Source organism: Coregonus lavaretus, assembly GCF_964263955.1.
Source record: "Coregonus lavaretus genome assembly, chromosome: 23".
In the NCBI taxonomy this organism is placed as follows: domain Eukaryota; kingdom Metazoa; phylum Chordata; class Actinopteri; order Salmoniformes; family Salmonidae; genus Coregonus; species Coregonus lavaretus.
Window position 1 is genome coordinate 34767778 of NC_140010.1, and position 72089 is coordinate 34839866.

General features: G+C 42.8%; 1 protein-coding gene and 1 pseudogene across 2 annotated transcripts; one reads left to right on the plus strand and one right to left on the minus strand.

Annotated features, from left to right (window-relative positions):
• Nucleotides 1–1675: 1675 nt before the first annotated feature.
• Nucleotides 1676–17288, plus strand: LOC311150694 (uncharacterized protein; the record flags this gene model as incomplete). The annotated part of the gene is made up of 4 exons (XM_084188204.1): nt 1676–1766; nt 16064–16155; nt 16367–16565; nt 16792–17288. 4 exons carry the CDS (start codon nt 1676–1678, stop codon nt 17286–17288), a joined length of 879 nt encoding a protein of 292 aa, XP_084044330.1.
• A 10327-nt stretch (nt 17289–27615) lies between these two features.
• LOC311150494 (prostaglandin E2 receptor EP4 subtype-like) lies at nt 27616–30430 on the minus strand (annotated as a pseudogene). Its single transcript has 3 exons — nt 30384–30430; nt 28419–29401; nt 27616–28239 (listed from the first exon to the last, which is right to left on the minus strand). The product of its transcript is annotated as a prostaglandin E2 receptor EP4 subtype-like (transcript).
• Nucleotides 30431–72089: the final 41659 nt, after the last annotated feature.

Consider the following 72089-nt stretch of genomic DNA (forward strand, 5'->3'; position numbering starts at 1 on the left):
CCCTCAAACAGCAGACTTGGTGACACAGTCTGGAAGGGAGGCCCTGTGTGACTATGCAAACATGGAGTGGAGGTTGGCAAACAAATGAGTGTGTGTGTCCCTTGTTAGTTGATGAAGAATGTAAGAAATGCAGTAAAATCCCTGAAGTTTATGGGACTCTGATCATAACTTGGGAGTCAGTCCATGGGCGATATGCCAACTATAGAAGAACATGCATCTCCTCAAAATATATGTAGGAAGCCTGTTGTTATTTTTTCTATGAACCTTGTCAATACTGACGCACCGACAGGTCTCCAGATTCAAACACAAAACCCATTCAAGTATGACAATTCCAGTGTGCACTCTCCATGCACAAAAATATATTTTAGCTATGTGGAGGTGCAGGAAAAAGCACGGCTCTCAACAGCTTCAGTGCGCTCTGGTTTTACAAGGCTTTTGACAGGCAGAGCAGGGCGGTGAATATATAGCCTCCAGTGCTTGTGTATTGTATCGTATCTCTGTAGTGTGCGGCGGATACAGAGTCCTAAGTGTGTCTGATACCCACTCAACAAAGATCGATGGGATAGCCTACAATGATTATTTGGAGCTTCTGTAATAGTAGCGAAGTCAACGCGTAATAACATGGTGCATGGAGTTGAAATGTTGCAAATGCGTTTATCCTCAATTGCGGAGAAGTGGATTTTGACGCGCCCAGGGTCTCATCAATAGTATTTGAACCTGAGGTAGACGTGTGAAAAATAACAGGTACCAAAGACAAGAACAGCATCGAGTTCCAAGGTCTGGGCGGAGGACACTTTGTCTGAATGAGAGACAATATAGACAACGTTTCCATAAAAAGGGCATAGCCGGGCTGCAGTTCTATCCCAGAAATCTAACGTGTATCTTGGAAAGTTTTTGTTAAAATTTTTATTGTGGAATAATCCTGGAATAGCCTAAAGGTTATGCGCGTTCCTGGCGCGTTACTAATTTTTCAAATCAATGTTTGGAGGCAAGACTGAGCAAGTCCTAAAGGTAAGGGGGAACTTAATCATGCATATAAACTTTATACTGCTTTGTTTAGAAATGGGTCATAAATGTCAATAACAATGCATGAGACATGAGACGCTGTCTGTAACTCATCATACATGAACCCTCTCTCTCTCTCTCTCTCTCTCTCTCTCTCTCTCTCTCTCTCTCTCTCTCTCACACATGCACACACAGCAAATAAAGTGTGTTCATGTAATAATGTTTGTTTGAATTGATAAAGCATTGTTTGACATTTCTACAGATGTGCCCAACATGAAATAATTAACGGAATGTTCCCACGAGATTTAAGCCAGCTAAAATGTACTTGCACAACCTTTAACCTCACATTTCCCCTTTGTAGTGACAGTGTGCAGCATACATATTTTGGTGATATGCGTATTTATGTGTACTATTTAACTTTTTATGAAATTAGAATGATATTTACACATTCTGTTCCTATGCAGGGTGAAACTGAAAGGATTTGGGGGAGAGGAGAAGAGAAAGGCTTGGCCGCATAAAGGGAGGCGCCTTTCGCGCTCTCCTGAAACCAAAGCCTTTGAATCGTTTTTTTTTTGTTCACTTCAGGCAAAGGAGATAACCTGAAAAGTTGGACGCTTGAGAATTATGTGCATTTAAAGGACATCATTGTGTGGATTTTCACCGCCAAGACATGCTCCACAGCCGACCAGGAGCACGCTGGGGAAAAGGGTCTGACCACTCCGGCGTGCGCTCAGACTGGACTAATACGCATGGGATAGTCGGTAACGCACAATTTTCATTTGAATTCTACAAAAAATATATATTTCTTTGAGTAGGAAATAATGAATTTAGACTACATGAGGTATGTAATTCATTTAAAACTGTGATTTTGGTTATATTGTTTCAATTCCTATTCGTTTACTTACGCGTAATAATGGTACATGGCTGCTATGAAAGCCACAGTCCTTACCTGTCATTAGTCATTACCCTTCTCTTAATGTTTGCTATGCCAACAATTAAATGGCTGGTTTGATGTCAAAGGCTTTCTTTTCACATTAGCTGCTTTTGTCATGTAAAACTCTCTTTGCTCACACCTGCCACCTGTTCTGGCCTGACTTGTTGAGTCACCAGATTTTTTATGCAGACCTATTGGGAGTATTTTTGTCATAAATGTTTATCTGTTATGCCTCAAACTGATTGTGGCTCTGTAAACTGATTGAGCACTATCTTTATATTAATAATACAGCCTTTTTAACCTTTCTGATTCAAATCAGTTCTAAAAAGCGTATTCTGTGTGTAAATTGAACCTGCCCCTACAATATAGGTTATCCTTGACCTGTTCTTGTGCCAATTCCCTGGTAATCTCTTACTCTGAGGAAACAGTGGCAGCCAGGAAGTCTCAGTGTGTGACCCTTTCCAAGGGTGGGCTGCAATCAGAATATCAAAGCGTTGTTCACACACGTGCTAATGTTCAGTGTGTACCCCCCTCAAAGCATGCATACTACCTCACTCACACCAGCGTGTCCATTTCTCCTGATGTCCATTGCCTCCCAGGTGCTAGAGAAATTTTTAGTCATTTAGTAGACACTCTTATCCGGAGCGACTTACAGAAGCAATTAGGATTAAGTGCTTGCTCAAGGCCACATCGCCAGATTTTTCACATTGTCAGCTCAGGGATTCAATCCAGTGACCTTTCAGTTACTGGCCCAACGCTCTAACCGCTATGCTACCTATTAGTCTGTTTTTTTAGTTGACTTTATACTCACCTCTAATGGGAAGGCTGATGCAGTGGCAGTTTTAGTCTCAGTGTTTCGTCAGGCACTTACTGGACATCCAGCATCCCAGCAGCACAGTGTAGAATGGGGAGGTCAGGGAACTGGGGCCAATTGTATGAGTTTGAAGCCGAATTTCAAACTCAAGGTGGCTCACACTGTTAGCTACTCTGTAGTCTGTAGGGAAATCAAGGCCCCACAGAATGAAACACGGGCAATGTCAATCCACCAGTATTGATACGGGTTGCAGAAAGCAAACCAGGAATCAGCAAAAAGAGCACAAAGATGATATTGTCCAACCTCCAATAGGAAGGTCTCTGCTTTTACACGCAAACAATGTTTGTGCGTGCATGTGTGAAGTGAGACACTAAATAGATAGATTGAGTTGATTTAGGACTGTCCATTTACTTTGCTATTTCACTCCCAGGTAGTATTATGTGTGTGAGTTGACTCACTTTGTGTGTGTGTGTGTGTGTGTGTGTTTGAGAGAGAGCATGAGATCTGTGGTACCTGAGGTATCTCACGTTCTCCCGTGGTCCTTTCACTGGTTCCACTTTCCCGGGTCAAAGGTCATGGAGGTCTGCAGGCCGGTTAGGGATCAGATCAACTGGACACTCTTTTTCCCTTTTACTACAACCACCCTCTGTGTGGCCTGCATGGTCTGTTTAAACAAGCTTGTACTTTATGGGAATGAGATGGTGCTGTTTGGTTTGGAGGTGTATTTCACTATATGCTCTCATTTCATCTTCTCTTCTCTTCCATTGTTGCATGTTAACATCCATCTGTATTGACTCTGATAGGCAGTTGGTTCCATGACAACGTTAAATGCATCAACATGTTTTATATTTCTTATTTCCTGCAAGTAACTAAGCTCAAGTGTTATTAAAGTTCTACTCCCTCCCCCTAGTGGTAAGCAAGTATTAGATCATTTGAAAATGTGCAGTGCCTTCAGAAAGTATTCACACCCATTTACTTTTTCCACATTTTGTTGTATTAAATTGAGATTTTCTTGGTCACTGGCCTACACACAATATCCCATAATGTCAAAGTGGAATTATGTTTTTCAATTTTTTTGCTCAAATTAATTAAAAATGAAAAGCTCAAATGTCTTGAGTCAAACGTATTCAACCCCTTTGTTATGGCACGCCTAAATAAGTTCAGGAGTAAAAATGTCCTTAACAAGTCACATAACAAGTTGAATGGACTCACTCTGTGTGCAATAATAGTGTTTAACATGATTTTTGAATGACTACCTAATCTCTATACCCCACACATACAATTATCTGTAAGGTCCCTCAGTCAAGCAGTGAATTTCACAGATTCAACCACAAAGACCAGGGAGGTTTTCCCAAAAAATATCCCTTTGAGCATGGTGAAGTTAATAATTACACTTTGGATGGTGTATCAATACACCCAGTCACTACAAAGATACAGACGTCCTTCCTCAGTTGCCGGAGAGGAAGGAAACCATGAGGGATTTCACCATGAGGCCAATGGTGATTTTAAAAACAGTTACAGTTTAATGGCTGTGATTGGAGAAAACTGAGGATGGATCAACAACATTGTAGTTACTCCACAATAGTAACCTAATTGACAGAGTGAAAAGAACGAAGCTTATACAGAATACAAATATTCCAAAACATGCATCCTGTTTGCAACATGGCACTAAAGTAATACTGCAAAAAATGTGGCAAAGCAATTAACTTTTTGTCCTGAATACAAAGTGTTATGTTTGGGGCAAATCTAATACGACACATTACTGAGTAATGTAACCACTCTCCATATTTTCAAGCATAGTGGTGGCTGCGTCATACTATGGGTATGCTTGTAATCGTTAAACGGTTACCACTAAGTTGGAAGCACAGAATCGTCTAGAATGTCATTGTATGCTGTAGCGTAAAGATTTCCCTTCACTGGAACTAAGGGGCCTGGCCATGAAAAACAACCCCAGACCATTATTCCCCCTCCACCAAACGTTACAGTTGGCACTATGCATTGGGGCAGGTAGCGTTCTCCTGGCATCCACCAAACCCAGATTCGGTTGGAGCAGGTAGCGTTCTCCTGGCATCCGCCAAACCCAGATTCGTCCGTCAGACTGCCAGATGGTGAAATGTAATTCATCACTCCAGAGAACGCGTTTCCACTGCTCCAGAGTCCAATGGCGTCGAGCTTTACACCACTCCAGCCGACGCTTGGTATTGCGCATGGTGACATTAGGCTTGTGTGTGGCTGCTTGGCCATGGAAACCCATTTCATGAAGCTGCCGACGAACAGTTCTTGTGCTGATGTTGCTTCCAGAGGCAGTTTGGAACTAGGTAGTGAGTGTTGCAACCGAGGACAGACGATTTTTACGCGCTTCAGCACTCGGCGGACCCGTTTTGTGAGCTTATGTGGCCTACCACTTCGCGGCTGAGTCGTTATTGCTCCTAGACATTTTCACTTCACAATAACATAACTTACAGTTGACCGGGGCAGCTCTACCAGGGCAGAAATCTGACAAACTGACTTGTTGGAAAGGTGGCATCCTATGACGGCGCCACGTTGAAAGTCACTGAACTCTTCAGTAAGGCCATTCTACTGCCAATGTTTGGTCTATGGAGATTGTATGGCTGTGTGCTCGATTTTATTTTACCTGTCAGCAACGGGTGTGGCTGAAATAACCGAATCCACTAATTTGAAGGGGTGTCCGCATACTTTTGTATATAGTGTATTTCATTTTCAATACATTTGCAAACATTTCTAAAAACATGTTTTCACTTTGTCATTATGAGGTATTATGTGTAGATGCGTGAGAAAAATAATACATTTAATCAATTTTGAATTCAGAATTTCTGTAAGGTCTATACTCTATAAATCCACTGTAATAGATTTCTATGTAGAATGGCTTGCCTTGTCTGTGAGAGTGTGTAAGTAATGAGAGAGATTGGTTATGCAACCTGGAGTGCCACAGGGCAACCTACCTCAATCTGGAATTGTTTAACGAACTCACTGAGCTACAATACGTCTTCTGGGGTAAAGTGAAGGGGGCATGATTTGACCAAAAGGAATTTCTATTTTTTTTCAACGCTCGCCATTTTTGTGTTACTTTCTTGCAGTTGAGACATACTGCTAAGTATACCCGTATTATACCTGTGTTATTGCACTTAATGTCTGTTGCTGATTTGTTGTCGAGCACTTTGGCTCTTCAAACAGTCTTCAATTTAGAACAAAGCGATAGTTACCACAGTTCAAAACACTGATGAAACACGGAGCAAAACTCCTGTTTTTATCGCAAGATCTCACTCTCACAAATTTGCTCTTGAATTCAGAAGAATGTTAACTAGCAGTGTTTGCACTGCAGTGTTTGTGGCTGCGAGCACTTTTTTGATACAATAAGCTGTATTCTTCCGAAATTGCCAGGTCAGCTTCATTCATCATGGTGTCATGGGCTGCTTTGAACTACCGGGCCAGCAGGTCATTACTAGAGCCCGTCTGGGGCTCAAGACAAGCGGGCGACACGGAAACGCTTTGCAGGGCATTTGTTCATCCAGACGCACTAATGGCCAGCTTTCCCTGGGTCTAGACCACACTGAACTTAATTAGAAGAAATGAGACATGGGATGTTGAGGAGAAGAGGTTTGGTCGGGTAGGGTTGGGGGGTTAGGTTGTGTGTGTGGGGGGGAAGTCCTCACAAGGATAGTAAAACAAGGACAATTAGGGACATTTCGCCGGTCACCAGGTTTAGGGTTGGGGTTAGAATTAGGGTTAGGGTTTTGAGGTTAGGGTTTAGGTTTAGGGTTAGGGTTAGGGTTAAGGTTAAGGTCAGGGTTAGGTTAAGGGAAAATATGATTTTGAATGAGAATCAATTGTTTGGTCCCCACAAGGATAGTAAAACAAACGTGCGTGTGTGTAATTTAAAAAGAGAAGACGACATATTGAGGACAATTATGTTTTTGCTTTTCAGTTTTCTCTCTATATATTGTCTCCAATATTTTCCTCCTTTCTCTCTCTCCCTTTCTCTCTCTCCAGTTCTCACTCTCCCACTCTTGCCTGCTGATGTGACTCCAGCAGATTGTAGCGCTCACAAAACCTGTCATCTGAAATATCGCTGCCATAACACAACTTAATGTGTTCCCATTTAAGGTGAGGTTCACCCAAGTGTTCTTTTTCTGTGACTCCCTCTTAAACTGCATTAATCAGCTTGGAATGTGGGATCTTATAGGGACAAGGAAGTGTGCTAGCAAGAAACAAAGGCAGAACCGTTACATGCAGTGTCTTGCTCAAATGAAGTTGTAGGCCATAATTGGTTGCGATGAGATATCTCCAGAAAACTGTCTGTAAAGACAGTTGTTTCCATTCACACAAAGCACAAAGTTCAAATCAATTGAACTTTCCAATGGCCCAGTGGCCGACTTAGTAGAAAGAAAGGCAGACATTGCTTTTCACATGGAAAACCCCCACAATAGTAAATTTCTTTCAGTTAGAATAGAGCCCCACAGTGGAGGTGTCATAATACCCAACAGGGAAATGGTTCCAATCGTTTTTCCAGCATTAATTTCTCCCATAGGGGATTTTAGAAACACTTAAAATAAGGGCTGTGTTTTGTGTAGGCTTACCCTGGCGTGACGTTTTGATAACTGTGTAAATCTCTCTCGGACCACATTACTTTTGTCAATATAGTCAGATTCGAAAATGCTAATTACCATTAAAGTAGGACAACATGCAAGACTACAAATCCCTGCAAGCTGCTGCACGTCATCTTTAGCTGACACCTTTGCTAACAGGTATTGTGTAAATTTAAAACTTGCCCAAGAGAGTTCACAGAATTGTATATTTAAGTAAATTTAGCCAATTTATTCATTACTAAATGTAGTTAACATTAGATAGTTAATCCAGAGATTCTTACCTTTGCCTCGATTCGGCAGTCTTGTCCAGATCATCAAGGCATTTGTAGTTCTGTATGATAGCCACACTAGCAGCTAATTAGCATTTCATTTTTGGGGGGTAAATACAGAGAGAGATTTACACGGTTATCAAAACGTCATGCCAGGGTAAGCCTACACAAAACAAAGCCCTTATTTTAAGTGTTTCTAAAATCCCCTATGAATATGAAATATGAATGGTGGAAAAATGATTGGAACAATTTCCCTGTTTGACCACTAGGTTTTATGGGTATTAAGACTCATACTGTGGTACTCTATAGAGCCAAGCAAACTGACCAAAGAACCAATCAGAACAGTGGGCGTGGCTTAGTCCCATTGAGGTTAAGGTTAGGGGTGGGGCTAATGTCCTTCTGGAGGATACATTCTAACTCCCACCCCTGGACCCTGTTCCCTATAATTAGAGGCTGGAGAGTCTGATTACCCTCTCCACAGCATCTATGAGAGGGCCAGGGGTTTAGGCCTGAGGTTGAGGGTACTAATCCGCCCATGCTACTTCAAACACTTGGTTTCCCAGTAAAAACAACATTACCTGGGTTTCTCTGGACCTTTCTAGAGCTCTCCTCCACGGTGTTAAAGAGAAGATGCTAACCTTGGGGCCATGGAGGTAAATCACTGCTCACTTAGACCTGAATTCTATCTTGAGATCTGTGTGCGGAACCCAGGTTTTTGCACAGATCTTCCATTGACATCAATGCATGATTTATGAGAAAGTCCAAGTTAAGTGCACATATCTCAAGTTAGGATTCGGCCCTTAGGTTAAAGTTTTATCACCAAGCAACCACTTTGTTTGGTTCCGACCAGCACCACTGATTGCACCCAGCTTACTCTGTCTACCCTTAAGGACTGATTGAGGTTCAATTGTACCGCTTCCTCTCTCCTATCCAGAGCAACTATGAGCTAAACACTGATATTGGCCCTCGATCTCTCATCTTAACAATGACCCTGCACTGGTATATCCTAATCCCAGATCTGCTTGTGCTGTCTTGTCAATGCCTAGCATGACAATGAATGTGGCATGACACTGACCATAGGAGTTGGCAAGACAGCGCAAACAGATCTTGGACCAGGCTGGGCTTGTTCAGCTTGACTAAGCACGTTTGTATGATCTCTTAGTATGATCGGAAGCACAGATTAGTACTATTTTATTAGCCTGTCTTTGATCTGTAATGGCTATTCTATTGTGTATCAGTATCTTTTTGTGATACACCTGAGAAACAACCCCCAAGACTGTCCCAGTCTTCAGTAGAAGACTCTCAAGCAACTCTTCAGTGCAAGAAACCCACTGACATCATCCATCCAGATACTCTAGCTAGCATCTCCTTCAGGGATAGCCTGCCCAGGGAAGTGTCCACACCTTCTGATTGCCGTTTCTGACTAGGGTTATCCGAGCCGCAAACATCTCCAGCTATCTGTTTCTCATTTTGGCAGCGTTCTGTGGGTTTTCCACCGGTGACAGCTCGGCTAAAGAGTGGAAACTGGCACTAACGAGCAATTACCTCTTCTCCTCTCCAGCCTGGAAGGGATTAGGGGATTATGCAGCGTATTCAGACCCTCTGGTTCTGTCGCTGCTGACTGTAGTCTAGTCTAGCAGCAGTTAGAAGGGCACATCTGGCGCAGCAGTGCAATCAGTGTGGTCAGAGTAGTAGGGGGGAATCGAACCCAAACCCGACACTTTAACACGTAAAGACATACAAGTACAAGACTGTGTGGAGTTTGTGGGTTTGCTACCAGCACAGTCTAAAAACTGAAAAGCAAACAAACATGTAGCAAACCGCCAGACATACAAATAGTCTGTTCTGACTGGACGTGAACTGTACATATCAGAACAGGTTTGCACAGGAACCAGAAGGAATAGGGAACACGTTTGCCGTGGACAGTATATAATCGTAGGTGTTATGGGAGTTTGTGTACCCCCCATATAAAAGTGTGTCTGGTAATGATCAGGCAAGGACCCAGCGGCGGTGGCTAGTACTCTGCATCTCCTCTTCTCCTCTTTCTCCCCAGGTGTCTTTTATTGCGGCAGTAGTTTAGTGAGGTCCTTTCCCTACCCCCATGCGGCAGGGCTCTGTCTGTGACGGGTAGAGCTGGCGGATAGAACACCTCAAATGGGGAATCATTATAGGAGAGGGTTCTCTTCTGGAGAGATGGGATGTGGGCTGTTAAAGGGGAAGTTCAAGATTTTACAACTTGATGTTAGATGGTTCCTCACCTTGTAAGTAGTTTATCGGCCAGGAGAAACTGTAATCCATGGTTCAATTTTCTTGCAGCCACGACAAACCTAAACTTTAGCCAGCGTTAGCTAATTTCTCCTGGCCCACAGACTACTTTCAGAGTAAGGAACCATCTAACACTTTTTCTATCTTTTCCTGTTGAAAAACAACATCTCACATAAAAATACAGTAATGTACAGTAATTGTTCCCTTGCTTGCGGGAATAATAGAGGAGCAATAGAGAACAAAATAAGAAAGCCCCCCCACCCCCCACCCCCCCACACACACACACTTGTGCGATGCCATGAGGATACCTGGACCACTTATTGAGATATGCCTTTTGTTAAGTAAATGAAGTGATAAATGAGGTGAAAGGAGACTGGAGTTCAACTTTAATTTGTAAAATCCCGAACTTCCCCTTTAAAGTGAGACAGAACACAGAAGCCAGCCTAGCTTGCTCTACACTTCTATGAGAGCTTTCACAGAGGGATAATACAGAATGATGTACAGTGCCTTCAGAAAGTATTCATACCGCTTGACTTATTCCACATTTTGTTGTTATAGCCTGAATTCAAAATGTATTAAAATAAAATAAAATCTCACCCATCTACACACAATACCCCATAATGACAAAGTGAAAACATGTTTTTAGATTTTTTTGCAAATTTATTGAAAATGAAATACAGAAATATCTCATTTATATAAGTATTCACACCCCTGAGTCAATACCTTGTAGAAGTACCTTTGGCAGCGATTACAGCTGTGAGTCTTTCTGGGTAAGTCTCTATGAGCTTTCCACACCTGGATTGTGCAACATTTGACAACTATTCTTTTCAGCTCTGTCAAACTGGTTGTTGATCATTGCTAGACAACCATTTTCAGGTCTTGACATAGATGTTCAAGTAGATGTACAGTACCAGTCAAAAGTTTGGACACACCTACTCATTCAAGGGGTTGTCTTTATTTTTACTATTTTCTACATTGTAGAATAATAGTGAAGACATCAAAACTATGAAATAACACATGGAATCATGTAGTAACCAAAAAAGCGTTAAACAAATCAAATTATATTTTATATTTGAGATTCTTCAAAGTAGCCACCCTTTGCCTTGATGACAGCTTTGCACACTCTTGGCATTCTCTCAACCAGCTTCATGAGGAATGCTTTTCCAACAGTCTTGAAGGAGTTCCCACATATGCTGAGGATTTGTTGGCTGCTTTTCCTTCACACTGCGGTCCGACTCATCCCAAACCATCTCAATTGGGTTGAGGTCAGGTGATTGTGGAGGCCAGGTCATCTGATGCAGCACTCCATCACTCTCCTTCTTGGTCAAATAGCCCTTACACAGCCTGGAGGTGTGTTGGGTCATTGTCCTGTTGAAAAACAAATGAGCCCAAACCAGATGGGATGGCGTATCGCTGCAGAATGCTGTGATAGCCATGCTGGTTAAGTATGCTTTGAATTCTAAATAAATCACAGACAGTGTCACCAGCAAAGCACCCCCACACCATCACACCTCCATGCTTCACGGTGGGAACCACACATGCGGAGATCATCCGTTCACCTACTCTGTGTCTCACAAAGACACGGCGGTTGGAACCAAAAATCTCCAATTTGGACTCATCAAACCAAAGGACAGATTTCCACTGGTCTAATGTCCATTGCTCGTGTTTCTTGGCCCAAGCAATTCTCTTATTATTATTGGTGTCCTTTAGTAGTGGTTTCTTTGCAGCAATTCGACCATGAAGGCCTGATTCATGCAGTCTCCTCTGAACAGTTGTGTCTGTTACTTGAACTCTGTGAAGCATTTATTTGGGCTGCAATCTGAGGTGCTGTTAACTCTAATGAACTTATCCTCTGCAGCAGTCCTCATGAGAGCCAGTTTCATCATAGCGCTTGATGGTTTTTGCGACTGCACTTCAAGACATTTTCCGGATTGACTGACCTTCATGTCTTAAACTAATGATGGAATGTCGTTTCTCTTTGCTTATTTGCGCTGTTCTTGACATAATATGGACTTTTACCAACTAGGTCTATATTCTGTATACCACTCCTACCTTGTCACAACACAACTGATTGGCTCAAATACATTAAGAAGGAAAAAAAATCCACAAATTAAGTTTTAACAAGGCACACCTGTTAATTGAAATGCATTCCAGGTGACTACCTCATGAAGCTGGTTGAGAGAATGCCAAGGGTGTGCAAAGCTGTCATCAAGGCAAAGGGTGGCTACTTTGAAGAATCTGAAATATAAAATATATTTTGATTTGTTTAACACTTTCTTGGTTACTACATGATTCCATATGTGTTATTTTATTATTTTGATGTCTTCACTATTATTCTACAATGTAGAAAATAGCAAAAATAAAGAAAAACCCTTGAATGAGTAGGTGTGTCCAAACTTTTGACTGGTACTGTAAGTCAAAACTGTGACTACGCCACTCAGGAACATTCAATGTCATCTTGGTAAGCAACTCCAGTGTATATTTGGCCATGTATTTTAGGTTTTTGTCCTGCTGAAAGGTGGATTCTTCTCCCAGTGTCTGTTGGAAAGTTTGTTTTTTATCCTGAAAAACACCCCAGTCCTTAACGATTACAAGCATACCTATAACATGATGCAGCCACCACTATGATTTGCTCCAAACATAACACTTGTGTTCAGGACATTACTTTGCCACATTATTTGCAGCATTACTTTAGTGCCTTATTGCAAACAGGATGCATGTTTTGGAAGATTTTGTATTCTGTACAAGCGTCCTTATTTTCACTCTTTCAATTAGGTTAGTATTGTGGAGTAACTACAATGCTGTTGATCCATCCTCAGTTTTCTCCTATCACAGCCATTAAACTCTGTAACTGTTACCATTGGCCTCATGGTGAAATCCCTGAGCGGTTTCCTTCCTCTCCGGCAACTGAGTTAGGAAGTACACCTGTATCTTTGTAGTGACTGGGTGTATTGATAAACCATCCAAAGTGTAATTAATAACTTCACCATGCTCAAAGGGATATTCAATGTCCGCTTAAAAAAAAAAAAATCTACTAATAGGTGCCCTTCTTTGTGAGGCATTGGAAAACCTCCCTGGTCTTTGTGGTTGAATCTGTGTTTAAAATTCACTGCTGGACTGAGGGACCTTACAGATAATTGTATGTGTGGGGTACAGAGATGAGGTAGTCATTCAAAAAATATTTTAAAAGCTATTATTGCACACAGAGCGAGTCCATGCAACTTATTATGTGATTTGTTAAGCAAATCTGTACTCCTGAACTTATTTAGGCTTGCCATAAGAAAGGGGTTGAATACTTAAGACATTTCAGCTATTCATTATGGGGTATTGTGTGTAGGCCAGTGACAACAAATCTAAATGTAATCCATTTTAAATTCAGGCTGTAACACAACAAAACCTGGAATAGTGTGGATCCTTTCTGAAGCCTCTGTTACCGTATAGCTAGCTACCCAACTCGGTGATGATAATGTGAAACACGTTTATGTTCAACCAATGTCATTTGTCCATATATTAGTTTTGGGTGCAAGCCCTGAACAAATATCAATTAATATGTAATTATTAATTGTTTAATATAACTGTTTTTAATAAGGAGAGCTTACATTATTCTCCCTATATCAGTGCAAACTTAACCTTACTCAGAACAAATGTACAATTCAATGTACTGTATAAGTAATAGGTGGGCAATGTACCAACAAAACAAATATAAGGTGACAACCTATCGACTCTCCTATTGCAGTTTTGCAGATGAACAGGCTGCTGACCATACCAAAGCCCTTCAGTCAGAACAATGAGACACATCAAACACACATACACGCACACACAACTCTCCCGCCCTCACACACACACCATGAGCACAGGCTCCAAAGCTTTGGAGGTCTTCAGGACTCAGCAGCCCACCTCCACCTTCTACCCTGAGGGGCTGGAGGCATTGGACGGTAAACAGCTCCAGAGTGGTGGGGTGAATTGAGCCGTGCAGACAGGCCCACATAGACACCCAGCGTACAGGGCTAAAAGAGGCTAAACGCTCCCAGCTGTGGCATTAAGGACACAGAACAAGGCCTCTCAAGGGACCGAGAGGGGATCTGTTGAAAACCCCCTTTAGCCTCTCTCTCTCTTAATGGCCAGCTTTTAAATCAGGTTAGGTGAGAGGGAGTTGGCGACTTTGCTGCCTGGTTTTGGATTGCAGTCTCTCTCAGTCTCTCTGCTCCGCACACACACATGCAGGTGTACACACACACACGCACTCACACACACACACACACACAAACACACACATTTATCTCTGCTTTTCAGGTTCTATTGTGTAAGAGATTGATGTCTGCTTTCTCCCTGGGCCTGATTTGACGTATTATTTCTCAGTAACTATATTGATATAGTCAAGCTTCTGTAATCTGCAGCATGTCGGAGATGCATACACAGACCCTATCGTAACCTTTGTACTGTAATCTTCTCAGTCCTCCATCATCCTGAGTAAAGATAGCATCACAATGATTGTCTAGGAATTTAGACTAAGGATGCGTCCCAAATGGCACCCTAATCCCTACATAGTGCACTTCTTTTGACCAGTCCTATGGGCCCTGGCCTAAAGTAGTGCACTATAAAGGGAATAGGGTGTCACTGGGGACGTACCCTGAGGGTTGTATTTAGAAACATTCAAGAGCAGCAGAGTTTACATACCTGACCATGGACCTTCACGTCCCGCTCTAGTTCAGCTACTAGGCTATCGCGTCTATCTGGTGGATGATAGATGACTGTTTATGTATCTTATATAGGACTATGCTCGTTTTTACAGAATTTGCTGTACCATCACCGTATGTTGTGTCAATGTTTTTGGTCTTCATGAGCTGAATTTCATTTCGCCATAACATCTGTTGATGTCGAAACCAACCAAGTTTGACTGCGTTCATCGTATGAGCTTTAACATTTCTAGAAGAGATCAAATTCTCTTGAGAACTGGAGTTGTTTCTAGTCAATCCCTCCACATATGAACGTTTCCTAAGGTGTTACTTACATGGCACTTCAGCTGGGATGTGTATGGAGAGCTGAGACAGGACCAGATAAGCCCCCAGCTGTTCAATGAGAGTAGTGCTGAATCCATGCCTAATCTCTGGCGCAATTATGTGTGATTTTAGTTCTGTTATTCCTGGATGAGTCCATGACTAATAAGTGGCAACTAATCTCTTTGGCGAGAGAGATGGAATCATTGGTTTCTGTTGCGTTTCTGAGCTCAATTGATTAATTTAATCTCTGCTGTTCTAGCAGCAGGTGCTTGACTGTTTTAACAAATTAAGTGGAGCAAACACCCATTGGGTTTCAACATTATAGTCATTCAGCAGATACTCTTATCCAGAGCGACTTACAAGAGAAATTAGGGTTAAGTGCCTTGCTCAAGGGCACATTGACCAATTTTTCACCAAGTCAGCTCTAGGATTTGAACCAGCAACCTTTCAGCTACTGGTCCAACGCTCTTAATCGCTAGACTATCCGTGAATCTGATGTGCTCTATTAGTGCTATTTACTTGTTTGTTTACCTTTACCATTATATCTCAAATTTCTTGCCGAAACCGGTGATCGAAACAGGGACCTTTAGCGGATGTTCTGAACCCCAGTTCAATTTGTGTTTGAGCCTTTTAGGGTTCTTGACAGTAACAGCCCTTGGGTGAGGCGTGTGGTGCTACCACTGACATACAGCTAACCGGCCACACTGTACACCTCGTATATAAACATCTGCGACGCTCGCACCCCTTATCACCACCTCCTCATCTCTGTGGTTTCCCCCGGTGCCCCTTCTACAGAACCAGCCCTACCTCCTCCTAAATAAAGAATGCCTTTGACAAGTATCTGACTGAAGGTAGCCTTTGTCGCTGGACAGGAGCTGTTGTGTGGCTGTATGTACAGACAAGCCGACACTAGCCGCACTACCCGGCAGCAAACACTAGCCTTTTTACCTCAGTAACAATAACATATCCTTCTCATTGAGGACGTGATTGATGTGACACGTCGGGTTGTTTAAGGGTTGAAAGGGTGTTTTTGTACAGTATTGGCGAATATGGATACGTTATCGCAGGCCACATCATGTTGTGCAGTTAGTTTATGTTATTCTTTTCAGAGTGTGATCTTGAGATCGGGACAATTGACAGAGCGAGACCTTGTTCTGCTTTCCCTCCAGGTGGACCAAGATGGAGGACAAGGAGGAGGGACAGACTGGGGTTTACCACCATGCCGTCAGCAGGCGCCCCTTACCACCTGAGTAACTGGAAGGTGAGTGACTCATTCTGCTTACAGGTGACTTATTATCTTCACCATCATGATCATCATCTTCGTAATCACCATCATCATCATCTACAACTATTATCATCACCTATCAATATCATCTCATCGTCATCCTCCTTATTATAGTTGTCATACTGTTGGCTGTGTTGTTTCTCTGCTCTGTGGACGATCTCCCATGAACTATTGTCCGCTTTTGTAGGTGGTGCTGTGGGTGGTGGTCTCTCTGCTGCCCCTGGTGGAGGGGGCCCATATGGGCACTGGTTTGGGGGCAGACTCTGTCCAGGCTGTGGGACTGGTGGGAGGGATGTGGGAGAGGCAGCTCCCAGACACTCTACCTGAGGTGGATGGGGAACGAGAGGAGGAGAGTGACCCGTACTCCCCCTGGCATGGCTTCTCTGGTAAGAGTGGAACCAGGAAGTGCCTTTTAGATCTCTTATTTTCAAAATGTTCAACCGTACCTTAAATTTAAGCCTTGCACTTGTTAATCAAGCATGATGTTCTCCATGAATAGGGAAGAGTAAAAGAAGGGTGTGCAACACGATTATAGAGTATAAGCCACTGTTCTCTCTCTCTCTCTCTCTCTCTCTCTCTCTCTCTTGCTCTCTCTCGCTCTCTCTCTCTCAGACCCCTCTATGATGGACGAAGCGGACGACCACCCCAGTGGCCAGTGGGTGGGACGTTCCCCCCGCAACTCTGACCCCTCAGACGCCGAACCAAAAGGCTCGCCCAAGAAAAAGAAGAAGAGGAAGAAGAAGAAGAAAGAGAAAGAGAGGGATAAAAAGGCCAAAGGAAAGGTCAGGCGGCTCCAGCAGAGCAGCCCAGACTGCAGGATGGAGAAACGAGAGATGCGGGTGCGGGACTTGGGCCTGGGCTTCGACTCGGACGAGATCGTCCTCTTCAAATTCTGTGTGGGCTCCTGCCAGTCGTCCAGGACCAACTACGACCTGGCTCTATGGGCCCTGATGGAGAACGGGTCCCTGCCGCGGAGGACCTCCCGACGGGTCAGTGCCCACCCCTGCTGCCGGCCTGACCGCTACGAGCCAGTGTCCTTTATGGACGCCCACACCACGTGGCAGACCATCCAGTCGCTGTCGGCAGCCAGCTGCATGTGTATGGGCTGAGGGAGCCAGCCTGGAGGAGGATGAATAGGGGAGGGTGGCAACTGGCTGTCACTCACCCCTGCCTGAGAATATACAGATGGTGACTCGTCGTTGAGGCTGGGTCTAGGGAGAGCCTTTGGGTTCTGGGAGAGCAGAAGTAGTCGCTCCAAAACATATGCAGCAGGGCTGGTCCCCAGTACAAAGCAGGATGGAGATTCTGTAGTGTCTATGATTCTGTAGTGTCAGTGAGGCCACGCCTCTTCATGTTGTCAATTTTCTGTTGAGGATAAGTGGATTTGGTTGCAATGAGAGACTGTCATGACCGAATGGCAAGAGAGTCTCTGGGATCTGTTTTTAACAAGATGGTGACCACAAAATGGTGGGATCTTAATATTCACAGCAGTTGGGATATGTATAAAACTGACCTGGAGTACTGATTAAAATATTGACTCAAAGGTCTAAAAGAGGACCATATCTCATTGCATTTGACCACAGGTAGACAAGCTCAAAACAGGGATCTTCCGTACCATAATTGCATTTTTCAATGTTCTCTTGAATTCTACCAAATGGATGCCATGCATCTCTTTGCATTACTGCATTATAGTCAACATATTTATTACAGATAAGTTATTTATTTATTGTCGTTTCATATGAGGTCATTTTTATGGACTGTAGATTTATATTTATTGTCATGGTCACATATCCCGGGGGTTTGTGTTGCTGGATCCTTTGACTTTGAATTGTGTTCGATATTTTGGGTTTGAAACATAAAAAAGATTACAACAAGTGGCAAGGAACTCAACCTGCAGTATGTCTCATTTCACACAAAGGAAGGAAATAGTCTTGTGGCTGAAAACCTAACCAGGTTACAAGGTTAGTTTAGTTTTTTCATTGTTGTTTCAGTATTTCAGAGCAATTACAGTCAATATTATTATTATTATTATTATTATTATTATTATTATTATTGAAATGGTTTCCTTTATTTTTGTACAACAATTACATTATTCTGTGTAGGAATAAAATATTTGTAAATATACAGTGGATTCCTTATTATTTTTAAGATTCACCCCTTACCCTCACTTCACATTTACATTTACATTTTAGTCATTTAGCAGACGCTCTTATCCAGAGCCACTTCACCTCTGCTTGGTTGCAAGTTGGGAGTCCTACAGTATATCACACCATCATATGATCTTTCAGATCAATGCTGAAAAAGAGGCGAAGGTTGCAAATTTAGGGCTGGATTCAATCCGTATCGCAGAAGTATCGCGGAAGATCCGCACAAAAATTTTAGGTAATTTCTGAATGAGCCGACATATGCAGCGTTTACCGTGAATGCAGTCTCCGCAAACACGGGTACATTGACTTTAAATTTCAATAGAGCTATAATCTTCCGCTATACTTCTGCGATACAGATTGAATCCAGCCCTAAGACTATTGTAAATGAACCCATGGCAGTAGACCAGCCAAACTGGAAAAAGTACTTGAAAGATAATTTGCTTGTTAAAGGCTGTCACACATGCTAGTTAGGCCGTATGTCACGTGAAATGTAGATTTTTAAGGCAATATTCAAGGGGTCAAATCTGGTGAAAATTGATATAATGATACATTTAGGTCACATATCCTGAAATTCCTTTATAAAATGGAGTGGATTTTGAAACATATACACTTAGACTATGGAATGGATGCATTAATAGTTACTTTTCATACAATTATTATGCTTTAAACAATGCAAATATACAGAAAATATTACAATTCAGGTTTGTTCCGCTACAGTTGTGGTCTGTAGCGCCACTAAGAACCATTTTTAGATGATGTAGACCCTCTCAGATAATTGTGGGGGACCCCACTGGACCAGGAAAACTTTACCTCGTAAGAATCTGAATTTCTGGGCCAGAGAGCTTTAAGCCAGGCATGTACACAAGAAAAGCATAATTTCCATCATTTTGGTCAAGCTTCGGTTTTAACAAACAAAAATACCTCTTACTACTCAGAAAGAAACTTCTGAACAATAAGCACTTTACCTTGTGCGGATCAGGCATTTTGAGGCAGAGATATTGGAACTAAGGGGTCAGGTGTAAATGCAGTCAAAGTTGACATTTTTGAGGTACTGGTAGATTTAGGCAATTTTCACTGAATATAAAAGACAAAATAAATGTATATACCATATATATACTCAGAATCCATGATGACAGTTTATTGAAGATGATGACTGTAACTTATGACACACAAATAAATACACATAATTTCTAAAGCATTTGATGACGTGCTCTCTGTGGTATCATTCTATGGGAATTTAGCCACCCCCTTGTCAGGGTAAAAACACTTAATCCAAGACAAATATTTTATGCAGGGCCAACCATTAGTGTTTTATTATCATATGTAACGAATTGCGTTTAGATATAGTAAATATAAACATTTGGATATGGTGATCATTTTGGAAAATGTTCACTAAAGTGTTTTTTATCTCAGGTTTATATTTATTGTGTACCAAGTAGTAATGCTTCCCCGTTATAAATAACAATGAGAAAGGTATTGAGTTTGTAGCCAATTTCCAAATTCCAAATTAATTGAGTAACGTAGATTGAAATGGACTATTTAATAATTTATACATACCGTTACGCTTTAAAGGCCCAGTGCAGTCAAAAAGGTGATTTTCCTGTGTTTTATATACACTGAGTGTACAAAACATTAAAGACACCTCCCTTTGCATGGCAGTGGGCATTCCAAACACTCAAATTAAGTGGACACTTCTGATGACGTATCATGACGTCTGATGAGTTGACACTTGCAGGGCATCGGCCGAGGGAAGGATGAATTCATTTTAAATGGGCCGCCCTTGACCGGAAATTCGTCAGTCATTCGTCCCACGGTTGTGTTTTCAGTCATCATGGATCCACCAGTAGCTGTTGTGTGTGCATTATATGCGCTACAGTCAATTATGATTGCATTTCATATCTTGGCTAGAAGACAACACATCCGCAGACATCGAATACTAGCCATCCGACGATATCAGTTAATTTGAAAATTATTATAAGTGTGTTGTCAGGGAAAGTTGTATGCGTTAGCTAACGTTTCCAAAAGCTAACCAAACAAAAACATCATTACTTTTACGAGACGTGTTTGTGCCGTCATGTGCATTAGTAGCACAATTTAGGAAGGTGTCCTTAATGTTTTGTACACTCAGTGTATATTTCCACACTATGAGTTTGGAATAATACTGTGAAATTGTGAAAATGATGATAATGCCCTTTTAGTGTAATAGATGTTTGAAAATACTGCCTGAAATATAAGCCTGTTTTGGTGGGGTGGAGTTTTGGCCTGCCTGGTGAAAAGACACTCAGAAAGACACTTCTGAACAGTAGGGGAGAGTGGGGTAAGTTGAGCAAAAGGGTTAAGTTGAGCAATCCTTGTTTCTAGGAAACCGTACACAAAATTAATAATTTTGACCACATATTTCTGAAGAGGTCATAATTTCATGGAGTCTGTGAAGGAAGAAACCACATGGAATAGTGATAAGCAACTTAGGTCGAAACTTTCACCAATTTATTGTGTTAGAGGTTTCATGATGCTTGTATCTAAACCAAAGTAGATCATTGTAAGATTGTTCTATATATCAGTTGGGTTCTCCATAAGCTTCAATGTGAGGACCTAAACCTAGCATGAAAGTGCATTCTTGTAGCTGTGTGGGCTTATACAGTCAAAATGTTTGCCTTGAGGTAAGTTGAGCCAATGGCCATGTGGTATGTTGAGCCTATGGTTGAGCCAATGGCAAGTTGAGCAAATTTAAGTGTTTTCTCCTAGGCGTAATGCAAGGCAATGTCGCTGGTTTATGAGGTAACAACAGAGCCTGGCAAATGTTAAAAGTGTTTAAAAAAGTACAAAGTGGTTGTTAGGTGTTAAGCCTGTGTTGGAGATTTACTCCGGTATGTTAAGCACAACAAATTCGTAACATATTGCACGAATTGGATTTGTAACATATCACACAAATTATAAAATGTGTATGATATCATACAATTGCAAAATTCGTAACATATGTCTCTAAATGGATTACCTAGTAAACAATTGGATGACATAGTACACAAAAACGGGGACCCGTTTTGGCTTGTGAGCACCACTTTAAAAACTTTAAATTGTGTCTGGGAAATAAAGATGTTTTTAAAAAGGTAGTGGTCATATTTCATTCAGTATAGAAATGTGTAGGCGGCTTAACTGTAGTTGTGCCATAGACAAGCTATGTTTTCAAAACTGTAATGTTTACATTAATTTTGATTATTTCCAGGGATACACAACATATATGTCGATATCTTTGCTAGAAAGAATACTATATTTCCCTTGACCGAGTGATGCTGAATGTAAAAATGGCTCAATTTACCCCACTCTCCCTTACACACTTTACCTTGTGAGGGTCAGACATTCTGAGGCAGAGATATTGGTGAGATTGGAACTAAGACAGAGCTATTGGAACTAATGCAGTCAAAGTTAACATTGTTGAGAGAATTTCGGCCATATTCATATTCACGGCCATATGAATAACATCCGAATGTATACTGTATACTGTACGTCCTTCATGACTGTTTATTGGGGAGTTGTAATACTAACAAAATCAAATGCCTGTGCTAAGATCTTGACGGAGGTTGTGTGGGTATGTGGAAGATTCTCTCTAACATTCATCAAGGTATGATCATGATTATGACCAAAGTCATGCGATGGAAAATATCTTCCATTGCAATCAAATTGTGAAATGAATGCAATCAAGCTTTTAGTGCATGTGAGCAACAACACTATACTGTACCTTGGTCACAGTGTCAATCTAGCTACCATGCTTTTTTCAATTAATTTGGAATTTTGAAATTTTCTACAAACTCAATACCTTTCTCATTGTTCTTTTTAATGGGGAAGCATTACTACTTGGTACACAACCTGAGATGTAAAAAAAAAAAAACACTGACGATATATTCAGTGAAAATCTTCTAAATTGATCACCATATGCAAATGTTTACTATATCTACATGCAATTCATTACATATGATACTAAAACGGTAATGGATGGCCATGCATAACACATTTGTCTTGGATGTTTTTATCCTGACAAACTTTAGAGGGTGGCTAGATTCCCATAGAATGGTACCACAGAGCAGATGTCATCAAATGTTTTAGAAATGTGTTTGTCATAAATGACAGTAATCATCTTCAATAATCTGCCATCATGGATTCTGAGTATACACTGACTGTACAAACTATTAGGCACACCTGCTCTTTCCATGACATAGGCAGACCAGGTGAATCCAGGTGAAAGCTATGATTCCTTACTGATGTCACTTGTTAAATCCACTTTAATCAGTGTAGATGAATAACAGGAGAGATGTTAAAGCGGGATTTTTAATCCTTGAGGTAATTGAGAAATGGATTGTGTATGTGTGCCATTCAGAGGGTGAATGGGCAAGACAAAAGATGTAAGTGCCTTTGAACAGGGTATGGTAGTAGGTGCCAGGCATACATGTTTGAGTGTGTCAGGAACTTTAATGCTGCTGGGTTTTTCACACTTAACAGTTTCCCGTGTGTATCAAGAATGGTCCACCAGCCAAAGGACATCCAGCCAATTGACATCTAGCCAACTGTGGGAAGCATTGGCGTTAACATGGGCCAGTAGAGTCTCGTAGAGTCCATGCCCCGACAACTTTAGGCTGTTCTGAGGGCAAAAGGGGGTGCAACTCAATATTAGGAAGGTGTTCCTAATGTTTTCTACACTCACTGTAAACAGTATATGGTATATACAATACATGTATTTATTCTTTATATTTAGTGGGTAACACTTACTTGACACCCAGCGCCATAACACGTTATGACACGGTCATAACCATGTCATAATATGTCATAACAGCTGACATAACCTGTTATAATTTACACCTGTTGTGACATACTGTACATTGCGTTATTTTATGGCTGGTTATGACACCTACAGTGAGGGAAAAAGGTATTTGATCCCCTGCTGATTTTGTACGTTTGCCCACTGACAAAGAAATGATCAGTCTATAATTTTAATGGTAGGTTTATTTGAACAGTGAGAGACAGAATAACAACAAAAAAATCCAGAAAAACGCATGTCATAAATGTTATAAATTGATTTGCATTTTAATTAGAGAAATAAGTATTTGACCCCCTCTCAATCAGAAAGATTTCTGGCTCCCAGGTGTCTTTTATACAGGTAACGAGCTGAGATTAGGAGCACTCCTAATCTCAGCTTGTTACCTGTATAAAAGACACCTGTCCACAGAAGCAATCAATTAATCAGATTCCAAACTCTCCACCATGGCCAAGACCAAAGAGCTCTCCAAGGATGTCAGGGACAAGATTGTAGACCTACACAAGGCTGGAATGGGCTACAAGACCATCGCCAAGCAGCTTGGTGAGAAGGTGATTATTCGCAAACGGAAGAAAAACAAAAGAACTGTCAATCTCCCTCGGCCTGGGGCTCCATGCAAGATCTCAGCTCGTGGAGTTGCAATGATCATAAGAACGGTGAGGAATCAGCCCAGAACTACATGGGAGGATCTTGTCAATGATCTCAAGGCAGCTGGGACCATAGTCACCAAGAAAACAATTGGTAACACACTACGCCGTGAAGGACTGAAATCCTGAAGGTCCCCCTGCTCAAGAAAGCACATATACAGGCCCGTCTGAAGTTTGCCAATGAACATCTGAATGATTCAGAGGAGAACTGGGTGAAAGTGTTGTGGTCAGATGAGACCAAAATCGAGCTCTTTGGCATCAACTCAACTTGTCGTGTTTGGAGGAGGAGGAATGCTGCCTATGACCCCAAGAACACCATCCCCACCGTCAAACATGGAGGTGGAAACATTATGCTAAGGGGACAGGACAACTTCACCGCATCAAAGGGACGATGGACGGGGCCGTGTACCGTCAAATCTTGGGTGAGAACCTCCTTCCCTCAGCCAGGGCATTGAAAATGGGTCGTGGATGGCTATCTCAGCATGACAATGACCCAAAACACACGGCCAAGGCAACAAAGGAGTGGCTCAAGAAGAAGCACATTAAGGTCCTGGAGTGGCCTAGCCAGTCTCCAGACCTTAATCCCATAGAAAATCTGTGGAGGGAGCTGAAGGTTCGAGTTGCCAAACGTCAGACTCGAAACCTTAATGACTTGGAGAAGATCTGCAAAGAGGAATGGGACAAAATCCCTCCTGAGATGTGTGCAAACCTGGTGGCCAACTACAAGAAACGTCTGACCTCTGTGATTGCCAACAAGGGTTTTGCAGAGGGGTCAAATACTTATTTCCCTCATTAAAATGCAAATCAATTTATAACATTTTTTACATGCGTTTTTCTGGATTTTTTTGTTGTCATTCTGTCTCTCACTGTTCAAATAAACCTACCATTAAAATTATAGACTGATCATGTCTTTGTCAGTGGGCAAACGTACAAAATCAGCAGGGGATCAAATACATTTTTCCCTCACTGTACATAAGAGTGTCAAAACCCACAAAACCTACCACACAAGGCAAAACATTCCATTACACCACAGCCTATGTATCAACAGTATGTTTTTGTTAGATTTTTTTTTTTGAAATTGACCATATTAAATTATAATTGTAATTGCGCACACATGGATGTCAGACATGGACCTGAATGTAGGAGCAGATTTCAGGAGCAGGACAAGACACCCTCTTTTTGACTGATGACTGATATAGGACATGTATGTGATAGGCCTATCTGGATTATATGATTATGATGATCATAATGCTTCTTGACAGTGTCATAAAGTGTATTTTCTTAGTCCAAGTTAAGTGACACAGGACGGTCATAATGCTTCATGATAGTGCCATAAAGTGTATTTTCTACAAGCTTTTAAAATATGATGAAACAATATGACTGTAAATAATTCATTACAACAACAACAAAGGATTTAAGAAACAAACTGGAAGGAAACTTGGCAGGATTTAAATTTTTTGAATAAATGTGGGTTTTGACACTCTTATGTAGGTGTCATAACCAATCATAAAATAACACTATATATATCACAACAGGTGTAAATATATTAGTCATGACAGTGTTATGGCCATATTATGACAGGTTATGACAAGATATGTCAGCTGTTATGACATATTATGACATGGTTATGACCGTGTCATAATGTGTTATGACACTGTGTCAAGTAAAATGTTACCATTTAGTGAAAATTGCCTAAATCTATCAGTACCTAAAAAATGTCAACTTTGACTGCATTTACACCTGACCCCTTAGTTCCAATATCTCTGCCTCAGAAAGCCCAATCCTAACAAGGTAAAGTGCTTATTGTTCAGAGGTTTCTTTCTGAGTAGTTAGCGGGGATCTACACTGTCTGAGAAAAGTGTTTTTGTTTGCTAAAGCCCAAGGAAATTATGCTTTTCTTGTATGAATAGCTTAAAGCATAATAATTATGCCAAAAGTAACTATAAATATGTTTATTCCATAGTCTAGGTATGTATAAATGATTAAATAGTTAGTTTGTATTGATATTCTAAACTGTATGAAAAGTAACTATTAATGCATCCATTCCATAGTCAAATGTTTATGTTTGATAATCCACTCAGTTTTTGTTGAGAATTTCTGGATATTTGTGTCAATTTATGTCAATTTTCACCAGATTTTACCTTTGACCACAAGAAAATGGCCTTAAAAATCTAAATTTCACTTGACATCAAGCCTAACTTTGTGTATCACCCCATCATTGTTTGATCTAGCGTGGATGACAGCCTTTAACACACATTTTTTAAAGCACTTTTTCCAGGTTGGCTGGACAGTCCTTTTCAGTTAGAGTGGTTTAACTGGTAGTTATCCTTGTGTAATAGTGCCCCCTACAGGTTGAATATATAAATGCAGCAACCTGAGAGAAAGGTGTACAGTTCACACTATTCATCTCAAGAGGGCATCACAGGTCTTCACCTCAATAGTCCATAGGAATTTTAATCAATGGTCGCAGTGTGTAACCATTATCAGGTTGATGATCTCTCAATACAAGTGTTCATTGATTTTGTTTTCAGAAAAAGAGTAGGACAATAAACACGATTAATAGATTAGACCACAAAACTTGATGACAAGTCACTTGATGTAACCATGACTCGGAACTGTTGTCGGAACTGATTCTGTTTGAGTTTGATCACCTTCAAATGTGTGCTTTCCATAATATGCTTATCATGTCATTCACTCACTACTCATTAACTTCCATTTAGTTAAACATCCTTGAGGGAACAAGTTGTACTGTTCAGATGCTTTAATATTCCATTAATTCAAAGATGCACAATAGTAATGACACCATTTTTCACACGAGATCACAATGAATTTTCCAATAGTTTTAAAACACATTTAAATAGGAAAGTTGATCATCACTCACAGTTATTAAGTTATCAAAAATATTCAACAGTACAAAACAAAGTTTGACATGTTGGTACATTCAGTTACTATTCCCTGCATGCAACACTGGTATGGCACAGAAAGAAGCAGCACTTCCAATTATTTAATTAACATTTCGATCAGACCGACAGTGTCATTGCATCAATGCTGCGTAATATATTCTGCAGTCAATCTTTTTCATTATGTGATCCAACATTTTTACTGGATATGTGTGCAAGAGAATTTCAACAATAACCTTTTGCTCCTATTTATGTCAAGTCTAAGCATACAATTAGATGCATCCAATGTATGCACCACACAGCACACAGAACACACTGCAACTGCCTCTGCAACCCAATGCTGCAAGGCAAATGCAGCGTTCCATTGGAAATGAATGTACTTCTGATGTCCCAAACTGCAATGACGCTGTCCGTGTGATCGAGGAGCTACTGTCTGCAGCATTGAGTTGTAACTTGTGAGCATCCTTTTACAGAAAAAATACATATTTGTATCACTCAAAGACTGACATCTGAATATATCAAGATGATCCTATAAAATGGGACCACTGTGTAAAAAGTATATTCTTAAATACATTGACTTCAAAAAGTATAAAGAGAATGCTGTTGTGAAGGCAAGTAGGTGCCTATTGTACCCATATGGTATGATAATAATATAATCACATTACAATTTTAAAAAACTGTCTCTTAAAATGTCCAAATGGGTCCATTTGGTCAAATCTCCTGTGTGTGCAGTAGGCCAGTCTTTGTCACATGTAGGCTACATCAAGGTCCCTGCAAACAAAAATGAGTTGTTAGGACGTCCCTGGAACGGCAACAGGTTGTGTCTTGGTCCCCTGGACATCCGTCCCCTGTTTGCTGGGGTCGCAGACGTTTGCTGTTAAAGTCAATGTGAAAACATTCATGTTTTGTAGAGGATACCACAGTCCTACAGTTGCTCAGAGGCACTTCTCCGACTGACAGGAGCTAGGTGTGCTGAAGGTACAGGTGACTATGTCCACTTTACTGACATGGCTACGGACACCTGCTGGTGAGCACTTCGCCGGAAGCGCCTTACTGCCTCCGAGCAGTGACGCCATCATGTCCGGTTTGGACACCACAGCAAGTTCCGCCTGGAAGCTGAGCACGGCAGTTTGGTCGACACTAAACGGATGAAAGTTGTCCCGCGCCATGTCAAATTCCCAGGCTTGTCGCATGGTAAAGTCTGTAAACGATTTACTTTTGGTGGTAACCTGGTTCTCCAAGTCATTTCTGTAGTTGGTTGTGCGTAATGACACATAACTGGTCTCATTGCTGTATTCAAATGACGGGTGTGACTGTTGACTGCCAATGCCAACACAGCCTAAATGACGCCCGGGCTCCGCCTTGACTTTTCCAACTGTCTTCTTTATCCTCCCATAGCCCTTGACCAACAGGTTCTTCCGACAAAGGATGTAGACCCAGGGGTCCAGAATAGGGTTGAATGAGGCGAAGCGGATGGCCATCAGATCACTGTGGTAATCCGGTTTCACTCCAGCACAGATGTAGGCAGGCCCGTACAGCTGGTTTACAAAGATGCGCACCTGTCAGATTGAGAGAATATATAAAAGTAGTATATGTGGATAAAGCAAACAATTTTTCAGCAATATTTTATTCATTTAGGTCTGTGTTGCATAGCTTTGTCCATATTTGAAACTCATGCCCAAGACATAATGCATGCACAATAGCTTAAATGAAATTTCCATAGATGCCTTTTACTTACCACTAAAGGAATGGAGCACACCAGGAAAACGATGGTCATAAATATTAGCAGCCAGAACATTTGGATCTCAGCCGCGGACACGCTGGTGACGGAGGGCAGGAACCCGCGCCGTGAGCCACCTTGCGCGGACACCTTCACTCTCACTATCCGCGTCTTCTGGCTCATCCCCACAAGTGACAGACACACTGCGAAGTTGCACAGAACTGTCAACGCAATCAACAGCAACATGAACCCACCGTAAAGAAACGAGTACGAGGCGGCGAGGGGATCCGTCGCCCTCCAGTCCAAGAAACACCAAGTGCCCGGAAAGTGGCGCATGTGCTTCCCGAACCCAAAGCTGGGCATGATGCACAACACAATGTTGGCCAGGTAAATACCCATGAGCGCGAAACGCGCCATTGTCCGGTCAATGTATTGAGTGTAAAAGTATGCGTAGTTTATGGCCAGGTATCGTTCAACTGCCATTGCGCACAGGATGGACATTCCAGCCGAGCCGAAAAAGAGCATAGAGAAGGAGAATAAATCGCACAGTAGTTCTCCGCCGGGCCACCTCTGGGCTATGTAGGTGGCGATAACCACCGGGCTGGTGGAACAGGTCCCCAACAGGTCCGTGATAGCCATTCCAACAACCAGCGTATAGAAAGTGGTCTCCTTCTGCTCTTTCTTTGAAATGCACAACACAACAATGGCTATGAGGTTCCCCAGGACTCCAACGGCGAACATAGTGGCTGAAGTGACCAGGGATTTGGATTCCAGTCGCAGAGGTGGGAAAGTGGTGTGGTTGTAGGTGACACAGAGCGGTTGGAGTAGTTCTGAAATGTTCGAGCCGTTGTCATTGACGGAATTATGCATCATTCTTCAATTAAAACTGAAACAAAATAGCTTGATAGCTTCAACTTTTAAGAAACGTTCCCTTCCCACCATGCAGTGTCTCTTTACAAGAGAACACAACAAAAGCAATAGAAAATAAAAGAAAGCGTAGCCTACGATACCACAGAACACATGTTGTTGAGCTTTGTTTTGGTCCTACCTGCATGATCCAACAGTTCCCATAACAGTATGCTTTGGTTTGTGTTGTGTCTACAACCGCACCTGACGCTGCTGGTATTTAAGCTAGTGGCTGTTCGCTCGCGCACAGCCACTGTCACTGATGTCAATAATGTGACGGCAGGTGCCCGAGGCGTAGCCTACTACCATACATCTAGGTTCAATAATGGACCCTGCATGACTTCAACACAGCAAAAGGCTATTTGTGCCAAACGGCTATCCTAGGAAAGTAAGTATGTTACTATTTTTACAATGAATGTTCAACCGTTAGTTTTATACAGGTCTTTATTCAACAGTAGACATACTGTATAGTCTGTCTACTCAGTGTACATCCCAGCAACACAGCCCAGGTGATCTGAGCCACACCTATGATTTTATAGATCATACATTGGGGCAGGGGCGCAACTTTCACTGGGGACATGACCCCCCCCCCCCCCCCCCCCGGATGCCTCAGAGTGGTCAGGTAGGCTGTTTTCCAGTTTCAGCCAGCTGGATTTAGGACCACACGGACAACACAGGACAACACAGAGCATGTGGACAGGCTGTGTTAAGGCAAGGCTTCTGAAAGGCTGGCATAAAGGACCAGCACGAGAGAGATGAACAGAGGCAGCTGCTGTCTGTGTTGCACTTTTTCTCCAAGTTGTAAAAGCAAGCAGAGCAGAAACTGGCTACTCTTTAGTTGACTGATCTAGCTGGCAAGGTAACTGCTATTTGACAGGGAAAAAAAACTAGCCATCTCATTAACTTTAGGTATTAGTTTTGCCTCAAACACTAGACCTGAATCAAACGATGAAACCAGTGGCCAAATGATTGAAGACTGATATATTCTGACATTTCTTCAGCGTAATGTGAGTTTTTATTAGTCAGTATAGCAATGTAACGTTATTGATCTGTCAGTTTCCTTAGGTAATTCCCTACTGTTCACACTGACACGGTATTATCAGCTCTACAGGCTTCACTGTCATGGTGCACAATCAGTACACAACACTATGCTCATCATGTCTTAGCAGGATCAAATGGTGACAGGTGTACCTGAAATTTGTGGAGTGGTTGAAAAACAAGTTTTAATGACTCCAACCTAAGTTTATGTAAACTTCCGACTTCAACTGTATTTTAAGGCAGTCTGTCAAACCTCTAAAGTTGATTTCCGAAGTGTATCAAGGGTTGATAGTGGCTTTTCCCGATGACACAAAACATTTAAAACAAAAATATGAGGAAGACATGGGAGACACTATTGATGATGATGAATGGATACAGATATGTTAGAATTCCTAGTCATATTCGGCTCCGAGACAGGATTGTGTTGAGGCACAGATCTGGGGAAGGGTGCCAAAACATTTCTGCAGCATTGAAGGTCCCCAAGAACACAGTGGCCTCCATCATTCTTAAATGGAAGAAGTTAGGAAACACCCAGACTCTTTCTAGAGCTGGCCGCCTGGCCAAACTGAGCAATCGGGGGAGAAGGGCCTTGGTCAGGGAGGTGACCAAGAACCCAATGGCCACTCTGACAGAGCTGTATCTGATGCTGTCTGTCCAAAACGAGTATTACATACATGTCCTCTGCCTGGAAAACGACGGCAGTATTATCAGCAGCACCTGACTTTTTACTAAAGAAATGTATTGTGGGACCTCGAGCGGACCTCACAAGGCCCGTTGATGATGTGAGGCCTGAGGCAAATGACTCTTCTTCCTAATGCTAATTAGAACTATGCAGGGTTCTTCGGTTTGTCCCCATAGGGGAACCCTTTTTGGTGCTGGGTAGAACCCTTTGCAGAGGGTCCACCACATAAGTAGGTGTTCTAAAACTTTTGACCGGTAGTGTATATATATATATATATATATATATATATATATATATATATATATATATATATATATATATATATATATATATACACAGTGAGGGAAAAAAGTATTTGATCCCCTGCTGATTTTGTACGTTTGCCCACTGACAAAGACATGATCAGTCTATAATTTTAATGGTAGGTTTATTTGAACAGTGAGAGACAGAATAACAACAAAAAAATCCAGAAAAACGCATGTAAAAAATGTTATGAATTGATTTGCATTTTAATGAGGGAAATAAGTATTTGACCCCTCTGCAAAACATGACTTAGCACTTGGTGGCAAAACCCTTGTTGGCAATCACAGAGGTCAGACGTTTCTTGTAGTTTGCCACCAGGTTCCCACAGGGGGTATGAAAAAAATAATATAATGTATGCACTAACTGTAAGTCGCTCTGGATAAGAGCGTCTGCTAAATGACTAAAATGTAAATGTAAAATGTTTACACACATCTCAGGAGGGATTTTGTCCCACTCCTCTTTGCAGATCTTCTCCAAGTCATTAAGGTTTTGAGCCTGACGTTTGGCAACTCGAACCTTCAGGTCCCTCCACAGATTTTCTATGGGATTAAGGTCTGGAGACTGGCTAGGCCACTCCAGGACCTTAATGTGCTTCTTCTTGAGCCACTCCTTTGTTGCCTTGGCTGTGTGTTTTGGGTCATTGTCATGCTGGAATATCCATCCACGACCCATTTTCAATGCCCTGGCTGAGGGAAGGAGGTTCTCACCCAAGATTTGACGGTACATGGCCCCGTCCATCGTCCCTTTGATGGGGTGAAGTTGTCCTGTCCCCTTAGCAGAAAAACACCCCCAAAGCATAATGTTTCCACCTCCATGTTTGACGGTGGGGATGGTGTTCTTGGAGTCATAGGCAGCATTCCTCCTCCTCCAAACACGACGAGTTGAGTTGATGCCAAAGAGCTCGATTTTGGTCTCATCTGACCACAACACTTTCACCCAGTTCTCCTCTGAATCATTCAGATGTTCATTGGCAAACTTCAGACGGGCCTGTACAGTGGGGGAAAAAAGTATTTAGTCAGCCACCAATTGTGCAAGTTCTCCCACTTAAAAAGATGAGAGAGGCCTGTAATTTTCATCATAGGTACACGTCAACTATGACAGACAAAATGAGGAGTTTTTTTTCCAGGAAATCACATTGTAGGATTTTTTATGAATTTATTTGCAGATTATGGTGGAAAATAAGTATTTGGTCAATAACAAAAGTTTCTCAATACTTTGTTATATACCCTTTGTTGGCAATGACACAGGTCAAACGTTTTCTGTAAGTCTTCACAAGGTTTTCACACACTGTTGCTGGTATTTTGGCCCATTCCTCCATGCAGATCTCCTCTAGAGCAGTGATGTTTTGGGGCTGTCGCTGGGCAACACAGACTTTCAACTCCCTCCAAAGATTTTCTATGGGGTTGAGATCTGGAGACTGGCTAGGCCACTCCAGGACCTTGAAATGCTTCTTACGAAGCCACTCCTTCGTTGCCCGGGCGGAGTGTTTGGGATCATTGTCATGCTGAAAGACCCAGCCACATTTCATCTTCAATGCCCTTGCTGATGGAAGGAGGTTTTCACTCAAAATCTCACGATACATGGCCCCATTCATTCTTTCCTTTACACGGATCAGTCGTCCTGGTCCCTTTGCAGAAAAACAGCCCCAAAGCATGATGTTTCCACCCCTATGCTTCACAGTAGGTATGGTGTTCTTTGGATGCAACTCAGCATTCTTTGTCCTCCAAACACGACGAGTTGAGTTTTTACCAAAAAGTTATATTTTGGTTTCATCTGACCATATGACATTCTCCCAATCCTCTTCTGGATCATCCAAATGCACTCTAGCAAACTTCAGACGGGCCTGGACATGTACTGGCTTAAGCAGGGGGACACGTCTGGCACTGCAGGATTTGAGTCCCTGGCGGCGTAGTGTGTTACTGATGGTAGGCTTTGTTACTTTGGTCCCAGCTCTCTGCAGGTCATTCACTAGGTCCCCCCGTGTGGTTCTGGGATTTTTGCTCACCGTTCTTGTGATCATTTTGACCCCACGGGGTGGGATCTTGCGTGGAGCCCCATATCGAGGGAGATTATCAGTGGTCTTGTATGTCTTCCATTTCCTAATAATTGCTCCCACAGTTGATTTCTTCAAACCAAGCTGCTTACCTATTGCAGATTCAGTCTTCCCAGCCTGGTGCAGGTCTACAATTTTGTTTCTGGTGTCCTTTGACAGCTCTTTGGTCTTGACCATAGTGGAGTTTGGAGTGTAACTGTTTGAGGTTGTGGACAGGTGTCTTTTATACTGATAACAAGTTCAAACAGGTGCCATTAATACAGGTAACGAGTGGAGGACAGAGGAGCCTCTTAAAGAAGAAGTTACAGGTCTGTGAGAGCCAGAAATCTTGCTTGTTTGTAGGTGACCAAATACTTATTTTCCACCATAATTTGCAAATAAATTCATAAAAAATCCTACAATGTGATTTTCAGGATTTTTTTCCTCTATTTGTCTGTCATAGTTGACGTGTACCTATGATGAAAATTACAGGCCTCTCTCATCTTTTTAAGTGGGAGAACTTGCACAATTGGTGGCTGACTAAATACTTTTTCCCCCCACTGTATATGTGCTTTCTTGAGCAGGGGAACCTTGCGGGCGCTGCAGGATTTCAGTCCTTCACGGCGTAGTGTGTTACCAATTGTTTTCTTGGTGACTATGGTCCCAGCTGCCTTGAGATCATTGACAAGATCCTCCCGTGTAGTTCTGGGCTGATTCCTCACCGTTCTCATGATCATTGCAACTCCACGAGGTGAGATCTTGCATGGAGCCCCAGGCCAAGGGAGATTGACAGTTATTTTGTTTTCGTTCCATTTGCGAATAATCGCACCAACTGTTGTCACCTTCTCACCAAGCTGCTTGGCGATGGTCTTGTAGCCCATTCCAGCCTTGTGTAGGTCTACAATCTTGTCCCTGACATCCTTGGAGAGCTCTTTGGTCTTGGCCATGGTGGAGAGTTTGGAATCTGATTGATTGATTGCTTCTGTGGACAGGTGTCTTTTATACAGGTAACAAACTGAGATTAGGAGCACTCCCTTTAAGAGTGTGCTCCTAATCTCAGCTCGTTACCTATATAAAAGACACCTGGGAGCCAGAAATCTTTCTGATTGAGAGGGGGTCAAATACTTATTTCCGTCATTAAAATGAAAATCAATTTATAACATTTTTGACATTTGTTTTTCTGGATTTTTTTGTTGTGATTCTGTCTCTCACTGTTCAAATAAACCTACCATTAAAATTATAGACTGATCATTTCTTTGTCAGTGGGCAAACATACAAAATCAGCAGGGGATAAAAAACATTTTTACCCTCACTGTATGTATGTGTGTAGATTTATATTTTCAGTACCAGTCAAAAGTTTGGACACACCTACTCATTCAAGGGTTTTTCTTTATTTTTACTATTTTTTACATTGTAGATCTAGCTTAAGTCGTAGTATACCCCCTCAGGTAGGTGTGAAGTTTACATCAATCTTAATCTTAATCTTAATATTAAGCTTAATCTTAATAGATTTCATGAAACAACCTGCTTAATTTCACTGTTAAAGTATGACCAAGCCATGAAAAAACTCTGTGCAAATGGAAGGGCAAATGCTGTCAGTGTTTGTATATGATGATGGATAGTTATGGAAATTTGAAAAAAATCTACATGCAGATTTGCAAAAATGGACCAGAAGCTAGCTAGCAAACATTAGCTGGCCTTTTTGTGCGGCCTAGCAACTAGGCTAGCTAGATACAATCTACAGAATAGTATTTCGATGCAATCTGTAGATTTTGATTGGGTTAGCTAGCACACTAGCTAGCTAGCTAGTTTTCTAACTTTGACTAGCTAGCTAGCTACCTAAAGTTGGTAAATATGCTAGCTATTAGGGCTGAGAATTGCCAAGGACCTCGCGATACGATATTATCATGATACTTAGGTGCCGTACCGATGTATTGCGATTCTCACTATTCAATACTGTGATTTTATTGCAATTTGATGTTCCAAACATATTGCTCTCTATAGCTATGTCTGCTGCAGAGAGAAAAGAGAGAGAATGAGAAAACTAGTTTTGATCAGTCAGGGAAATAAAAGTGCTCAAAACATATTGGCTCACTATTTAATAAGAAGATGGAGAACAAGCTATTGGATGAAAAATACCAGAGTTTTGGCGCATGTACAGCCGCCAAGTGGTGTTAGCAAATTCTACCTTCAGTAGCATTTTGTTATAAAAAAAAAAAATATATATATATATACAGTTGAAGTCGGAGGTTTACATACACTTAGGTTGGAGTCATTAAAACTCGTTTTTCAACCACTCCACAAATGTCTTGTTAACAAACTATAGTTTTGGCAAGTCGGTTAGGACATCTACTTTGTGCATGACTGTCACGATCGTCGACTGAAGCGGACCAAGGCGCAGCGTGATAGGCGTACATACTTTATTAAATGTACAACACGAACCAAAAAAACTAAACAAACGATACGTGAAGTCCTAGGTTAAACAACAAACCTTACGGATCAAGATCCCACAAAGTAACATGCCCGCAGGCTGCCTAAGTATGGTCCCCAATCAGAGACAACAAGCTACAGCTGCCTCTGATTGGGAACCACCCTGGCCAACATAGATCTAAACGATCTAGAACACAAACATAGAAAACTAAACAATGAAACCTACACACCCTGGCTCAACATAAAGAGTCCCCAGAGTCAGGGCGTGACAGTACCCCCCCCCCCAAAAGAGCGGACTTCGACAACCAAACACAACAGGGGAGGGGCCGGGTGGGCATTCCGCCTCGGCGGCGGATCCGGCTCCGGGCGTAACCACCACTCTCTTTCCATCCCACCCGTAGCGCCCCTGGTCTGGGCTGGCCCCGCTGGCCGGAGCTGGACTGGACACCGGTGGAGCGGAATGCTCTGGCTCCGGAGTGGAGCAGCTGACCGGTGCCGGACCAGGCACCGGTGGAACAGGCACGGGCCGTGCCGGACTGACTACGTGTACCACTGGCTTGGTTCGGGAGCAGGAACGGGCCGGACCGGGCTGACGACGCGCACCACTGGCTTGGTGTGGGGAGCAGGAACGGGCCAGCCGGGCTGACGACGCGCACCACTGGCTTGGTGCGGGGAGCAGGAACAGGCCGGACCGGGCTGGCGACACGCTCCACAGGCTTGGTGCGGGGGACAGGAACGGGCCGGACCGGGCTGACGACGCGCACCACTGGCTTGGTGCGGGGAGCAGGAACGGGCCGGACCGGGCTGGCGACGCGCACCACAGGCTTGGTGCGAGGGACAGGAACAGGCCGGGCTGGACTGTGGAGACAGACTGGAGGTCTGGAACGGAGAGCTGACACAACCCGTCCTGGCTGAATGCCTATTTCCACACACTCTGTGTGAGGCATCAGCACAGGACGTACAGGGCTGTGCACTCGTACTGACACTACAGCACGTGGCACTGGCGCAGGATATCCGGGACCGAGGAGGGGTACTGGAGGCCACGAGCGTTGAGCCGGCAGACTCCATCCTGGCTGCATGCCCACCTTAGCACGACACGTGCGTGGTGCTAGCACAGGACGTACAGGACTGTGCCGGAACACTCGCGGCACAGTACATAGCTCCGCATAACTCGGAACCTGCCCAGTCTCACGCTGCCTAGCCTGAATACGGGGAGTTGGCTCTGCTCTACCTCTAGGCTCCGCCAACCACCCTTCCAGCCCCCCAAACCTAGTGGCCTCCTCTCCTAAATCGCTGATGCGCCCTGTAGCTGCCTCCAGCAGCCCTGTCGTCCATGCCATGTGCCCCCCCCAAAAAAATTATTGGGCTTGCCTCTCGGGTGTCCATCGTCGGCACGGTTGGTGCCGTTTCTCCTCTCTTGCCAGGGCCTGTACCTTTGCCCAGGGCCCTCTGCCCGCGAATATGTCCTCCCATGACCACCATTCGCCCACCTGAGCCTTTGCCAGCTTCTCCTCCTGGGCACGCTGCTTGGTCCTTTTATGGTGGGATCTTCTGTCACGATCGTCGACTGAAGCGGACCAAGGCACAGCGTGATAGGCGTACATACTTTATTAAATGTACAACACGAACCAAAACAACAAAACAAACGATACGTGAAGTCCTAGGTTAAACAACAAACCTTACGGATCAAGATAACACAAAATAACATGCCCGCAGGCTGCCTATGGTGCCCAATCAGAGACAACAAGCTACAGCTGCCTCTGATTGGGAAACACCCTGGCCAACATAGATCTAAACGATCTAGAACACAAACATAGAAAACTAAACAATGAAACCTACACACCCTGGCTCAACATAAAGAGTCCCCAGAGCCAGGGCGTGACAATGACACAAGTAATTTTTCCAACAATTGTTTACAGACAGATTATTTCACTTATAATTCACAGTATCACAATTCCAGTGGGTCAGACGTTTACATACACTAAGTTGACTGTGCCTTTAAACAGCTTGGAAAATTCCAGAAAATGATGTCATGGCTTTAGATGCTTCTGATAGGCTAATTGACATAATTTGAGTCAATTGGAGGTGTACCTGTGGATGCATTTCAAGGCCTACCTTCAAACTCAGTGCCTCTTTGCTTGACATCATGGGAAAATCAAAAGAAATCAGCCAAGACCTCAGACATTTTTTTGTAGACCTCCACAAGTCTGGTTCATCGTTGGGAGCAATTTCCAAACGCCTGAAGGTACCACGTTCATCTGTACAAACAATAGTACGCAAGTGTAAACACCATGGAACCACGCAGCCGTCATACCGCTCAGGAAGGAGACGCGTTTTGTCTCCTAGAGATGAACGTACTTTGGTGCGAAAAGTGCAAATCAATCCCAGAACAACAGCAAAGGACCTTGTGAAGATGCTGGAGGAAACAGGTACAAAAGTATCTATATCCACTGTAAAACAAGTCCTATATATCGACATAACCTGAAAGGCCGCTCAGCAAGGAAGAAGCCACTGCTCCAAAACTGCAAGAAAAAAGCCAGACTACGGTTTGCAACTGCACAATGGGACAAAGATCTTACTTTTTGGAGAAATGTCCTCTGGTCTGATGAAACAAAAATAGAACTGTTTGGCCATAATGACCATCGTTATGTTTGGAGGAAAAAGGGGGTTGTTGCAAGACGAAGAACACCATCCCAACCGTTAAGCACTGGGGTGGCAGCATCATGCTGTGGGGGTGCTTTGCTGCAGGAGGGACTGGTGCACATCACAAAATAGATGGCATCATGAGGAAGGAAAATTATGTAAATATATTGAAGCAACATCTCAAGACATCAGTCAGGTTACTTGTGTTTTTATGACATCAATATTTGAAAATGAATCAATACAGTAATATGAAATCTGTATGAAAAATATTTTCATTTTACATTTTAGTCATTTAGCAGATGCTCTTATCCAGAGCGTATTACAGTTAGTCCTGTCATGTTGAGATCGCTTGGTGAGACAACCACATATCACAGTCAAATATACAGGATACAAACATTCCATTCCAGCTAAACAATGTATATATAGCGTATAAAATCTATTAATATAAAATCTGAGAACAGTAATATTTCACACACACATGAAGGTACCCATCAGCAATAATTTCTGATAAAAAACACAAAAATGGTAGATATAGCGTTTTGGAACGAAACTCTTCATATGCAGAAAAGTACTTCATACCCACGGTAAAATATGGTGGGTTATCTTTGATGTTTTTGGGCTATTTAGCTTCCACTGGTCCTGTGGCCCTTGTTAAGGTCAACGGCATCATGAACTTTACCAAGTACCAGGACATTTTAGCCAAAAACCATGTTGCCTCTGCCAGGAGGTTGACAGTTGGCCACAAGTGGATTTTCCAGCAAGACAATAACCCCAAGCACACGTCAAAGTCCACAAATAAATCTTTAATTGACCACTGTTAAAAGACTAGCGATGATTTAGAAGTTTCAGCACGATTTTTCTATTAGTTTGTTGTCCTTGCTCAACATCCCCTTATTTTCTCACCATAGTGGTACCTCCAAGTCACCCCATTTGTATCAGCCAATCACAGTCCGCCATTCCTCATGCACCTCACTGAACCCTGCTCCTCACTGAACCCGGCTCAGGTCTATTCCTTATGTTAATTGTGTTTGACCTGTGTTTTAGTGCATGCATCTAATTGTAAGTACTGTCCGACATGTTATTGGTGTTTTAGTTGGGTGTTGCTAAGGCAGTAGAGTATTTACCATGTTTGTAATGTTTATAAGCTATTTTCCCATGGTCAGAAGGGAATGGACTTGCTGGACTATTCCTTATGTTAATTGTGTTTGACCTGTGTTTTAGTGTGTGCATCTAATTGTAAGTACTGTCTGACATGTCATTGGGGTTTTAGTTGGGTGTTGCTAAGTCAGTAGAGTATTTACCATGTCTGTAATGTTTATAAGGTATTTTCCTTCCATGTGCGTCATGCTATTTCTAGCCAGCTAGCCTAGGTTCTAGCCAGTCATGCTAGCTCGTTATGCTGTGCACCACATGCTTTGTTTAGGATAGCCTATCATATAAATTATGCTCATACTGTCTGGTTAAGTTAATAGCTGTGTTTATGGACATTTAGAGTCTTTATGAAGCTTCATGCTACCATGTACTGTGTATAGCCTTATGATGTATGCATGTAGCCTAATTTAGCCTGTGCTATTCCATGTTGGTTGGGGTCTTGTGCACATGTGCAGACCTTAGTTACATTGCAGTCATGTTTCAGTTGTTATATGCTTACCAGTAATTGGGCCATTGTATTCTACTATCTGTGTATTTGTCTGTGCGCCTGTACTTATGGTTATTATTTTATTCTATCTTTCCATAGAACCACTTTTATATACTCTCACTTTCTATGTGAGCTGTCATTACAGAAGAGTGTGGTGTGTTGAACCCAATATCGGCAATAAGCCTGTTCTGAAGACATCTGACTTGTTGTTGCCGGACAGACCTTTGGTGGCTGAACCCTTTCCATTGGCACCTAATAGCTCTCTACTAGTACCCGTTCTACATGGTCCTCTCGGATCAACCCCTTAGTATTTTTCATGGTCCTTCGCTCGCTGGATATTATAAGCTACCACAGCCCAAGATGTCTCAGAGCTACGCCGAGTCAAGGCGTTGGTCACCATCCACCTCATCCCAGTCTCCTCTCCCTGAATGAAGACAAGCAAACAAGCCTGAAGACACAGCATGCCACTCCCACCGCAATAGTCGCAGTGACCGGTGGGACGATCGGTGGCATGCTATCAGGGAGAGGTTTGAGGTCCTCCGTCGCAGCACAGCTCTCCTCTCTGACCTGATGCTACTTGAGGCCAAGAAGGAGCTCAAACAAATGGAGCATAGGATAGAGCAGCTCATGGCTGCGCTAGCCAAACCACACCCACAACCAGCTGAACCTCCAGTGCCACAGGCTCGTACCAGCACACCACAGAGGGTCAGTGAGAAGACGCAGGGAAGGGACGGCAGTATCTATGACGAGGAGAAGATCACCACCATTAGTCACCAAAAGGGATGCGCATCCTAACCAAGTGGAGGCTGACCAGTCCTTATGTCCCGTTTCTGATCCACCTTCTCGATCACTGCCAGCTGCTATGGCTCATATTCAAGGGGGTGCCGCAGATTTACCACCCTGCAGCTCCACACCACTCTCGCCAGCCTAAAGTTGCTCATCAGCGCTTTCATAAGCATAAGCCCTCTGACGCCCTCACCTTCAGCATCAGTTGCCATCAGCCCTGGTCTCAGATCCAACCTCTGCTGTGGAGTCCCTCACAGTGGTGCTAGAGCAGGGGTGTCAAACTCATTTTAGCTCAGTGGCCACATGGAGGAAAATCTATTCCCAAGTGGGCCGGACCGGAAAAATCATGGTATATATAACTTAAAAACAACAACTTCAGATTGTTTTCTTTGTTTTAATACGATCAACATACAACATAAAGCTGGAGCCTGAGGACAGTGTGTCCAAAATAGTACAAGCACAACATCACTATTAATCATAAAACACGTCAAGTTTATTTGAAAATTCTAAAGAAAAAGAACACACAAACACACAATGCCTCAGTGATTAACAGAACTGTTTCACAGATCACAGAACTATATAAGGGTGTCATTTCTCAGGCAGAAATGTAGATAAAAATAATGAAATCCTGTTCCCCAAACAAGTGCAAGAACCACAGAGTCAAGAATAGGTTAAATATACAAATAAAATAAAAGCAATTAAAAACAATAGCACATCAACATAAAAACATATAAACATAAAGCTGGAGCCTGAGGACAGTGTCCAAAAGCACAACATCACTATTAATCATAAAACACCTCATGTTATTTGAAAGTTCTGAGGACAAAGAACACACAAACACACAATGCCTCAGTGATTAACAGAACTGTTTCACAGATCACAGAACTATATCAGGGTGTCATTTCTCAGGCAGAAATGTAGATAAAAATAATGAAATCCTGTTCCCCAAACAAGTGCAAGAACCACAGAGTCAAGAATAGGTTAAATATACAAATAAAATCAAAACAATTAAAAACAATAGCACATCAACATAAAAACATATAAACATAAAGCTGGAGCCTGAGGACAGTGTCCAAAAGCACAACATCACTATTAATCATAAAACACCTCAAGTTATTTGAAAGTTCTGAGGACAAAGAACACACAAACACACAATGCCTCAGTGATTCACAGAAGTATATCACAGATAACAGAACTATATCAGGGTGTCATTTCTCAGGCAGAAATGTAGATAAAAATAATGAAATCCTGTTCCACAAACAAGTGCAAGAACCACAGAGTCAAGAATAGGTTAAATATAGAAATAAAATAAAATCAATTAAAAACAATAGCACATCAACATAAAAACATATAAACATAAATCTGAAAGCGTTGCTCAAACTCCCGTAACAGTCCCGTTATTTTATCTTTGAACCGCTTCATGTCTGCCACATGTTGGGTCGCGCACACATTTTTCAGACAGGGGAAGTGAGCTGCATCACCACCGGCAAGTTGCGTCTCCCACAATGACAGCTTCAACTTGAAAGAACGTATGCTGTCATAATACTGCGTGACAACTTTGTTGCGCCCTTGCAGCTGTTTGTTCAAGTTATTCAGGTGCTCTGTAACATCCACCATAAATGCAAGGTCCTGCATCCATTCTGCGGAATGAAATTCTAACACTGGTTTGCCCTTTTCTTCCATGAACTGTTCAATTTCTTCTCGTAAATCAAAGAAACGCCTCAGCACAGCACCTCGGCTTAACCATCTTACCTCAGTGTGGTATGGCAGGCCATAGATGTGGTCTTTCTCTCTGAGAAGGCTGTCAAACTGACGGTGATTCAGGCTTCTGGATCGGATGAAATTAACAGTTTGGATGACCACCTTCATGACGTTATCCATCTTTAATGACTTGCAACACAAAGCCTCCTGGTGCAAAATACAGTGAAAAGTCAAAAAATCACGTCCTCCATTTGCAGATTGCACTTTCTCTCTGAACTTTGTCACAACGCCTGCTTTTTTCCCGATCATTGAGGGCGCACCATCTGTAGCCAGGCTGACAGCGCGGGACCAGTCCACTCCGACCCTGTCCAGCGCGCCGACGAGTGCGGTAACAATATCAGCTGCTGTCGTTGTATCTGTCATCGGCACCAACTCCACGAACTCCTCGGTGACGGTCAATGTGTCATCAACTCCGCGGATGAAAATGGCCAGTTGTGCAACATCTGTAATGTCCGTGCTTTCATCAATTGCAACCGAAAACGCAATAAATGACTTTACTTTTTGCTTCAACTGGCTGTCCAAATCCACTGAAAGATCGGAAATCTTGTCTGCAACTGTGTTTCTTGTCAGGCTGATATTTGCAAAAGCCTGCCGCTTTTCAGGGCACACAATCTCCGCTGCCTTCATCATGCATGTTTTTTACAAATTCACCCTCACTAAATGTTTTGAAGCCACTGCGATTTCATTAGCAATGAGGTAGCTAGCTTTCACTGCAGCGTCACTGATGTCTCGGCTGTGAGTAAACACAGACTGCTGTTTCTTCAGACCCACCAACAGTTCATTCACCTTCTCTCATCTCCGCTGTCCTTGAAAGTTGTCATATTTGTCGGCATGAAGACTCACATAGAGGCGACAAAGGTTATATTATTTCAGCACTGCAACATGCTCTGAACACACCAAACATACAGCTTTCCCATTCAATTCCGTGAATAAATAGGATGACAATTTTTCTTGGAACACTCTGCACTCTGCGTCCACTTTTCTCTTTTTTGACAAAGACATATTGGGGCAATGAGGGTGCCAAAGCACATAATGTTAAAAGTAGAAGCCGTAATAAATATCGCGGGCAAAACGAAGTAGCTCATTGGCTGCACGTGCTTGACCTACTTGCTCTGCCCCGGTATAAACAGTTTGCTTGCTTAACACAATTGCTATTGCGCCATCCAGTGGACGCAATTGGAACAGCAGTTTATTTTATAGAAAAATTGCAGCGCATGTATTTTTTTTATTTATTTTTTCAAAATCATCTCGCGGGCCGGATTAAACCCGTTTGCGGGCCTAATCCGGCCCGCGGGCCGGACGTTTGACACCCCTGTGCTAGAGCCTTCTCCAGGGCCAGAGGAGCTACCAGAGCTCACCCTGGGGGAGCACCCCACCACTGTGCTCCAGCCGACCGCAGCCATGCAGATCCAGCCTGCTCCAACCATGGAGCTCAAGTTAGTAGTGGGGCCTACTACACCCGCTCCTGCCATGGTGCCTCAGCCTTCTCCAGGGCCAGAGGAGCTACCAGAGCTTACCCTGGGGGAGCACTTTACCACTGTTCTCCAGCTGACACCCGCTGTGGAGTCCTTCACAGTGGTTCTACAGCCCTTTCAGGGACGGAGGAGCTACCACAGCTCACCTTGAGAGAGCACCCTACTCCAGCCGACATATCAGAGTGTCAGTCAGACCCTGCCTGGTGGGATTGACCTCATCTTACCTTCCAAGTCCAGCTTGCCACCATCCAGTGGTGATTGCCTACCCCTACATGGACAGCTCATGCTGGCCCGACCCTGTCAGCCCCTGTCTGTGGGACTTGCCTGTCACCACCTTGGGGTCGCTGCTGGCCACCCCAGCTAGTACCCTGCTAACTCCAGTGTCCAGAGTCCCGCTACCTCCAGACCCTCCAGATCTTGCCTTGGGGGACCCTCCTGACGTCCCATTGGGGGACCCTCCTGTCCATGGTGTTCTGTGTCCTGTCATAGAAGACACCTCATCCTCTGCCCTACTACGTCCTCAAGTCTATAGCTCCTATAGCCCTAGTAGGTCCAGAGCATCTTAGCCCTAAGTTCCCTGATTTCCTTGATCACCTAGTGGTTTCACAGTTTCCTGCTATGCTAGGCCCACAGCTTCCTATCCCATTAAGCCCCAAGTTTTCTGTCCTGATAGGCCTAACATCCCCTAGCTCACAGTCTGTAGCCAGTCAGGCCCCAATTCACTAGCTCTGTCAGGCCCCAAGTTACAGGTCCCCTGTAGCTCAGTTGGTAGAGCATGGCGTTTGAAACGCCAGGGTTGTGGGTTTGTTTCCCATGGGGGGCCAGTATGAAAATGTATGCACTCACTAACTGTAAGTCACTCTGGACAAGAGCGTCTGCTAAATGACTAAAATGTAAAAAAAAAAATTGGTCCAGTTCTCTCCCTCTCTTTCAGGTGAGCAGCTGTCTCCTAGCCTCCTGAGATATCCACCCGTCGCTGCTGTGGGGATCCAGCTGATCTCAGCTCCTGTCCTCGGGCCCTCTCCTGTCGCTGACGTGGAGGTCGGGCTGTCTGCTGTCCTGAGATCACCGTCCGTCGCTTCTGTGGAGATCCAGCTGACATCAGCTCCAATCTGGCTTCCTGATCTGGGGCCTTTGTCTGATTGTCCTGCTGCGGCCTGTCCTCCTGATCCAAGGTCCTCACCTGGTCCCCCTGCCTGGGTCCGGCCTTTCCAGTGGCTGCCACCCGTTGCTGCTTTGTGGGTCCAGCCACCAAAGTATCCAGTCCCAGGGTCCTTGTTGAGCTCTGCTGCTGCAGCTATGTGGTCTCCAGTCCTTAGATCCTTGTCGAGCTCTGCCGCTGCGGCCCTAATATTTCTAGTCCTGGTGTCCTCAGCTGACACCGTGCTGGGTGTCAAGATGACTCCTGCTCCTCCGCTGGGGGCCTCACCTGCCCTCACTGCTGAGGTCCTCTTTTTGTCTGTTTCTGGGCAGAGGGGGTGGCCGCCACCGGATCCACCTCTGCATCCTGTTGGCTCCCCTCTTTCAGAACTGCTGCACAGCCTGCAGTGGTCTCGGCCTCGTCACACAGCCAGGTTTTGTGACCTCAAGCACCTACCTGATGGGGTGGCCAGATGCACCAAAGAACAAACCCTGTTTGGCCAGACGCATATGCTCTACTTTCTTGACATGGTGGCCAGACACTCACAAAGACTGGACTTTTCCTTGTCTGGCTCCTTCACAGCTCTGCCTCCCTGTCCAGGCGGATGAACACACACTACTGGCCTTATGTCATCCTCTTTAAGATAGAGACTTTTGTTTAGAGTTCACATTTACACAGTAAATGTGGGGGTGGCTGTTAAAAGGCCAGCTCTGATTTAGCAGTTTCAGCACCCCTTTTCTAGTAGTTTGTTGTACTTGCCCAACACCCCCTTATTTTCTCACTGTAGTGGTACCTCCAAGTCACCCCACTTGTATCAGCCAATCACAGTCCGCCATTCCCTGTGCACCAGAGGTCTTCATGGGTCCAAAAAGTTGGATCCGTTCCAAAATGGACCTGGGGCTTTCCCATCCGTACTGATATGCATAAATACTTTTTTTAAATACTTTTTTAAAATAGAGACCCGTTCCGAACAGACCCGAGGATAACTAGACCTGTTTCTATATAGACCTGGTCGGATACAGACCCGGTCTGATCCGAGTAAGAGAAGCAGCAGAAAAGTCAATTTCTAAGCAATTTTATTAACCGAAACTGATAAAACGCGAGGGAGAGGAGGTAGAGAGAGGTGACACTCTAGCAGGGGCCGTGCTGTGTGTGTGAGCTACTGTGAGTGTGAGTGACTGACACGGAACAGGGAGGAGGGAGGGAGAGACAAGAGACCACAAACAACCAAGCCAACTCACGCTACAGTAGACTAATAACTGCCATAGCTAGGTTATTTATCATCCAATATGATTACATAGTACCTCTCTTGACTGCATCAAACCGGGAGAAGCTAGTTAAGCTAGGTAGCTAGACTAATTGAGGCTGCATGCGCTTTCTCATCCTACACAGTTACAACAACAACTCCATTCAGAACAGAGGTGGCTCGTTCATTAGGGCGTTAGGGGCAGCGCCCCACTTGTGATTGGTAAAAATAAATTACAAAAATAAACATTTAAAAGTATTATTTCGGCACGTAAGACTACAGTACATCTGCTCTATCAGCCCCCCCCCCCCCTCTTTTACACTGCTGCTACTCTCTGTTTATTATCTATGCATAGTCACTTTAATAACTCTACCTACATTTACATATTACCTCAATTACCTCGAATAACCGGTGCCCCCGCACATTGGCTCGGTACCGGTACCCCCTGTATATAGCCTGACTATTGTTATTTTAATGCTGCTCTTTAATTATTTGTTACTTTTATTTCTTATTTTTTGTAGGTATTCTTTCTTAAAACTGCATTGTTGGTTAAGGGCTTGTAAGTAAGCATTCCACTGTAAGGTCTACACCTTAAAATTTGATTTCATTTGATTTGATAATGGCAGAGACACCAGTGTTTGGAGGATATATTGGCACATGTGTTGTTTGGCCCAAAACGAAGTCGAGGGCAGGCAAACCATGCCAATATATCCTCCAAACACCAGCTTTGAGGTTACCAACATATTCAAATAATGATTGACATATTTTCATAAAAAAACGTTATTTTTATGAATTTATTCATACTACTTCATCCTTCTACATGATATAGTACCGACACAAATCTATGGTTGCTTCCCAAGCCGTTTGGTTGTTCGTTCTATCGGTTCGGTTGCCAGAGACATGACCCAGTCGTTCAGTCTTTTTGTTTTGTATCTATGCATCTGTACCCAGTCATTCGTTCTAAATGTTCCATTGCCATACTGGCTGGCAACGATCCTATCCCAGCTAGAATAACAACAAAGTAGCTGCATTTGTTTAAGCTATTTTCTAGTTACATTTATTTGGATACATCCATAACAATGAGCTAATGAGGCGCGATTTCACCTGGCATAGAAAATGTGCTCTATCGCCAGGACACTGTTGTTCAGAGGAGCTAGCCAACAACACTCCAAACTGAAGCTGGAAAGTCTGCAAACTAGCTGCACTTTGTTTCGTTTGACCTTTTTTCAATGGACATTTCTTTGTACATATCCATGAAAATTATGCCAGCTGATTCATGATTTTGACTGGCTGAGAAACGCTGCCTGCCTGTTTGTCTCGTCCTGACTCCCGACACGTTCATTACTATGGGAGAGCTGGAGATCGAATTTGAATATTGAAACAATGTTGCAAATGTCAGAGAGACAGACAGCAAGGTTTATGCAAATCTCCGCTGTTTAAAACTAAATGTTAGTCTTAAAAGAAATGTGAGATAATGTCTAGATGCTTTTTATTGTGGAGATCAAGTTTATAAATTGCCTGGCTGGGGTTGTGCAGTCAGATGGAACAGAGTAAATAGGCATTTTAATGTCATAGATGGGATAGACACCAGTCAGCATTCTGGATTAGACCCACCCATTGTATAAATAGGGGATAGACACTGGTCAGATAGCAACTGAATGGCCTTCCATGTGAGTTTATCACACTGCAGGGGAGGCTCACAATGACTCTATGATTTCACACAGCCACGTATACCACAGACAATATGAGCCCCCCAACCTAGGGCTGGGTAATCTGATCTGGAATAATGAAATAATTTCTCATATCCAATGGTAGAGGCTCTAATGGTAGCCTACAATATGTCTGTGGCTCTCTGTCTCTGTCTAAGTGGATTCCTCTTTTCCTAGTGTTGTGAGCTATTGGACAGATCCCCACTGGGTGTGTGTGGTTTTACGTAGACTGTTTGTACTCCTCTTTGTAATAACCCTGAGCCGTTTCTCGGACGTCAGATCACAGCTGCACACACACACACAGTCACACACACACATGAATGCACGCACACATTTACACACACACTACCTGAGGGACAGATCTCCACCCCCACGCTCCCCTGCATCCGACAGTATGGGTTTAATGAGGGCTCGGCCATCTGTTTGTGTGTGTGTGTGTGTGTGTGTGTGTGTGTGTGTGTGTGTGTGTGTGTATTTGCATACACTACCGGTCAAAAGTTTTAGAACACCTACTCATTCAAGAGTTTTTCTTTATTTTTACTATTTTCTACATTGTAGAATAATAGTGAAGACATCAAAACTATGAAATAACACATATGGAATCATGTAGTAACCAAAAAAGTGTTAAACAAATAAAAATATATTTTATATTTGAGATTCTTCAAATAGCCACTCTTTGCCTTGATGACAGCTTTATACACTCTTGGCATTCTCTCAACCAGCTTCACCTGGAATGTTTTCCAACAGTCTTGAATGAGTTCCCACATATGCTGAGCACTTGTTGGCTGCTTTTCCTTAACTCTGCTGTCCGACTCATCCCAAACCATCTCAATTTGGTTGAGGTCGGGTCATCTGATGCAGCACTCCATCACTCTCCTTCTTGGTAAAATATCCCTTACACAGCCTGGAGGTGTGTTGGGTCATTGTCCTGTTGAAAAACAAATGATAGTCCCACTAAGCCCAAACCAGATGGGATGGCGTATCGCTGCAGAATGCTTGAATTCTAAATAAATCACAGACAGTGTCACCAGCAAAGCACCCCCACACCATAACACCTCCTCCTCCATGCTTTATCCGTTCACCCACACCGCATCTCATAAAGACACGGCGGTTGGAACCAAAAATCTTCAATTTGGACATTGCTCGTGTTTCTTGGCCCAAGCAAGTCTCTTCTTCTTATTGGTGTCCTTCAGTATTGGTTTCTTAGCAGCAATTCGACCATGAAGGCCTGATTCACACAGTCTCCTCTGAACAGGCTGCAATCTGAGGTGCAGTTAACTCTAATGAACTTATCCTCTTTAGCAGAGGTAACTCTGGGTTTGCGTTTCCTGTGGTGGTTCTCATGAGAGCCAGTTTCATCATAGTGGTTGATGTTTTTTGCGACTGCACTTGAAGAAACTTACAAAGTTCTTGAAGTTTTGTGTATTGATTGACCTTCATGTCTTAAAGTAATGATGGACTGTCATTTCTCTTTGCTTATTTGAGCTGTTCTTGCCATAATATGGACTTGGTCTTTTACCAAATAGGGCTATCTTCTGTATACCACCCCTACCTTGTCACAACACAACTGATTGGCTCAAACACATTAAGAAGGAAAGAAATTCCACAAATTAACTTTTAACAAGGCACACCTGTTAATTGAAATGCATTCCAGGTGACTACCTCATGAAGCTGGTTGAGAGAATGCCAAGATTGTGCAAAGCTGTCATCAAGGCAAAGGCTGGCTACTTTGAAGGATCTCAAATATAAAATATATTTTGATTTGTTTAACACTTCTTTTGGTTACTACATAATTCCATATGTGTTATTTCATAGTTTTCATGTCTTCACTATTATTCTACAATGTAGAAAATAGTAAAAATAAAGAAATGAGTAGGTGACTGGCACTGTGTATATATACAGTATATGTATACAGTGAGGGGAAAAAGTATTTGATCCCCTGCTGATTTTGTAGGTTTGCCCACTGACAGAGAAATTATCAGTCTATAATTTTAATGGTAGGTTTATTTGAACAGTGAGAGACAGAATAACAACAAAAAAATCCAGAAGAACGCATGCCAAAAATGTTATAAATTGATTTGCATTTTAATGAGGGAAATAAGTATTTGACCCCTCTGCAAAAAGTGACTTAGTACTTGGTGGCAAAACCCTTGTTGGCAATCACAGAGGTCAGACGTTTCTTGTAGTTGGCCACCAGGTTTGCACACATCTCAGGAGGGATTTTGTCCCACTCCTCTTTGCAGATCTTCTCCAAGTCATTAAGGTTTTGAGGCTGACGTTTGGCAACTCGAACCTTCAGCTCTCTCCACAGATTTTCTATGGGATTAAGGTCTGGAGACTGGCTAGGCCACTCCAGGACCTTAATGTGCTTCTTCTTGAGCCACTCCTTTGTTGCCTTGGCCGTGTGTTTTGGGTCATTGTCATGCTGGAATACCCATCCACGACCCATTTTCAATGCCCTGGCGGAAGGAAGGAGGTTCTCACCCAAGATTTGACAATACATGGCCCCGTCCATCGTCCCTTTGATGCGGTGAAGTTGTCCTGTCCCCTTAGCAGAAAAACATCCCCAAAGCATAATGTTTCCACCTCCATGTTTGACGGTGGGGATGGTGTTCTTGGGGTCATAGGCAGCATTCCTCCTCCTCCAAACACGGCGAGTTGAGTTGATGCCAAAGAGCTCGATTTTGGTCTCATCTGACCACAACACTTTCACCCAGTTCTCCTATGAATCATTCAAATGTTCATTGGCAAACTTCAGACGGCCCTGTATATGTGCTTTCTTGAGCAGGGGGACCTTGCGGGCGCTGCAGGATTTCAGTACTTCACGGCGTAATGTGTTACCAATTGTTTTCTTGTTGACTATGGTCCCAGCTGCCTTGAGATCATTGACAAGATCCTCCCGTGTAGTTCTGGGCTGATTCCTCACCGTTCTCATGATCATTGCAACTCCACGAGGTGAGATCTTGCATGGAGCCACAGGCCGAGGGAGACTGACAGTTATTTTGTGTTTCTTCCATTTGCGAATAATCGTACCAACTGTTGTCACCTTCTCACCAAGCTGCTTGGCGATGGTCTTGTAGCCCATTCCAGCTTTGTGTAGGTCTACAATCTTGTCCCTGACATCCTTGGAGAGCTCTTTGGTCTTGGCCATGGTGGAGAGTTTGGAATCGGATTGATTGATTTCTTCTGTGGACAGGTGTCTTTTATACAGGTAACAAGCTGAGATTAGGAGCACTCCCTTTAAGAGTGTGCTCCTAATCTCAGCTCGTTACCTGTATAAAAGACACCTGGGAGCCAGAAATCTTTCTGATTGAGAGGGGGTCAAATACTTATTTCCCTCATTAAAATGCAAATCAATTTGTTACATTTTTGATATGCGTTTTTCTGGATTTTTTTGTTGTTATTCTGTATCTCATTGTTCAAATAAACCTACCATTAAAATTATAGACTGATCATTTCTTTGTCAGTGGGCAAACGTACAAAATCAGCAGGGGATCAAATACTTTTTTCCCTCATTGTAAAATAATGTTTCCCTTTCGGAAAATTTCACTATGTAATGTATTGTCTTAAAGAGTTTAATTTTAAAGATAACATATTCACTTAAACACTCACTTGGCAAAGGCTACAGGACTGAAAGCAATTGAATACAACAACCATGTCTCTGTTGCTAACAAACAAAGTCAGTAGTGGTAATTACAATTCCCTCGAAATGCATACTGGGAAATATGCTAATAAGGTAGAATATATTCTTAAATTGAATTGTATGTTCACTCAACCTACAATTCTATGTTTAGTGAGCATATAATTCAACTTGAGAATGTATGTTGGTTTCGCTATATGCCCAAATGTTGAGCAGGTTTTTGCCTTACAATTGTACATTGAATTATCATATTGTTTTATTTACTTTTTTGTTTTTTTACAATGCATTCAAAAGCTGCAAATAAATGCAAATGAGGTCCAAGTCAACTAAGAAATGTGACATTTCCCAGATAGTGAAGATGCACTCCTCAAATGTATGTATTTTTCATGAGTTCGACTTCTCACCAGCTGGCTGCCTGGCTGCCTGCTTGGCTGGTGTCACACATTCATCCCCACATAATTCCCTCAAATGTCATACCTTCAGTTATAGATTTTATGCATTATAGACCTTGCCATTTTGGCATTGGCAGAACAATTATATTATCGATGACACTGTATTGGACTGTCCTCTTTAATTATTGAACAAGTCAAAATTGACAGACACGTTTCTACTCAGGTGTCAAAATATGCTAGTTAGGTCACAAAGGACAAGGAAAAAGCAGGAGAGATAGTGTTCCACCTTTCCTAATTAGGGACCCACCTCTCAAACATTCTGTTTGCTTTAATTGACACCTCTCCTGCACCCCTCTCAGTGGTGTTGCCAGACAAATGCTGAGCACTTAAAGGGATAGTTCACCCAAATTACAAAATTACACATTGGTTTCTTTACCCTGTACAAGGTATGACAGCAATCCATGCTTTGGTTTAGTATCCCTGGCACTGTTTCCAAATGCTAACGTTTTAGCATTTGTGGTACAAATCCCATTCAAGTCATGAGACCGACCTTATCATTTGGACAAGATGAGCAAAATATGCTTATATCGTTCGCATGACTTGAATGGGATTTGTATCCACACCAACTTTTGTCCTATCTATTTATCCCATTAGCATTACAATAATTTCCTGTGTATTTTTCTCGTAACAGAAGGTGGAGATCAATGCTGCCTGGTAAATACATTATGTATCTATAGCTACAGTAGCAATGGCTTGTTATTTACTACAGCAATAACTTCAGCAAGTTTCACTGCTTAACTAGTTGAATTGCTCCAGTGGGATTTGAACCAGTGGCAGCATAGCCACAAATCCATGTCCCAAATCTCTAGATGTGAAAATCTTTTGTTTTGCAGGTTCTTCGCCCAGAAAACTGGATGATGTTCAGAAAACGTTGTTTTTAATAAAGAAAACCCAGATGATTTGTATTGAAACATGGCACCTGAATGGCCACAGTGTCTGCATTGGAGAGAGATGAGTGCATTTAATGAGAGATGTGTGCACTTTATGTTTGTACTCCATCTTCCTTATTCATACAGAAAATATAGATTGTTTGGATTGAGACACTTCTGAGAGATGGCAGCCCTTGGGAAAGAGAGGGAATTCAGCAAACTAGATTACATTCTCTCTCTCTCTCTCTCTCTCTCTCTCTCTCTCTCTCTCTCTCTCTCTCTCTCTCTCTCTCTCTCTCTCTCTCTCTCTCTCTCTCTCTCTCTCTCTCTCTCTCTCTCTCTCTCTCTCTCTCTCTCTCTCTTTCTCTCTCTCCCGATGATGATGATGATGATGATGATGATGATATGAAAAGATGCCCATAAGCTTGCGACCGCACAATGCGTTCCCAGCATGCCTGGACTGGGAGAAGAGTTAGCGGTGTTGGTTTGTCTACGGATGTAGATGAGGTCAGCACCGCTATGATGTTGATAGTGCTACAGCACTGTGATGCACTGGCTCCCTCCCACAGAGCCCACAGGCTGTCTCTGCTGCAAAGCTCATTAAATAGATGGATATGTCTCATAACTCTCCCTCTCTAACCCTGTCTCTCTGTCTCTCTTTCACCTTCAGATTTCTCTCTCTCTCTCTCGCTTTCTCTCTGTCTCTCTTTCACCTTCATATTTCTATCTGTCTCACCTTCAGATTTTTCTCTCTCTCTCTCACTCTCTCTTTCTCTCTCTCTCTTTCCCTTCAGGTGGTTGGTGAGGGAAAGCCCTCACTGCCCTGCAATACGTTCATGGCTACAACACAATATGCTCTTTCGAGTATAGAGGAAGAATATGCATGCTTACACTGTAATAAGGTCAGCTATATGTGTGGATGGATAGCCATGAGGCTAAATATGCACAGTGTGTGGACTGTGGGATGGACCACTGCAGGATCGGTGACACATCATGTATAATGTGATAGATGGCAGGTCAGATAGATATGACTCTAATTGTATGTGTTGCATGGCTACCATGTGGATCTCATAGGCTGAATCTGTACTATATTGTGTATGCCCTTATAACCCAGAAACTGTGCTTTTAGGATGGTTGGTCATCCCACACACTTCACCATCTCTCTGCTTGCTTACCTCCTCATCTGCAGCTCAGTAAATCTGGTAACTCCTCTGACTGCCTAACACCGGTTCAACTGTTAAAGATAAAATAAATAAATGTTATTGTTTATTGACATTTTTATAAAAGGGACATGAATTGACATAGTAGTCATAGTAGCAGTAGTGACATAGTAGTTAGTCATAGTAGCAGTAGTGACATAGTAGTTAGTCATAGTAGCAGTAGTGACATAGTAGTTAGTCATAGTAGCAATAGTGACATAGTAGTTAGTCATAGTAGCAATAGTGACATAGTAGTTAGTCATAGTAGCAATAGTGACATAGAAGTCTGATCATTAGTTTTAGAGTATGAAGGAATCATATGTTCATTAATGCAAGCGCGCTGAGCGCGGGATGAAAATCGTGTAATGTGTTTGGTTGAAATGAGATGTCTGCGTGTATGTCTACCCAGCCACGCATGCCGTAACCGAGCATTGAACCCAACAGTGCATGCCGTAACCGAGCGTTGAACCCAACAGTGCATGCCGTAACCGAGCATTGAACCCAACAGTGCATGCCGTAACCGAGCGTTGAACCAAACAGTGCATGCTGTAACCGAGCGTTGAACCCAACAGTGCATGCCGTAACCGAGCGTTGAACCCAACAGTGCATGCCGTAACCGAGCGTTGAACCCAACAGTGCATGCCGTAATGCGGGAAGATATGGGCTCCTGTGCAAATCCCGGACCAATGCTGACCTGCTGAGTGCCTTGCATTGTTACACTGATTTGTTTAGAAGAAATGTTACGAATGATGGTACATAGAACCCAACCACACATGCCATAATGTGATTTGTAAAATATGAGACGTTTGCTGCTTCGAACCCAGTCGTGCATGCGGTAAACGAGCGATGGAGACACATGCCAAAGAGTTTCTGACCCAAAAGCCGGGTGTAATATTAATGACGCCACATGCATGCGTGTCATTGGAAACTTGCCATCTAAGGTAGCTATTGATAGCTATAGTAAGAATCCATTGCCAAGAAATATGTCAAATAGATTGGGCATAACATGTGAGGTGTAGCAGAGCATAACCAGCGACCTTGTTGCTGGAGAGTGATGGTGGAATTATACCTAATGTACTGTAGCTGCGGTGGTTATGGCTCCAGTTCTGAAACGAAAGACCAGTGATTCCTAGATGCCCTTCCAGACTCCCTCCACCTACCCAAGGACGTCGGAGTACAAAAATTGGTTAACCACCTAACTGAGGATCTTAATTTAACCTTGTGTAATACCCTAGATGCAGTCACCCCTAAAAACAAAAAAACATTTGTCAAAATAAATGTGCTCCCTGGTATACAGAAAATACCCGAGCCCTGAAGCAAGCTTCCAGAAAATTGGAACAGAAATGGAGCTCCACCAAACTGGAAGTCTTCCGACTAGCTTGGAAAGACAGTACCTTGCAATATCGAAGAGCCCTCACTGCTTTCACTTCAGCAGTGATAAATTAATTAACTTCTTCGATGAAAAGATCATGATCATTAGAAAGCAAATTACGGACTCCACTTTGAATCTGTGTATTTCTCCAAAGCTCAGTTGTCCTGAGTCTGCACAGAACTGCCAGGACCTAGGATCAATGGAGACACTCAAGTTTTTTAATCCTGTATCTCTTGACACATTCATGAAAATAGTCATGGCCTCTAAACCGTCAAGCTGCACATTGGACCCTATTCCAACTAAACTACTGAAAGAGCTACTTCCTGTGCTTGGCCCTCCTATGTTGAACATAATAAATGGCTCCCTATCCACCGAATGTGTACCAAACTCACTAAAAGTGGCAGTAATAAAGCCTCTCTTGAAAAAGCCAAACCTTAACCCGGAAAATGTAAAAAACTTTTGGCCCATATCTAATCTCCCATGCCTCTCAAACATTTTGGAAAAAGCTGTGGCGCAGCAACTCACAGCCTTCCTGAAGACAAGTAATGTATACGAAATGCTTCAGTCTGGTTTTAGACCCCATCATAGCACTGAGACTGCACTTGTGAAGGTGGTAAATTACCTTTTAATGGCGTCAGACCAAGGCTCTGCATCTGTCCTCGTGCTCTTAGACCTTAGTGCTACTTTTGACACCATCGATCACCACATTCTTTTGGAGAGATTAGAAACCCTAATTGGTCTACACGGACAAGTTCTGTCCTAGCTTAGATCTTATCTGTCGGAAATATATCAGTTCGTCTCTGTGGATGGTTTGTCCTCTGTTTTAGGACCACTATTGTTTTCACTATATATTCTACCTCCTGGTGATGTCATTCGGAAACACAATGTCAACTTTCACTGCTATGCGGACGACACACAGCTGTACATTTCGATGAAACATGTTGAAGCCCCAAAATTACCTACCCTGGAAGCCTGTGTTTCAGACATAAGGAAGTGGATGGCTGCAAATGTTTTACTTTTAAACTCGGACAAAACAGAGATGCTAGTTCTAGGTCCCAATAAACAAAGAGATCTGCTGTTGAATCTGACAATTAATCTTGATGGCTGTACAGTCGTCTCAAATAAAACTGAAGGTCCTCGGCGTTACTCTGGACCCTGATCTCCTTATTGTCCCTAGAATTTCTAAGCAAACAGCTGGAGGCAGAGCTTTCTCCATGTGAGAGACGCAGACCTTTAAGTCTTTACTGAAGACTCATCTCTTCAGTAGGTCCTATGATTGAGTGTAGTCTGGCCCAGGGGTGCGAAGGTGAACGGCAAGGCACTGGAGCGATGAACCGCCCTTGCTGTCTCTGCCTGGCCGGCTCCCCTCTCTCCACTGGCATTCTCTGCCTCTGACCCTATTGCGGGGGCTGAGTCACTGGCTTACTAGTGCTCTTCCATGCTGTCCCTAGGAGGGGTGCGTAACTTGAGTGGGTTGAGTCACAGACGTGATCTTCCTGTCCGGTTTTGCGCCCGCTCGGGCTCGTGCGGTGGAGGAGATCTTCGTGGGCTATACTCAGCCTTGTCTCAGGGTAGTAGGTTGGTGGTCTGTTGATATCCCTCTAGTGGTGTGGGGGCTGTGCTTTGGCAAAGTGGGTGGGGTTATATCCTGCCTGGTTGGCCCTGTCCGGGGGTATCATCGGACGGGGCAACAGTGTCCCCCGACCCACCCCTTTCTCAGTCTCCAGTATCTATGCTGCAATAGGCTATGGTCAGTCTGTTATATCTGGTGTAATTCTCCTGTCTTATCTGGTGTCCTGTGTGAATTGAAGTATGCTCCCTTTAATTCTCTCTCTCGCCCTCTCTCCCAGAGGACCTGAGCCCTAGGATCAGGACTACCTGGCCTGATGACTCCTGGCTGTCCCCAATCCACCTGGTCATGCTGCTGCTCCAGTTTCAACTGTTCCACCTGGTCATGCTGCTGCTCCAGTTTCAACTGTTTCAATCTGGTGTTAAATGGCCATGTACTCTTATAATCTCCACCCGGCACAGCCAGAAGAGGACTGGCCACCCCTCAGAGCCAGGTTCCTCTCTAGGTTTCTTCCTAGGTTCCTGCCTTTCTAGGGAGTTTTTCCTAGCCACCGTGCTTCTACATCTGCATTGCTTGCTGTTTGGGGTTTTAGGCTGGGTTTCTGTATAGCGCTTTGTGACATCTGCTGATGTAAAAAGGGCTTTATAAATACATTTGATTGATTGATTGATTGACCAGTGTAGTGTAGAGAGGAAATATAGCACCTTTACATTACTTGAGAAGGGAGAAAAGAGAAACAGAGGAGGTTTGAATATGAGGGATGAAAAGAGAATGATGAGGAGCAAAGTAGGGTCGAGCGTACATTTAAACATAAAGCAAGAGAAAAGAGAAGTGTAAGTGCGAACTATCATGATAGTACCCCAGGAACCCGATTAAGAATGCTTAGGAGTTAGGCTAGTGATTAAGGTGAAAAGGCCAAATCAGAAACCCTAAATCACGTGAAGGAAATAAGAGTGATAGAAGGAGTTGTGAACTCATTGAAGGAACCATTGAAGGAACCATGGAAAACCAGTAAGAAGACAACCTCACGGAGATGTCAATGCGGAGGGAACCGCCTTGTCTAAGGCTGCAAGCATATGCTGGAAAATAGGAAGTAGCAAGTAGTTTAGGGTAGCGATTAAAACTGTTGTGTTGCAATGAACATTCAGTCGTTCTGATTGGATATAAATGGGAAAAGAGGGCGTAGTAGTAGTGCCTGGCTAATGTGATTCGCCCAGTGCGCGACATGCTGATGCTAGGCCTATGAGTTGAGGCCCACTAAAGATTAATCAATTATCCGTAACGTGAAACTGATGAACTGAAGACTACTAGCCCGAAAGTCCCCCCAAAAGTACATGGATGGGAATCGTCCATAGTAAACTCATACTCAGAGCCAACTGTCTAACCTATAATGAGATCTGAGATCAGGCGCTATTGCAACATGATCATAGAAACTGTGGGACCAGCTGTAAAACAGCACTTGAGTAAAAGTGCTATGAAAAACTGAGTGCTACCCAAACCTGTGGAGGTGCCAGATGAACCTTGCACACTAGCAGTAAAGGAAATAGTGTGGTAAACCCATTGCTGGGTAGCCTTCATTTGCAACCAGAGGGTGGTGGCTATGGGGCCAAACCATTGTTAGTAGGGTAGGATGTTTGAAGCTTGCATAAAGAAGCATTTCCCCGCATTTGTTCAGCATGGTGTCACCCAGTTCTTTAGAGACTAAAGCTCCACCTGTAACAAGAATCAATTGTTAGAATGATGACAAAACCATGAAATTAGCATTAGTAAGCTACGAGCAACATAACTGAAGCTGAAAGCCACAGTTCTTGATTCTTAAATTACTGTCGATGGCCACCCTGCCACATGCTACTGGGAGGATGAAGAATATCACCATTATTCGAGATAGAACTGATTGCAGGATATAAAGTCAACCAAAGACAATTTGTTTATGACAAGATGAAATATAAATTAAATAAAAATAACAAGTGATGAGAGTTAAGGCAGTAATAGGTCTACTGAGCTCATAAAGCATAGATCAAATATTCAATTTGAATCGCTGACGAATCAATTGATAAAATGACTAATGTTGCAAAGCACCACTTGTGAAAGGCTACGATTATGTAAGCCAACTTAATATCAAATATGAATGACTAGCTTACAGACTTATGAAACATGTGGTCTCTGATTATGATACGATACCAATCCACGATTGCTGCGATGGGTTGTCAGCAAGGCTGTTTGATGAGCTCTCTTGAGTTCACCTTAGTTGGTGTCCACTATGCAACCAAGTAGCTCTGAACAGCACTCAGCCTGTGTAGATCAGTGGACGAGAGTTCTCAAACCCAGAGGGGGCACGGCCATGTGTGACATGCCTGTGTTATATGGCGATCCATACATTGAGCCACTACCAACAGCATAGACCCTTGTCCCTGTAGAGTATAGCTAAATTGCAAAAGAAAGTTTGACACAAGACAACATGTTGTTTAGCAAAGAGCCATATTAAGATATTCTTTGCAATGGTGTTGATATTGCCTGCCTTGACAGCAGGGGGCGCACTTGTTAATTGTAATGGCCTTTGCTGCAGCATAAACAGGAAGTAGTTTTACTGGTGAGACTGGGGAAGCTCTTATATATGAACAAATATGAATCATTGTTAACACTTTAGACCCCAATAGAGTTCTAGAATGCTGCTGTAAATTACTGAGAATTTTCAAGATAAAGCTCATTTTCTCACACATTTCAAACAAACAGACATAGCTCAAAACAAATAACAAATGACAATTACAAGTTAACTTAGTTCTAAAGAGCTCAGCCTGTTATTTTAATGACACCACATTCATGTCAATTAGAATAACACTCATTTTGTCTTCCATTGTGTAAAGACACTCACTATCAAAAAACAATTAACACTCAACACAACAAAAAACCCTTGAGTATTTAAATTGTAATACATTTGACTAAATTACTCACTTAAAATGTACCAAGTATAATATTTTATACAAAGATTATTTACATATAAATAAAAACATTTTATAAGATGTGACCAGAGGACAATATTCAGAAAGTATTTTAAAAAAACATACAAAGTAGGCTATTTGATTGACAACGATTCTTACTTCTGTAACAATGTAACAATGTAACAACTGTTCAGAGACAATAAAACATTTGTAGGACAAATTCATATTACACACTGTCACTTTAGTGTTTGCATTTAGCCTACAACATGTCATGGAACTTCTGGAAGCATGGCCCCATCCTGCAAAGTGGCACAGAACACATAGAGCACCCAAAGGCGGTCTCTACACATCTCCCACTCTTTGCACTGCATCCACTCCGGATGCACACCACACACACTCTCTTGTGCCCTTCAAACTTCACCTGCTTTCAAATTAGTTACAACTCGGTCCACATGCCCTGGTGCCACACTCTTGGCTCCCCTCTTCTTGCCACTGTAGCCATATCACAAAATGAATGCACAAGCTGCATTTTGAATGCCTTCAGGGTCCAGCGCCTGTGGTTTCTGGGAAGGGGCCTTTGCAGGGTTCCCCACACAATGTACACATTTATGACGGCAATGTTGAGCATCGCCAAAACACATACTTCCACCATTTTCTGCCTGTGCGTCCAACATTGTAATAACCCCTCAGTTGGTCAAGATGGTCAACCCCGCCCATTTTCTTGTTATAATCCTTTACAAGCTCTGGAACAGTTATAGGTTCCTACCACTTTAAAAACAACTCCAAAACCCCTGCCACTGTCACTTTAGGCCCAGGCTGTGTGGTACAAGGGTGAATTGTGGGACTTAGGGCAGACACACGCCATGGAAACGCAGGCTTCCCTCTCGGGTGTGCTCTCCCTCTTCCTCTCCCTCTGCTTCCTCCTCTCCCTCTTCCTCCTCCTCTCCCTCTTCCTCCCCATGTTCCTCTGCCTCCTCTTCACTCTACTCTTCCTCTCTCCCTCCACTCTCCTCTCCCTCCACTCTCCTCTCGCTCCACTCCTCCCTCCTCTTCCTCCTCGCTCCACATCTCTATCCCTCCTATCATCTCTAACTCCTCTTCCTCCGTCTTCTGCTGCTGAGCCCTGACTCTCCATATCACTTCCCTCACTTTCACTGACCTAGAGGAACAGAGGAGAGAGAGAGAGAGAGAGAGAGAGAGAGAGAGAGAGAGAGAGAGAGAGAGAGAGGAGAGCAACACATAGAATACAATTGTGGTCAGGAACATCATCTCTTTCTCCCTCCCTCTCACATTGTGCTCTTCATTCCTCTCTTAGAGGTTTCCATAATACATTTACACACCTCCCATTCCACACACACACACACACACACTGAACACTTATGAAAATAAGGTATTTCTGTGTTTTATTTTTAATACATTTGCAAACATTTCTAAAAACATGTTTTCACTTTGTCATTATGGGGTATTGTGTGTAGATTGATGAGGAACATTTTTCATGTAATCAATTTTAGAATAAGGCTGGAACGTAACAAAATGTGGAAACTGTGAAGGGGTCTGAATATTTTCCGAATGCACTGTATAGCCTATTAATATTTGTACCTAGCAAGCATGACAAACCATGACCTAAGTCCAATGGATAAGCACAAATTACTCTAATCTCCATTTCGGTGACTAGTTAGCTGGTTGTGAAAGTGACAGCTGAGGTTGACGCTTCGCAAGCACAGCCCAAGTCCTCTGTAGCTCAGCTGGTAGAGCACGGCGCTTGTAACGCCAGGGTAGTGGCTTCGATCCCCGGGACCACCCCATACACAAAAAAAATTATGCACGCATGACTGTAAGTAAAAGCGTCATGTAAAAAGCTTTTTGGATAAAAGCGTCTGTTAAATGGCATATTATTATTATTATTATTATTATTATTATATTATAAGTCTACTGCCACACACAACTTTTGGGGCCTGACAGACTAACTAGCTAGCTAGCTAGTTATAGCAAGCTGCTTGGGCCGTTTCCATGTGAATTACATCGGTAGAAACAAGACAAAACAACCAACTAGTTAGCTGACTATATACAGCTAAACACTGCAACTATTTCCATGAGACAGAGAGCAATCATTCAAGCTCCTACTCCACCACTGATGTGCTCACCTGTACCAACCAAGTGATCATGACAGGATTTGCTAATCTGATAGCTATTCCCCAAGTTTCACAGAGTCAAACATCAACAACACCAAACATACAGTTGAAGTTGGACGTTTACATACACTTAGGTTGGAGTCATTAAAACTTGTTTTTGAACTAGTCCATACATTTCTTGTTAACAAACTATAGTTTTGGCAAGTCGGTTAGGACATCTACTTTGTGCATGACACAAGTAATTTTTCCAACAATTGTTTACAAACAGATTATTTCACTTATAATTCACTGTATCACAATTCCAGTGGGTCAGAAGTTTACATACACTAAGTTGACTGTGCCTTTATTAAGCTTGGAACATTCCAGAAAATGATGTCATGGCTTTAGAAGCTTCTGATAGGCTAATTGACATCCTTTGAGTCAATTGGCGGTGTACCTGTGGATGTATTTCAAGGCCTACCTTCAAACTCAGTGCCTCTTTGCTTGACATCATGGGAAAATCAAAAGAAATCAGCCAAGACCTAATAATAAAAATGGTAGACCTCCACAAGTCTGGAGCTATTTCCAAACACCTGAAGGTACCACGTTCATCTGTACAAACAATAGTATGCAAGTATAAACACCATGGGACCACGCAGCCGTCATACCGCTCAGGAAGGAGACAGAACGCAAAAAGTGCAAATCAATCGCAGAACAACAGCAAAGGACCTTGTGAAGATGCTGGAGGAAACAGGTACAAAAGTATCTATATCCACAGTAAAACGAGTCCTATATCAACGTAACCTGAAAGGCCGCTCAGCAAGGAAGAAGGCACTGCTCCAAAACCGCTATAAAAAAGCCAGACTACGGTTTGCAACTGCACATGTGGGCAAAGATCATACTTTTTGGAGAAATGTCCTCTGGTCTGATGAAACAAAAATAGAACTGTTTGGCCATAATGACCATGGTTATGTTTGGAAGAAAAAGGGGGATGCTTGCAAGCTAAAGAACACCGTCCCAACCGTGAAGCACTGGGGTGGCAGCATCATGCTGTGGGGATGCTTTGCTGCAGGAGGGACTGGTGCACATCACAAAATAGATGGCATCATGAGGAAGGAAAATCATGTGGATATATTGAAGCAACATCTCAAGACATCAGTCAGGAAGTTAAAGATTGGTCGCAAATGGGTCATCCAAATGGACAATGACCCCAAGCATACTTCCAAAGTTGTGGCAAAATGGCTTAAGGACAACAAAGTCAAGGTATTGGAGTGGCCATCACAAAGCCCTGACCTCAATCCTATAGAAAATGTGTGGGCAGAACTGAAAAAGCGTGTGCGAGCAAGGAGGCCTACAAACCTGACTCAGTTACACCAGCTCTGTCAGGAGAAAGGGGCCAAAATTCACCCAACTTATTGTGGGAAGCTTGTGGAAGGCTACCCGAAACGCTTGACCCAAGTTAAACAATTTAAAGGAAATGCTACCAAATACTAATTGAGTGTATGTACAATTCTGACCCACTGGGAATGTGATGAAAGCAATAAAAGCTTAAATAAATAATTCTCTCTACTATTATTCTGACATTTCACATTCTTAAAATAAAAAGTGGTGATCCTAACTGACCTAAGACAAGGAATATTTACTAGGATTAAATGTCAGGAATTGTGAAAAACTGAGTTTAAATGTATTTGGCTAAGGTGTATGTAAACTTCCAACTTCAACTGTATATATATATTTGCCTCCTCTTGGGCCCCCCACAGGCCTATTCCATAACTGAGCATGTGAGCTGAGTTGAGTTGAGCAGTTGGAAATCCAGCTTATTGCTCATGGACCGGTGCTTGCTCACAACTCTGGCGCTCCATGTCCGCTCCACTAAATATCGCTCTGCACTCACAGGAAAAACAACTGCCGCTCCAAATTCACTCTATTTATTAAAATCACAATTTAACCAACACCCATTTATTTTTGTGACTACCTGGACCTACCATTTGGTTTTGAAGTATTGAAACCAAACCATTTGAATGAAAAGTATTTGAATAAGCATGAAAAGGTGAATGTAAGAAGCACACATAATTTCAAATAGGCTACATGTCATATTAAACAGCACATAAACACTCTAAATTGGTCAGGAGCCAGAAAGGGAGCCTGAGAAGGAACGAAAATGAATTATTTTGGCTATATTACTTCTATTATTTCAAGGCTTTAGCCTACAAAGAAATACATTGTGAAGCATTTGCGAGTGCAACACACTAGACTGGTAGGGACATAAAGGGCTCAGCATTTAAACAACATTTTGTTGTATTAAATCAATATAGTCTATAAATTGCGCATATAGACTGTGGCTTACTTAGAATTAAATACAAATTAAACGAAAAATGACTTATTAGTGCCTTTGAATTCATTTTTAGATACATGAGTTTGGCCAGTCTGTGGCTTCAGGCTCATGCGATGGCCTGGAGAGCCGGCCAGCAGCGGAGAATATCCTCTCCACACTTGTAGAGCCACTGGGGATGCTAAACACCCCTTTGGCCAGTCTTGCCAGGCTGGGCGGAGATGCAGTTGTTTTTACATTTTTCTATAGGTAGGCCTAAAGGTTTTTAGGCAAAATAACCCAATCAAAACGGAAAGCTCCTTGAACGTGGAAATATGCCAGGCCTATTGTATAGATAATAAAACAAAAATGAACGAAACGTTTAAGAGATCTGATCTTTAGTTTATAAGTACTTTGCTACAATGACACACTTAGTTATCTACCCACCTCGCTCCTTTCTTTTAGCATGTGCACGTAGTAAATACACATTTTACATTTACATTTTAGTCATTTAGCAGACGCTCTTATCCAGAGCGACTTACAGGAGCAATTAGAGTTAAGTGCCTTGCTCAAGGGCACATCGACAGATTTTTCACCTAGTCGGCTCGGGGATTAGAACCAGCGACCTTTCGGTTCCTGGCACTTAACCACTAAGCTACCTGCCGCCTACCATCATGCTTACGGGATACTTGTCTTACATCACCACACTCCCTCTCTTGCTCTTGGTCCTCGTCTTTGTAAGTCACCTTGATTTAGCACCTGTGTGTTTTATCAGTTTCTTTATGAAAATATTTAGCGAACTCCATGACAGTAGCTAAGGCATGGGGCTATAGCAGCACACAAGTAGACTACTAATGTATGTTGTGCCGGGCATGCGCTGAGCTGGTGAAGTGAGTGCTACTGGAGCGAAATTGGAGCGGGCAAGAAGGCGCATGCTCCAGCCTTAATTCAAACTCCACTCCTCGCTCTGCTCACATACTCTGTTCCATAACATGAGGCTTGTGAGAGCGGCCTTTTTCTGCACATGAGAGGATCCGGACAAGAAAATCTTCACAGAATCCTCTGTAAAACCAGAACCGTTTGATCTGCAAACTACTGAACAAAAACATAAAAGCAACATGTAAAGTGTTGGTCCCATGTTTCATGAGCTGAAATAAAAGATTTCAGAATTGTTCCATATGCACAAAATGCTTATTTCTCTCAAATGTTATGCACTAATTTGTTTACATCCCTGTTACTGAGTATTTCTCCTTTGCCAAGATAATCCATCCACCTGACAGGTGTGGCATATCCAGAAGCTGATTAAACAGCATGATCATTACAAAGGTGCTGGGGACAGTAAAAGGCCACTCGAAAATGTGCAGTTATGTCACACAACACAATGCCACAATTGTCATGCTGACTGCAGGAATGTCCACCCGAGCTGTTGCCAGATAATTGAATGTTCATTTCTCTACCATAAGCCGCCTCCAACGTCATTTTAGAGAATTTGGCATAACGTCCAACCAGACTAAAAACCACAGACCCCGTGTAACCACGCCAGCCCAGGACCTCTACATCCGGCTTCTTCACCTGCGGGATCATCTGAGACCAGCCACCCGGACAGCTGATGAAACTGAGGAGTATTTCTCTCTGTAATAAAGCCATTTAGTGGGGATAAACTCATTCTTATTGGGTGGGCCTGGTTCCCCAGTGGGTGGGCCTGGCTCCGAAGTGGGTGGGCCTATGCTCTCCCAGGCCCACCCACGGCTGCGCCCCTGCCCAGTCATGTGAAATCCATAGATTATGGCCTAATTTATTTATTTCAATCGACTGATTTCCTTATATGAACTGTAACTCAGTAAAATCTTGAAGTTGTTGCATGTTGTGAACACGACATGACAGTGTAGGTTGTTTGGTTCTATGACATCCGCAAGCTTTACAGCAGTCTTCTGAACGCTCTGTCATGGACATCATCATTTCGAAGAGGTCTTCTCACAAAACCAACTGTCCAGACCGAATCATTGGAGCTACAAACTAATACGTCACCAATACTGAAAGGGGAGACTCTCACGAACAGGAAGAAGGTGTCGCTTGTTCTGCTCTACAACGCACACAATCTTCAGGGGAGTCATCTGAAGGTAATCCAGTAATACCTTTTCTTATATCTCTCAGTGCATTTCTATGGGCTATAGTAGTAAAGGCCAAATGCAATGCTTCATCAATAAAAAAATAAAATAAAATCAGATGGCTAAATGATGCATTTTATGACCATCTTAAAACAATGACATATGTTAGTTTTGTACATATTGTGATCTAAGGGATTATCTGTGCATGTCACTGTCAGATTATTCCTATTATTAACACCTCCACCACCTCCACATCAGGACAGAGAGAGAGAGAGAGATAATTATTTTTACTGTCAATGGCAAATGGCTCATTTGATACAGAAAAGAACTGTAGCATGCCAAAAGGTATTGCTCCAAAAGCTCCTATTGAAGCCAAGAACAGCCATTTGGCATCACTGATTATTATTATTTATATTTTTAAAGAAATGAAACATCATCCCTGAACAGGGGAAAGGGGTACGTGAGTTCTGCTGTGAAGGAGGAGTGCAATAATAGCAGAGAGAGGAGAGGAAGACAGATAGCCTGCTTTATTAATAGGTAAAGCCAGGCGTTTGGCAAACAAGACGATATTGGCTATGGTAGCAACAGTGCTTCGTGCCTCTTAATGATTTCATAACGCAGATGTAATCACATGGCTCAATAGCTGATTGGCTGGCTTGCAGCATCCAACAGACTGGGGGTAGAGAAACACTGGTGCATACAATTAATGTAGTTACTTATTGTGTCCCTTTCGGGAAATTGGTTTTGCATCTCCTCTCAAACAGCCCAGCATCACCACCTCTAGTGCAATATAAATACATACACAAAATATTCCAACCACACATGGATAAGGTACAATTTCAGTTCATGGGATTTCTGGGATGAAATGGGTCATGCTGTAAGGAATACAGTGCCTTCAGAACGTATTCATACCCCTTGACTTATTCCACATTTTGTTGTGTTACAGCCTGAATTCAAAATTAATCTACACACAATACCCCATAACGACAAAGTGATAACATGTTTTTAGAATATTTTGCAAATATATTGAATATTTACATATAGTACCAGTCAAAAGTTTGGACACACCTACTCATTGCAGGGTTTTTCTTTATTTTTACTATTTTCTACATTGTAGAATAATAGTGAAGACATCAAAACTATGAAACAACACATATGGAATCATGTAGTAACCAAAAAAGTGTTAAACAAATCAAATTATATTTTTTATATTTGAAATTTTCTTCAATTAGCCACCCTTTGCCTTGATGACAGCTTTGCACACTCTTGCATTCTCTCAACCAGCTTCATGAGGTAGTCACCTGGAATGCATTTCAATTAACAGGTGTGCCTTCTTAAAATTTAATTTATGGAATGTATTTCCTTCTTAATGCGTTTGAGCCAATCAGTTGTGTTGTGACAAAGTAGGGGGGGGGGGGGGGGGGGGGGGGGGGTATGCAGAAGATAGCCCTATTTGGTGAAAGACCAAGTCCATATTATGAAAAGAACAGCTCAAATAAGCAAAGAGAAACAACAGTCCATCATTACTTTAAGACATGAAGGTCAGTCAATACGGAAAATGTCAAGAACTTTGAAAGTTTCTTCAAGTGCAGTCGCAAAAACTATCAAGCGCTATGATGTAACTGGCTCTCATGAGGACCGCCACAGGAATGGAAGACCCAGAGTTACCATTGCTGCAGAGGATAAGTTCATTAGAGTTACCAGCCTCAGAAATTGCAGCCCAAATAAATGCTTCACAGAGTTCAAGTAACAGACACATCTCAACATCAACTGTTCAGAAGAGACTGTGTGAATCAGGCCTTCAAGGTCGAATTGCTGCAAAAAAACACTACTAAAGGACACCAATAAGAAGAAGAGACTTGTTTGGGCCAAGAAACAAGAGCAATGGACATTAGACCGGTGGAAATGTGTCCTTTGGTCTGGAGTCCAAATTGGAGATTGGAGTTCCAACCGCCGTGGCTTTGTGAGATGCGGTGAGGATGAACGGATGATCTCCACATGTGTATTTCCCACCGCAAAGCATGGAGGAGGAGATGTTATAGTGTGGGGGTGCTTTGCTGGTGACACTGTCTGTTATTTATTTAGAATTCAAGGCACACTTAACCAGCATGGCTACCACAGCATTCTGCAGCGATACGCCATCCCATCTGGTTTGGGCTTAGTGGGACTATCATTTGATTATCAACAGGACAATGACCCAACACACCTCCAGGCCGTGTAAGGGCTATTTTACCAAGAAGGAGAGTGATGGAGTGCTGCATCAGATGACCTGGCCTCCACAATCTCCCGACATCAACCCAATTGAGATGTTTTGGAAAGAGTCGGACCACAGAGTGAAGGAAAAGCAGCCAACAAGTGCTCAGCATATGTGGGAACTTGTTCAAGACTGTTGGAAAAGCATTCCAGGTGAAGCTGGTTGAGAGAATGCCAAGAGTGTGCGAAGTTGTCATCAAGGCAAAGGGTGGCTAGTTGAAGAATCTCAAATATAAAATATATTTTGATTTGTTTAACACTTTTTTGGTTACTACATGATTCCATATGTGTTATTTCATAGTTTTGATGTCTTCACTATTATTCTACAATGTAGAAAATAGTAAAAATAAAGAAAAACCCTTGAATGAGTCGGTGTTCTAAAACTTTTGACCGGTAGTGTATATAACAACTTGAACGTGTTATTTCTATAAAATGACATTATGCCGCTGTATTCTGATTTAAATTACTGCAAAATCTTGTATAATTTTGTACTGTGAACAAAAGGAAGACTCAGCCTCAAATGGGATTTGAACTCGTAACCTCCTGGTCACTACCAACATGAAGTGTATTGTAACAGTGCAGCTACAACACCAGATCTGTGTGCATGAAAGAGATATGGCCACAGAATTATTGTCAAAAATGCTTTTCTGCACTTTGCTAAAAGATGCCCAGGATCAAGTAAATAATTGTACAATGATCACCACCAATGTAAAACTAGCAGTGCTCAAGGACACTTGTCGTAGAGTACACAATAATGATTTGGCGATTTGAACTTCTTGGTTGGGAGCACATCAATGTTTCTGCAGTGCCACCAGGTTAATACTAATTGTTTGGAACATATATTAACACACGCTCAAAAAATAAGGATATGGTTAGGGTACAGTGCTGTTCCCTGGGGTAGAAAAAGGTCAAAGGTACACTTCACAGCTACACATATAAACTCACATGGTACAGTTTGGTACCTTGTAGGTATGGGAGATTTTTCTACCCAATATTTTGAATATATAGTACGGTCATCACTGCTCTTTAAAATATAGGTGGGGGCAATGTACTGGTTGGGGCTCATTAGCATATTTGGGGCGTGGTTAAATATATGTGTATTTGTGCCAACCGTCAGTGTAAGTGTTGAAACAGTTTAAGTCTTTGATGGTTATGCCAATGCAAGTTGAGCGAAGCCTTTGACATGGTTCTGTGGATTTTGCAAGAGATTGTCAGCAATTAACTACTGAAAATAATGTATTGTGCATTTTTCTGTAATTAATGGCAACTTGTTGCTGTGAATTTGTAATTTCTTAACTGGAAAGCAATTGTCAGTAAGTTATTGCAAAAGTCACAATAACTTACTGGCAAAAGTTTTCTGTATAATTGTCTAATGTTGGTGTGGCATATTATTCCGTTTTAATGTTACTCCTGAATCACTATGATACCGTAAATATAATCTTATTTTTTGTGTGTATTTTTAACAAAGCTGAGATTTACTTTGAAGTTGAAAGTGTAGGAATACAAGTTATTGACACAGACATGGTGGCGTAGCAGGAAGATTAGCCCTTGTGAGGTAAAATGCCAGGTAAGGTATTGTTGAATAATAATTACTGTATAAATAAACACACAATGTGGTCATGTATGTCAAAGTGTGTCAAATATGTATGTTAAAAGCACATGTCTCACCACACTGTCCGCACCCCCAATAGGTTGGTAGTCAGCGTAGGTGTGTGTTATTTCCCCATCCACTCTAGAAATGTCAGGGTCAGGCCTTGGGCCTACTACAGTAATAACCCCCATTCACAACAATGACCTGGGTCATATAACTAGGCAAGTGTGTCATATAGTGGAGGTGGAGAAGGCAGGGGTGTTTTTTTAAGTGTTTAAGACTCTGGCATAGGTAGGGAAACAACAGAAAGAGCAACAAGAAAAAGTATATACATCGGTAATACAGGTACTGTATATGTAGGCTGGAATTACAATACAACAATAGATTACAAAGCAGGACAATTCAATAGAGCACAATACGACTTGATTAATCTCCCTGTTATAATGACATAATTACAGCAATTGTTACACATTATTCATTTCAGAAAGGGCAGTGGGTGCAAACAATGCAATCATAGATATGCAGACTTTCAAACACATATGCCAAATAATTCAAGAAATTCTCTAGGTGTATAATAACACAACTACTAACAATAAATACAAACATTTAGCAGTCTTGGATTGGGGATAGAAGCTGTTCAGGAGCTTGTTGGTGTCAGATTTGATGCACCGGTACCTCTAGCCTTGCGGAAGCAGAGAGAACAATCTATGGCTTGGGTGGCTGGAGTCTTTAATGATTTTCCGGGACTTCCTTTCACACCGCCTGATATAGAGGTCCTGGATGGCAAGGAGCTCGGCCCCAGTGATGTACTGGGCTTTCCGCACCACCCACTTTAGCGCCATGCGATCGAGGGTGGTGCTATTGCCATACCAAGCAGTAAAGCAGACAGTCAATAAGCTCTCAATGGTACAGCTGTAGAACGTTTTGAGGATTTGAGGGCCCATGACAAACCTTTTCAACCTCCTGAGGGGGAAGAGGCGCTGTCGCGCCTTCTTCACGACTGTGCGCATGTTTGTGGACCATTTTAAGTCCTTAGTGATTTGGACACAGAGGAACTTGAAGATCTCGACCCGCTTCACTGCAGCCCCATTGATGTGGATGGGGGTGCGCTCGTCCACCGTTTCCTGTAGTCCACGATCAGCTCCTTGGTCTTACTGACGTTGAGGGAGAGGTTGTTGTTCCAGAACCACACTGCCAGGTCACTGACCTCCTCCCTGTAGGCTGTCTCATCTGCACCGCTGATCAGGCCTACCACTGTAGTGTCGTCTTAAAACTTGATGATGGTGTTGGAGTTGTGCTTGGCCACGCTGTCATGGGTGAACAGGGAGTAGAAGAGGGGACTAGGCACACACCCCTGTGGGGCCCCCGTGTTGAGGGTCAGCGTGGCGATGTTGCCTACCCTCACCACCTGGGAGAGCGAGGTCACCCATTCCTCTGGGCCGGTGGCGGCCCTCACACAAGGCACAGTGTTGTTATTGTCGAA